The 71,928-nt window shown below is 42.6% G+C and overlaps 5 protein-coding genes, 1 long non-coding RNA gene and 1 pseudogene across 6 annotated transcripts; 6 read left to right on the top strand and 1 right to left on the bottom strand.

The window, feature by feature from the left end:
* On the top strand, positions 28,064-30,487 carry LOC8066982 (premnaspirodiene oxygenase). The gene is made up of 3 exons (XM_002442777.2): positions 28,064-28,706; positions 28,790-29,230; positions 29,684-30,487. Exons 1-3 carry the CDS (start codon positions 28,248-28,250, stop codon positions 30,314-30,316), a joined length of 1,533 nt encoding a protein of 510 aa, XP_002442822.1. The 5' UTR covers positions 28,064-28,247; the 3' UTR covers positions 30,317-30,487.
* On the top strand, positions 34,850-45,257 carry LOC8077680 (annotated as a pseudogene).
* On the bottom strand, positions 49,716-52,387 carry LOC8066981. The gene is made up of 3 exons (XM_002441801.2): positions 52,167-52,387; positions 51,924-52,075; positions 49,716-50,030 (listed from the first exon to the last, which is right to left on the bottom strand). Exons 1-3 carry the CDS (start codon positions 52,246-52,248, stop codon positions 49,950-49,952), a joined length of 315 nt encoding a protein of 104 aa, XP_002441846.1. The 5' UTR covers positions 52,249-52,387; the 3' UTR covers positions 49,716-49,949.
* On the top strand, positions 54,698-55,456 carry LOC8066980 (aspartyl protease family protein At5g10770). Its single transcript, XM_002442775.2, has one exon. The coding sequence runs from the start codon at positions 54,698-54,700 to the stop codon at positions 55,454-55,456; it is 759 nt and encodes a 252-aa protein (XP_002442820.2).
* LOC110429748 lies at positions 55,488-55,982 on the top strand. The gene has a single exon (XM_021446221.1). It carries the CDS (start codon positions 55,488-55,490, stop codon positions 55,980-55,982), a length of 495 nt encoding a protein of 164 aa, XP_021301896.1.
* On the top strand, positions 57,956-61,313 carry LOC110429811. The gene is made up of 5 exons (XR_002446970.1): positions 57,956-58,081; positions 58,494-58,568; positions 59,477-59,545; positions 60,097-60,468; positions 60,569-61,313. It is a non-coding gene; the product is annotated as an uncharacterized LOC110429811 (long non-coding RNA).
* Positions 64,268-66,097, top strand: LOC8066979 (luminal-binding protein 5). Its single transcript, XM_002442774.1, has 2 exons — positions 64,268-64,662; positions 65,176-66,097. Exons 1-2 carry the CDS (start codon positions 64,268-64,270, stop codon positions 66,095-66,097), a joined length of 1,317 nt encoding a protein of 438 aa, XP_002442819.1.

The raw sequence follows: 71,928 nt of genomic DNA, 5'->3' as shown, positions 1-71,928 counted from the left end.
CGCGGCCTTCTTTTTTATTCGGTGAACAATTTTAGATTTAGCTACTTTAGTATTTTTATTCGTATTTAATAATTATTATCTAATCATAGATTAACTAAGTTTAAAAAAATTTATCTTGCAAATTTAAAAAGGTGCAGTTAGTTATTTTTATCTATATTTAATACTCTATACATGTTTTTAAAGATTCGATGTGACGAAAAATTTTTAAAAAAATTGAAAATTCTTTTAAAAATAAACAACAAGGCCAAGGCCTCACTCCTCGAAATTCGTCGGACGGCACCGTCCGCGCGCCAAGCGCCTTCCGGGCCTAGCTGGAGTGGTTCCATTCCATGCAGGTGTCGGACGTGGCCACTCTGCTCTCTGCAGACCAAACAGAATCGGATATCTTATCCACCCACTTTTTTAAAAAAGAATGCAGACGTGGAATTATTACATAAAAAAAGTAATGAAAAATAGACATGCATATCCTTGAGCTCGGATGGCACGCAGACATCAACTTTTTTTTCCTCGTACTCGTACGGGACATGACTTGAGAGAAGCAAAAATGGGCCCACCGACATGACTGCGGACTTCGACTCCCCTCTCGCTAGCCGACTCGACGGACAACGGATGAGACGGATTTTGTCACGGTAGCATTTTCGTTTATTTATGACAAATATTATTTAATTATAGACTAACTAGAATTAAAAGATTCGTCTCATGATTTACACTTAAACTGTGTAATTAGTTTTTATTTTCGTCTATTTTAATACTTCATACAAGTGCTACAAGATTCGATGTGACGGGAATCTGAATTGGCGAACCGTGTGTAGGAGTACTAGTGTAGACGTTGTTGACAGGAGTAGTAGTCGGTACGGCCTGACCGAGGGTGCACAGGTACGGATAGCAACAGGAGCTAATTGGCTAGCAGCAGCTGCATGCGTGCATAGAGGGCATGATTAGAGCATGTACGGTAAAGCTTGTCAGCTTGATTAATAGCAAAGACAACTCAATAAAGTTCTAGATAGAAGAGAGAAAGGAGGAGAGAGAAGAGTTGAGCGACGCTGCCATCTATCGGCCGCGGTCACGGGCTCCACGCGGCATGGCCCCACTTGTAATCAATGTAGGTGGAGCAGACTTTCTTTTCCCCAACATACGTGAGGAGAGGAGAAGAGAGACTGTGCAAAGATGAGTTTATGGTAGATCCTAGGTAAATAAAATATTTTTTTAGAATCTGTGAAGAGAGTTCATTGTTATATACCTTATCTATTAGGCTAGATTACATATGACATGGCTTGACTATTAGACAAGCTTATTAAGGTTAATCTAATTCGGTCTTGACTACTCCCTCTGTCCCCATGAGAGTCTTTTTTAGAGTTGGACACGTGGACCAAGGAGACAACAAAAAGAATAAGGTCAGTCTCAATAGAGTTTCATCAAGGGTTTCATGCACATAGGGCGCCACATCAACAGAAAGAAGCTTTTTGCATGAAACTAGGAGGAGAGAGAGGCCAAACGTTTCGTGGGCATGAAACGAGTCAGGCCGGTTTCCAAAACATTGGAAATTGCATGAAACCCGCACTGAGGACTTTGATTCGTTTCATCTGATCTTCTTCGAGCGAGCGGGAGCGGACGATTGCTCCACTGCGGGCTCCATCGGCTGGGCACGGGGATGAGCGGGAGGTGAAGCCGGGCTCCGCCAGCCACGAGCTCCGCCATGGTGGCAGCCAGTCGATCTGCCACGAGGGTAGCGCGACTGTAAGGAGGTGGTAGTGACGGCCATACCAGCTACTTGCGCGAACAGAGCAGGGGCCGAGGTGCGATGCGCAGGGGCTTCGCTAGCCGCGAGCTCCGCCACCACGCTTACTTCTCCTCCAACAACACCTTAATACAACGGTGGACTAATGCGGAGGTGAGAGATGGCGGCCGCTGGCCGCGAGCTCCGCCACCACGCTTACTTCTCCTCCAACAACTCCTTAATACAGCAGTGGACTAATGCGGAGGTGAGAGATGGCGGCCGTAGGCGCGAGCGCCGCGTGGGCTCCTTTGTTCGCTGGGCACAACTCAACTGGCTGTTGAAGCGCTCCTGGTAAACCAGAAACTCAAATGTGATACAATACTAGTCCCAGGAGGCTAGTAACACATTTATTACATCAGATAAGTTTCAGCGCAGTAGTCTCGGTAAGCGTGGACAAGGAAGACACGCTATAATAATAAGACACCAAGATACAACATAGGTCCAAAGGACCCAGAAACAAACGATATCACAATCGAACATCTGACGAGTCCCAATGCCACAGGCTTAGTTAGCTGCAGACACGACCTTACTCGAACGTCACTTCGAGATCGAAGTCTGGATCTTCCTCTGTTTAATAAAGCAAGGGTGAGTACAAAGTACTCAGCAAATCCAACCTTACCCTACGGAAGGGGTTAACAATATATATGCATATGGATAAATCAAGAATGAGGGTTAGTTTTATTTGCATAAAGCTATCTTTTTACACATGCAAGGTTTCATTTCACAAATACTGGTGTAAAAGACCTCTTTTTCCACATATGATAGTATTTCTAAAAATAGGGGTTTGATCACAATTTTAAGTGTTGTTGAACCCTTGTTCCCACAACACAATGGCAGTCAACCATTTATTTCCAAAATCACACTCTCTCACATGCTTTCACTCATCCCAACCCATCTAGTTGTTGAAACCAAACCATAACCCGTCTGAGACCGCGGACACGGCTATCCAGATAGATTTACACTCTGCAGAGGTTGTACACTTTTCCCACAAGTAGGATACCATAACTTACACCGTCGTGCAAGCACAGATCCATCAAAATCATTACCCTCCATAGCTAAGTAATGGCGCTCACCACGGAAACACTAAGGCCACATCTCATGATACCACAATAATTCACAAAGCTCATTTCATATATTTCTACAATTTTACATACATCACTTAGTGTCCCGTTGCACATTTTCCCATGCAAGGCGAGTGGTTGTACGATAAATGAGTTAGGCAAGATGAATCATCAACTCAGTCCTTAATCGAGACAAGGCGGATATCTTCACGCTTAACCCCGCATGGTATAAGCCACAACACCAAGGCATCCCTCAACAGGGATCCCATCCGCCCCATCTCCATAGTAATCACATCTATAACTTGTTCATTAACCCTTTCACAATACCCACAATATATTTTCACCACTCACACCTTTTACTTTTAAAATCATTATATTTGAGAAAATATAGCGATGAGTATCCAGGATGAGTAACAAGTCCTAAGCATACTAAATAATAATATTTCTGTCATAGCATATTATTTGTTCCTAGGTTCGAACAAGACAATTACCGGGTAATATCAATTCAAGGATGGCTATTCAACAGGTTTTAACTAAGCAGCAAAAATACTTCGTACATATATCGTACATGCAATATTTAAAATGGCTTCTTCGGGTTGTGTTTAAAAATAGGATCAATATGCATCAAAGGGGATTGGTTGGACTTGCCTCCGTCGGCGTCCTCGGCAAACTCCTGCTGACAATCCGGGTCCTCGGCGTCAAATTCGCGGTACTCGTCTCCAACGTTCTCGTTTTCCGGCTCGTTCACTCCGTCAACTAAAATACGCGACGAACGACACAGACAACAGGCACAGATAAATAATCATATAAATTCAAATGAGCTCCAAAAATCATGAAATTAATATGGGAGGTAGATCATGATTTTAGATGAATTTAGGAAAAAGAATTATTGAAATCAGAGTTAGCATGTGGTATTTGTAAAATGGCCGGAATTTAATCATGCGAAAAAGGCTAACGGTGATTAAGAAATGGATGCTTCATGTGGGCGTTTGCTTGGCTGGTAGTGCATGCATGCATGTACTATTTGGTGAAGTTAATGCTTATGGCCCACGCATGCATGGTTAGAGAGAAATTAGCAGAGGTCATTAGAGCTCTTTTGTATGTCATGGTTCTATTCGTGGAGTTCTTGGCAGTGAATCGGTACAGACAAATACAAGGAAAAATACATAAAAATACTACAGAAAGACAGAGAAGAGCAAGGAGATGTTCATGAGCTGCTCACCTCGTCTTGCGACGACAGTCGAGCTCGGCTTGTGCGTATGGCCGTATACGGTATACGCGAAGTGAGAGCGAGTGAGTGAACGTGTTTCTCGGGTGGTGAGAGTGAGCACCCGAGGCTGGCTTTTTATAGGCCAAAGCGCTCAGCTGCGTGCCATTAAAAATGCTACTGTAGCGCATGGTCGGTGCCTAATTTGCATGCAAAGGACAATGTCTCATTTGCATGCACGTTGCATGCAAATGGACGGTGCCTAATCACCGTGTCCTTGCATGCAGGTGCATGCAAATGGACGGTGCATGCTCGTCCTGCATGCATGCACGAGATATATATTCATGTAGGTACACTGCTATGTTTTCTTGCATGTAAGCCTACTTGTACTCGCTGTTATTTGTGCGCGAAAAATATGGATGGATTAGATGGAGATACTACAGAGCTCAAATTATTTTATAGTTTTTGAAATATATTTTGAAAATAATTTTTTTTAATGCGAGTGATTTTTGAATGTGAATTTTTAGGATGTTACAAACCTACCCCACTTAAAAGGAATCTCGTCCTCGAGATTTGGCTGGGTTCTAAACAGGTGAGGAAACTCTTTTCTCTGGGCATCTTCTCTTTCCCATGTTGCTTCCGCTTCAGTGTGTCTACTCCACTGAACACGACAAATTCGGGTTGTGGTCGTTCGAGTTTGCTTGGTGACTGTATCTAGAATTTTTATTGGCACTTCTTGATATCTTAGGTCGTCTTGTAAATCAACTGTATCTGGCGATATTTGTTCCTCTGGTACTCTGAGACATTTCTTCAATTGGGAGACATGAAACACATTGTGTATATCTGACATTTCTTCAGGTAGCCGAATACGATAAGCTATAACACCAATCCTCTGTAATACTTGATATGGTCCAATATACCGTGGTGCTAGCTTGTCTCTAACTTGGAACCTTCGAGTTCCTCGAATAGGAGAGACTTTGACATACACAAAATCTCCAACTACAAAACTTAACTCTCTTCTTCTTTTACCAGAATAGCTCTTTTGACGTGATTGTGCCTCTTTCAATTTTTCTCTGATTTCAGCTACACCTTCTGCTTCTTTTATAAGGGCTGGTCCAAGCAAGGTTCGTTCTCCAACTTCTGACCACATCAATGGGGTTCTACATTTTCTTCCATATAGGGCCTCAAAAGGTGACATGCCCAAACTAGCTTGGTAACTGTTATTATAGGAGAACTCTGCATAAGTTAGGCTTTTCTCCCAATCTTTACCATATGTGAGCACACATGCTCTTAGCATATCTTCCATAATCTGATTTGTTCTTTCAGTCTGACCATCTGTTTGAGGATGATAAGCTGAGCTAAAATCTAGCTTGGTTCCCATAGCTTCATGCAAACTTTTCCAGAACTTAGAGGTAAATTGGGTACCTCGGTCAGATACAATCCTACTTGGCACACCATACAATTTGACTATGTTATCCACATATAACTGGGCTAACTTGTCTCCACTATACTTGGTGCGCACAGGTATGAAGTGAGCAACCTTGGTAAGGCGGTCCACTATTACCCATATTGAATCATTTCCTTTCAGAGTTTTGGGTAATCCATTCACAAAATCCATGCCTATCTCATCTCATTTCCAAACAGGAATAGGCAATGGCTGGAGCAAGCCTGCTGGTTTCTGATGCTCCGCTTTAACCCTTTGGCAAACATCACATTGTGCAACAAATCGTGCCACATTCCACCAATATCTTTCTTTTAGGTCCATGTACATCTTGGTGGCACCAGGGTGCATAGAATAAGCTGAGTTATGGGCTTCATCAAGGATTAATTCTTGAAACTTTCCCTCCTTGGGCACACAAATCCTGTTTTTATACCACAATACTCCTTTGTTATCCACTCTGAAGTATGGAGCTTTATTTTCTCCAGTTTGCTCACGAATCTTCATCAGATCCTTATCCTTATGTTGTGTCTGTTTGATTTCTTCCACAAGAGTTGGCTGCACCATCAGACTGCCACTTTGAGGTTGGCGTACTATATGCATATTCAACTGTGCTATCTCTTCTTGTAGGTGAGTGTTCTTAGGCACCAACTGCTGACCATATGACCTTCTGCTTAGGGCATCTGCTACCATGTTGGCCTTTCCTGGGTGGTAATGAATCTCAAGGTTGTAGTCCTTGATTAATTCCAACCATCTTCTTTGCCTTAGGTTCAAGTCTGTCTGTGTGAAGATGTACTTCAAACTCTTGTGATCTGTGTAGATTTTACACTTGTTTCCAATGAGGTAGTGCCTCTAAATCTTGAGAGCATGCACTATAGCTGCTAACTCCAAATCATGGGTAGGGTAATTTTGCTCATGAGGTCTAAGCTGACGGGATGCATAAGCAACCACTTTTCCTCCTTGCATGAGAACACATCCTAAACCTTGTCTTGAGGCATCACAGTATATGATGAAATCTTGGTGAATGTCTGGCAAAGTTAACACTGGTGCTGTTGTCAGTCTCTTCTTCAACTCTTGGAAACTCTTCTCACATGATTCTGTCCAAGTGAATTTCTTATCCTTCCTAAGAAGCTCTGTCATGGGCCTGGCTATCTTGGAAAATCCTTCTATAAACCTTCGATAGTATCCAGCTAATCCAAGAAAACTTCTAACCTCACTCACATTGGTGGGTTGCTGCCAATGGGAGACAGCTTCTACTTTCTCTGGGTCAACTGCAACTCCTTCAGCTGTCAAGGTATGGCCTAGAAATGCAACCTTCTCAAGCCAAAATTCACATTTGCTGAATTTAGCATACAACTTGTGTCTTCTTAGCTTTTCCAACACTACTCTCAAGTGTTTCCCATGTTCTTCAGCACTCTTAGAGTAGATAAGTATGTCATCAATAAAGACTACAAAAAACTTATCTAACTCTTCCATGAATACCTTATTCATGAGGTTCATGAAATAGGCAGGGGCATTGGTTAACCCAAAAGACATCACTGTAAACTCATATTGTCCATATCTGGTTACAAAGACTGTCTTGGGGACATCACTATTATTGATCTTGAGTTGGTGATAACTTGATCTCAAATCAATCTTAGAGAAATACTTGGCTCCTTTAAGCTGATCAAAAAGGTCATCTATCCTTGGCAGGGGATACTTATTCTTGATGGTGACTTCATTTAGGGACCTATAATCCACACACATCCTCATACTTCCATCTTTCTTCTTCACAAACAAGACTGGGGCTCCCCATGGTGAAGCACTAGGTCTAATATAACCTTTCTGCTGCAATTCTCTTAGCTGCTCTTTCAGTTCAGCTAACTCTGCTGGAGCCATTCTGTAAGGTCTCTTGGCTATGGGGGCAGTCCCAGGGATAAGATCAATGATGAACTCTATATCCCTGTTTGGTGGCATTCCAGGTAGTTCCTCGGGGAATACATCAGGGTATTCTTGCACTATAGGTACTTCCTCTATGGTTCTTGCATCCAAGTTGAAGACCATTGGACTAACTTTAGACCCTCGGGTTTGGCATTTCACTTTAATCCCTTTATGGTTAACTAATGATACTTCCTTGGTTGCACAACTAATAATTCCATTGTGTCTGGTTAACCAATCCATTCCAAGGATAACATCTATTCCTTTGGACTTGAGCACTACAAGTCTGCTAAGAAAACTACCCCACTTAGAATGATCCTTACATTTGAACAACCTAGATGACATTTGATGTCAGACCCAGGTGTTCGGGTTAATAGGGGTAACTTTAGTAGTACTGTGGGTATTTGATGCTTCTCAACAAAACTTGATGATACGAATGAATGTGATGCTCCAGAATCAAATAATACTGTTGCAAGTATTGAATCGACTAAGAACTCACCAAGTACCACTCCTGAAGCAGTCTGAGCATCCTGAGCATGAATATGGTTGACACAGGCTCTACCATAGGATTGTTGAGGTTGCTTCATCATCTGGCTATTATTGTTGGTGTTGCTATTGTTGCGAGGGAAACCACGGTTGACTCCAGACACTGCAGGTCTTGGTCCATTAACAGTGTGGGACTGAGTGGATACTGCTGGTGGGTTGTTCTTGTAGGGACAGTTGGCAATGTAGTGTCCAGTCTCATGGCAATTAAAGCAAGTTCTGACATTGTTTGTGACTTGACCAGTGCTGTTCTGTTGAGCCTTGCCATAAGTTTGATTCTAATAGGTTGTCTTGGGTTGATATGATGACTGCATTTGGTTATTGGAGACACTAGCAGGAGAGCGAAACTGCATTGGGGCTTGAGTCCGCTGGCTTGGTTGGCTAAAGATTTTTAGCCTCTGGGATCTAGCACCATCTTGAACTTTGCGCTCTAGAAACTTACGCTTGTTCTCTTTCCTTTCTTCAGTCTTGGCCACATCAGTCAGAATGGTCCTGTTCATCAAGGTGTTGAAGTCTAGATAGATCTGTGGGGTCATGAGGGTTCTGAGCTCATAGGTCAATCCTTCTATGAACTTTGTCTGTTTCTTGGCATCAGTGTTGACCAATTCTAGGGCATAGCGAGACAATTCAATGAATTGGAAGATGTACTCACTTAGAGTTTTATTTCCTTGCTTCAAGTTGCGAAATTCATCAGCCTTCAGCTTCATGATTCCATCTGGAATGTGGTACCGACGGAATTCATCCACAAATTCTTCCCATGTGATCGTGTTGGCATTGTCCACAGCTCCACTATAGGCTTCCCACCAAGAAAGGGCAATTCCTGTCAGCTGATGAGATGCTAGCAGAACTCTATCCCTTCCATCACAGTGAATTGTGTCCAACTTCCTTTCAATCACCTTAAGCCAATCATCTGCTTCCATGGGGTTGTCAAATCCAGTAAAGGTGGGTGGCTTAAGCCTCATGAACTCAGTCATCTTGTCTTGGACTCTGGCTCCATGGTTGTTCCTAGGGTGGTTCATGCCTTGAGCCAAGGTCTCTAGAAGGCGAGTCTGAGTTGCCATGACTTGTGCTAAGTCAATTACTGGAGGAGGGGGCAAGTCATCTCCTTCATTATGGTTCCTAGTCTGACTCACTTCATCTTCATGAATACCATCAACATTTGCATTGGCTTGACTTCCATTTGGATTTTGGCTTTGTCTACTAGCTGCACGACCACTTGGTTGAGAGCGGGTAGCTGGTTTGGGAGGCATCCGTCGGTTAAGATGAGAAAGCATTAGATAAGGGTTAGATCTATTGAGTGATGTTGTTGTTTTTTTAAGGCGTTATATTTTAAAAAGGTGCAAGTTTTAAGACTTGCTATCCCGTAAGGGAACCACATAGAGCACTCAATTATTTACCACAACCAACAAGCACAAATATATATTTTGAATAAGTGGGTGGTGTACAACATAGTAATGGAGGAAATAAGCGTACTACAATACGGCTCATCTACTTTTGGGTTGAACAAAAGTGAAGTAAACTTCACTTCCCCAAGACAAAAAGGAGGAACTAGGTGATACTAATCTTCAACTTCTTCGGACGGAACGGCTTCATTCCCTTGGTGTTGAGGTGGATTATGCTTTTGGCATCTGTGGTTCTTCTTTTGGACTAAGAGGTGGGTCACCATCTTCTTTTGGCGGTGGCTGGGTGAGGAGGAGAAATCCTTCTTCCTTAGTGGACTCCAAGTCTAAAGCTTCATGAGAGGTTTCTGTGGGTGGGGGAGCTGATGGCCCTTCTATATCCATCTTTCTTTTGGTTTTTAGGGACATGATTGGGATACCTTTTAGGACTATGGGCTCTTGGTCTTCCTCTGCTAACATCCTTCTTTTGATCCTGGTGATAAGGTAGGCATCCTTCAACTCTTGAGCATGGCGGTCTTCAACTACCTTCAAGACTTCAGCAATGGCAGTTTCACGACTCTCGGCTGCAGCTGCTTGGGCTCGAGCTTCCGCGAGCTGCACATGGAGCTTTCTAACTATGATCTCAGCTTCCTCCGCACGATGGATGCACTTCCTTAACTCTGAGGCCTGCTCATCATATTGCTTATCTAGAGCAAGAAGGTATGTGGTCATGAATACCACAGTTGGGACATCTTCAAGTGAGTAACGTCCTTGCAAGAGCTCCATGTGGGTCCTCCAAACTGGTCGATCTTTTTCGTCGGGTGGAAAGAACCTCATGGGTACACGGGTGATGGGCTTCTCGTAGATCTGGCATAGGTACCTCAAGGCTTTTGCGGGCGATGGCTTGATATGTATCTGCAAACCGAAACCCGGTCGCAGTCATGCTCCAAGCTTCAGCTATATTAGGGAAGTCCTCACTTTTCCCAATATAGACGGTAACTTCACACCGCTCGGTCTCATGCTCTTCATATTCTCTGCCTTCATATTCTGGGCGATCCTTGATTCCAAGTTTCTGCATGGTAGCATACAAGAGCTTGGGAAAGCCTTCTACACTTAGACAGTAACTGCTGGTCCAAACTCCTTCTGCCATCTGAGAGACATAGATGAGAGTAAATATTTTTTTTCAAATAGAGGGAAGAGGGTAAGAACTTTTGTAAAGTACATTTATTTAGTAAAATACTAGTCCAGAAAAGCCTAAGGTCGCGTCCTACAGCCAACTACGGCTCTGATACCACCTGAAGCGCCCTTGGTAAACCAGGAACTCAAATGTGATACAATACTAGTCCCAGGAGGCTAGTAACATATTTATTACATCAGATAAGTTTCAGCGCAGTAGTCTCGGTAAGCGTGGACAAGGAAGACACGCTATAATAATAAGACACTAAGATACAACATAGGTCCAAAGGACCCAGAAACAAACGATATCACAATCGAACATCTGACGAGTCCCACTGCCACAGGCTTAGTTGGGTGCACACACGACCTTACTCGAACGTTACTTTGGGATCGAAGTCTGGATTTTCCTCTGTTTAATAAAGCAAGGGTGAGTACAAAGTACTCAGCAAATCCAACCTTACCCTACGGAAGAGGTTAACAATATATATGCATATGGATAAATCAAGGATGAGGGTTAGTTTTATTTGCATAAAGCTATCTTTTTACACATGCAAGGTTTCATTTCACAAATACTGTTGTAAAAGACCTCTTTTTCCACATATGATAGTATTTCTAAAAATGGGGGTTTGATCACAATTTTAAGTGTTGTTGAACCCTTGTTCCCACAACACAATGGCAGTCAACCATTTATTTCCAAAATCACACTCTCTCACATGCTTTCACTCATCCCAACCCATCTAGTTGTTGAAACCAAACCATAACCCGTCCGAGACCGCGGACACGGCTATCCAGATAGATTTACACTCTGCAGAGGTTGTACACTTTTTCTACAAGTAGGATACCATAACTTACACCGTCGTGCAAGCACAGATCCATCAAAGTCATTACCCTCCATAGCTAAGTAATGGCGCTCACCACGGGAACACTAAGGCCACATCTCATGATACCACAACAATTCACAAAGCTCATTTCATATATTTCCACAATTTTACATACATCACTTAGTGTCCCGTTGCACACCTGCCTCCAGGTGATTGCCATACTAACTAGAGGGATTTAAACTAAGCCTTTCCCATGCAAGGCGAGTGGTTGTACGATAAATGAGTTAGGCAAGATGAATCATCAACTCAGTCTTTAATCGAGACAAGGCGGATATCTTCACGCTTAACCCCGCAAGGTATAAGCCACAACACCAAGGCATCCCTCAACAGGGATCCCATCCGCCCCATCTCCACAGTAATCACATCTATAACTTGTTCATTAACCCTTTCACAATACCCACAATATATTTTTATCACTCACACCTTTTACTTTTAAAGTCATTATATTTGAGAAAATATAGCGATGAGTATCCAGGATGAGTAACAAGTCCTAAGCATACTAAATAATAATATTTCTGTCATAGCATATTATTTGTTCCTAGGTTCGAACAAGACAATTACCGGGTAATATCAATTCAAGGATGGCTATTCAACAGGTTTTAACTAAGCAGCAAAAATACTTCGTACATATATCGTACATGCAATATTTAAAATGGCTTCTACGGGTTGTGTTTAAAAATAGGATCAATATGCATCAAAGGGGATCGATTGGACTTGCCTCCGTCGGCGTCCTCGGCAAACTCCTGCTGACAGTCCGGGTCCTCGGCGTCAAACTCGCGGTACTCGTCTCCAACGTTCTCGTTTTCCGGCTCGTTCACTCCGTCAACTAAAATACGCGACGAACGACACAGACAACAGGCACAGATAAATAATCATATAAATTCAACTCCAAAAATCATGAAATTAATATGGGAGGTAGATCATGATTTTAGATTAGGAAAAAGAATTATTGAAATCAGAGTTAGCATGTGGTATTTGTAAAATAGTCGGAATTTAATCATGTGAAAAAGGCTAACGGTGATTAAGAAATGGATGCTTCACGTGGGCATTTGCTTGGCTGGTAGTGCATGCATGCATGTACTATTTGGTGAAGTTAATGCTTATGGCCCACGCATGCATGGTTAGAGAGAAATTAGCAGGGGTCATTAGAGCTCTACTGTATGTCATGGTTCTATTCGTGGAGTTCTTGGCAGTGAATCGGTACAGACAAATATAAGGAAAAATACAGAAAAATACTACAGAAAGACAGAGAAGAGCAAATAGATGTTCATGAGCTGCTCACCTCGTCTTGCGACGACAGTCGAGCTCGGCTTGTGCGTATGGCCGTATACGGTATACGCGAAGTGAGAGCGAGTGAGCGAGTGAGTGAACGTGTTTCTCGGGTGGTGAGAGTGAGCACCCGAGGCTAGCTTTTTATAGGCCAAAGCGCTCAGCTGCGTGCCATTAAAAATGCTACTGTAGCGCATGGTCAGTGCCTAATTTGCATGCAAAGGACAATGTCTCATTTGCATGCACGTTGCATGCAAATGGACGGTGCCTAATCACCGTGTCCTTGCATGCAGGTGCATGCAAATGGACGGTGCATGCTCGTCCTGCATGCATGCATGAGATATATATTCGTGTAGGTGCACTGCTATGTTTTCTTGCATGTAAGCCTGCTGGTACTCGCTGTTATTTGTGCGCGAAAAATATGGATGGATTAGATGGAGATACTATAGAGCTCAAATTATTTTATAGTTTTTGAAATATATTTTGAAAATAATTTTTTTTAATGCAAGTGATTTTTGAATGTGAATTTTTGGGATGTTACAGCTGTGACGTGAATTGGGTCAATTTTAAGCGATGAATTTTTTGGAAATAGGTTCGTACCGAGTCGAATTTCATCCATGCAAAGTTTGGGTGTGAATCCTTTTGATTTGAGTCGGATTCCATCAATTTCTTGGCTGTCCTTATTTTCTGTTCATGTGCTTTGTCACTAGGTGTTCATCGTGTGCTCTGCCGGAGCAGCACTCACCACGGGCAAGCAGCAGCACTACCAGTGTTGACGCTCCTTAATTTCAACATTATACCATCAATTAATGCACAATGTGACAAGAAAAGAGTTACTAATGCATAGTTGTAGGGTTTATTCCTCACAAGTTTCACGAGTTATGTTGCTCTTACTTGTTTTGCAGGTTATCACTATTTTACCACATAAAAGTATCTCAAGTGATGAATCTGAGCACACCATTGTGAAGAGTTCATCGAGACGATCAAAACAGACATATCATTTGCTATATTTGGAGTCCAGACGAGAGAGTCCCAAATCAATATGCTCAAGAATCTTCAAAGACACCGGAGTCATCACCAAGGAGGAGTCCTAGGGACTAACATATTAAATTCCATAGCTTTGGTGAAATTCTGGATTTTCAGGATAAAAGCAGAAGAGTCTGAGGAGGAGTGGGAGTCAAGGAAACGGAACAATGGTGTCAAAATTACGCGAACATTTACAGGAGGACTCCAGAAGATCGAAGAAGGCACGATCCAAAGCGGGGGACCGGCGGCTAACAAGTGGGGCCAACTGGCCCCATTGTAGGGCGACCGGCCTAGGCCCATAGGCCAGCGGTCTCCCCTTCCTGCAGCGCGTTACAATCTAACTCCTCGACGCATCTCCACCCTTGTTCGAGTCGATTTCAATCCAACGACTGTGGTGCACCCTACCGGACTATAAAAGAAGGGGCAAACCCCCCCTGAGGAATCAATCCATCAATCGATCAATCAAGATCTCATTTAGAGGCTAGATAGAAAAGCTAGGGTTTCCAATTAGAAGATTAGAGCTCTACTTCAAGATTACGGTTAGTTAGCTAGATACAAGTAGAGTCGAGGCGCGTCATCGACGGCTCAGGGTTCCGGATCTACGTTAGGAGATTTGGTAATTCTACCTTTGTATCTTGTAATTATGACTTTGTTTTACTTCAAAATTATTAAGTTCTTGTCTAGTTCATTCTTAGCTCGTCTAGTTCTATCTTTGATTTAGTTATGATCTATTTGAAGTTTATGCATATGTTTGTAGAGCTCTTAGTTCAACTCCGGATTGAATTAGGTGGTAGAGATAATGTAGACATGGTATCTAGGTTATATTTACCTGCGAATGCACCCTATTTTCCGGGCCATGCAGTAGATCACAAAGGTGACTGTTATAGCTTCGTTGAGTCCTCTGTAGTCCACTCCCCGAATCTAGGCCAAGTAGAACCCGATTGCTTAGGGATGGATTGCTCTGTTATTGAAATCCCTGAAGTAATGTTTCTTATGCTAAGATGGAAGATCGATTATGCTATAGATGATATAGAATAGAATAGAACCCTAAGGCTTATTAGATCTGACTTAACTTAGAAATCTAAATCTCTAACCATGTCACTTCTCTTTTACCCTACTTGATCAGATGAGTTCTCTCTAATTATGGAAGAACAGAAAGCAGCAGAACCAAAGAAATAAACAACACGAAGAGAATTGCAGAGGTTACACGGAACCCAGAACTTGCAACCAAACTTGGCAGGCACCTTCTAGAGACCTGTAACCTGCTGCGACCCAATCAACTGCCTCTTCCACCACCTTGTTGAAGACCTGCCGCACAGTTCTTGACGTGCCTTGGAAGGTGCGCTCATTTCGCTCCTTCCAGATGGACCAAGCAAACAGTAGGATGATTGAGTCGAAGGACTGCCTAGCAGCCCGATCAAGACACCGCCGCTGTCGTAACCACCAGGCACCCAAAACCTCATCCCTCAGCGGCATCAGAATTGCCAGGCCAATCGGGTTGAGCAGCATGAACCAAACTTCTTTAGCAAACGGACATCCTAGAAATAGGTGGTCATAGTGTTCAGGTGCTTGTTGGCACAGACTACAGGCGTCGTCATCCTATAGAGCATGCTTCTTGCTGCGAGCCGCCGTCCAAAGACGCTGATGGAGGGCGAGCCAAAGGAAGAATTTGACTTTGGGTGGCGCCTTAGCCTTCCAGAGTTCCCTGGCGCCCAGGAGCTGAGTTGCCCCAAGCGAAGATGGACCGATATGATGAGGAGACAAAGAAATTGCCATCACTGGACCACTTCTAGACGAAGCGACCTAGGGTCGACGCGTCAAGGACAACCGAAGGCAGGAACTCCCAAACCTAGATGAACAGACAGATGACCTGTGTGGTGCGTGCACCAACCACATCATAGCCCCACTAATTTTGTTGTAAAGCCTCCCTAACATTCCTCAATTTCCCTTGCCTCAAGACTGCAGCAAACAATTGAGGCGCAAAGTGGCAAAGTGGTCCGATCTCTGCCCAGTGATCAGTCCAGAACCTAGCTGAGCAACCATCCCCAAGCCTGACAGACATGCTGGAGTTAGCCATTGAGGTCACCATGCTTTTTGATTTGAATGGCAAAGCAGTCCAGCAGCTTTGTGGGTCAGTTTTGCATAGCCACTCCCAATGAAGCCTAAGGGCAAAGCCGAAGAAACAGAGGTCGACAATGCTAAGCCCACCAAAGCAAGTTGGCTGGCATACCGATATCCAGGCGACCTTACATTTCCCACCTGGTACCTGCTCTTTTCCAGCCCACAGGAATGCTCGCCGACGCCGATCAATCTGATGGATGGCCCCAGCGGAGAAACAACATGCAATGCTTAGGTGGACAGGAATGGCCGATAACGTGACCTTGGTGAGTAGTACCCGTCCAGCATGGGTTAGAAGGCATGATTTCCAGGTTGGGATTCTAGCAGCAACAGAGTCAACCAGTGCCTATTCATCACTTCTTCGTAGTCTTTGTAGTGACAATGGGATTCTGAGATATTTGCAGGGGAACTCTTGGATGACGTAGGGAAAGGCAGTCTGTAGGGATGCCATGAGCTGAGGGGAACATCTTATCGGCGACATCTGACACTTCTCCACATTGGTTATTAGGCCTGAGGCTCCTGCGTAGAGATCAAGGACCTGTTTGATGCAGCCAAGATCCTCAATTTTTGGGGATAGCAGCAGTACCAGATCATCAGCGTAGAGTGACGCTCGGTGTCTAATTGCACAGCGAGGCAATGGTGTGAGAATCTGCCTACGGTCGGCTTCCCTGATTAAGGCATTGAGCACTTCCATCACAATTACAAAAAGCATTGGGAATATTGGGTCGCCCTGTCGTAAGCCTCGTGCATGAGCAATTCTTCTACCCGGTCGGCCATTGAGTAGCACCTTAGTGCTGGCAGTGGACAGTAAAATGGAGTCCAGTTTGTCCATCTTAGGGTGAAGCCGAGGTGTTACGGTGCGGGACCTCTAGTAAGAACGGCCAGGACACAGAATAAAAGGCCTTAGCTATGTCAACCTTGAGCAATACTGTTGGCACTTTCTTCAAATGCAGTCATCTGCAAGCAAGCTGCACGGCTCTGAAGTTGTCATGAATTGAGCGCCTAGCAATGAAGGCACTTTGGTTGGGGGCTACTATTTGCTTCAGCTTTGGTGCTAGTCGCTTAGCCAAGCATTTAGCAAAGATTTTGCTAAAGCTATGAATGAGGCTTATTGGCCTGTAGTCTTTCAATGTGGTCGGCATGTCCTTTAGCGTAGCAGAACCATCAATGCCTCATTTAGGAGATTGAAGCTCCTTGCATCCATGGACCAGAGGGCATTGAGGGCGTTGAGAACATCCTGTTTGATGGTGCTCCAAGTCACTTTGTAGAACAGGCCTGTAAATCCATCCGGTCCAGGTGCACGGTCAGAGGGTAAGTCCTTGATTACCGCCCAGACTTCCTGCTCGGTGAAGCAGGCGTCCAAGCCAGACAGATCCAGCTGAGGTAGAAGGCCATCCAACTAAATGGAGTGCAACCGCTGGAAAGGTGCTCCAATTAGACTATTGTAGTAGTTGTAGATGACCTCTTCTTTTCCCCTCATCTGCCGTGATCCAGGAACCATCCTGCTGTACTGCAGAAATAAAGTTCTTTCTACTTCTATGGCAAGCTTGTAAATGAAAGAATTTGGTGTTTGCGTCGCCATCTTGGAGATATTTGATTCTTGAACGATGTCGTGCAATAGTGCGAGATAGTGAAGCTAGGCCTAGGCAATGGATGGCCTTTTAATTCAGCACGCATAGTGCGAGATAGTGAAGCTAGGCCCAGGCAATGGCCTTTTAATTTCAGCGTCAATGTTTGCCTTACCCCTGTTTTAAGATAGAAGTGGTTGATAGATTTATATCTAGAGTATGTATTTATAATTCTTATAGCCATATTCATATAGATATATTATTTTCTATTTCAATCCTTTAATAGTCCCAGTGGTAGAATTATAAATAACGATATCTGGAACTTTCTTGGATGAAATGCTAAAACGGGAGTATTTTTATCTGTGCGTTTGCGGATAACTTTTATTCATAGTTTATATAGTGTCCTGATGATAAGTACAACCACACACCTCTTGCGTCATGTTAAGAATGACAACTTAGCATAAGCGGCGTAAGCGGTGCCAACAACCAGCGCCGTCGCTCCAGTGTTAGGCGTGCTAGTGTTTGCTCCGGCGTCGGGACTGCAACTTGTTCGATTTCCTCCTGTTCACAGTTCATCTTTGTGTTCATCAGTTTACTGCATTTCGGCAAGCCAGTCAAGCAAATCGTTGAATCCAATTTTTATAGCAGCCAGTTGTTTCCTTGCTCGGCAATTTAATTGTCGCGCGGGCTTCGCCATCCGCCGGGCACAGCTCAGCTGGCCGCAACACGAACGCTAGGCAGGCTCCGTACGTCGGGCATGGGTGCAAGCTCCATGGTGCGGGCTCCGCTGGCCGCGACGCGAGTTTTGCACGGGCTCTGCCGTTCTCTGAGGCACGGATCAGCTGGCTGCGATGAGTGGAAGAGAGAGAGAGTGATGAGACCCACTAAAGTTTAAAATAACATATGAAACCGTGTAATGAAATTATGCAATGTAAAGAGATGTCTATTTTAGATTGAGTTTCACGTCTTGAAAATTGAATGGCGAAACCTCACATTGAGATTGGTCTAATACACCCTATGTCTCTGTCTCCTCTCATCTTTTGTTCCCCTTCCATCCCCATCCATATACAAGGAGACAACGGTGAATGGAGCTCTGCCATAGAGAGCAGGGGCTATTGGATGGCTGCAGTAGGTGGACCCAAAGTCTGAAATGACATTTTTGATGGGACACGGAACATCTCCTAAAACGATATTTTTATTAGGACGGATGGAGTAGGCAATTAGCATATACTATACAGTTTAAACAAATAAAGCTCATAGGCCACATGGGTCTGACAACTTTTAGGAATTTATCCGACGGTCTCCTAAAATACAGTCAACCAATCAACCAATAAAAAGAGGCAATCGGGCTGATTATCAATGAGTTAGTTAGGTTCCTTATTTAGAATTTAACAATTTTATACTTTTAGTAGTAGTAGATGTCCCCATCAATACCGAGGTGTCTATAGTGACTTTGTAAATCTTGAAATCTGCAGACTTAGTCCTTTGGAGGCATGCTCATAGTGGTGGGTTTGCATACATATGTTCGTAGGAGTGAGTGTGCGTGCATGTTATGGGCATCTACGTTGCACCGTGTATTTTAAAATAAAAGTGGTAAGGCCTTATTTAAATCCAGGGTGTAAAGTTTTGGAATGTCATATTAGATGTCACATTGACTGTTCGAATAGTAATAACAAAACAAATTACAGAAGTCCTTAGTACTTCACAAGATGAATTTATCAAGCTTAATTAATCCATCATCAACACATGTTTATTGTACCTTTACTATAGCAAATATTATCAAACCATGGACTAATTAGGCTAGATTCGTCTCGCAAAATTATCGTAATTTGTGTAATTAGTTTTTTAATCTATATTTAATACTCTATGTATATGTCTAAACATCCGATAGGATATGGACTAAAGTACTTTAGGGAAAGGAACTAAACAAGGCCCGGGATCCATTTTGTTACTGTAAAGTTTTAGGATCCTTTTTATAGTTTGGGTTTGTCATTTGAGTATTTCAATATAAGCATCAACATAAGTCAAATTTCAACGAAACGACAAAGTGTTTTTCAATCTAACTGAGAGTACATCTTGAGGCATCTTATATTCTTATTTAGCTATTAGTCCAATGCACCTTTGCGCACACTTTATGAAATTACTCCCAATGCAAACCTATCTATATATGCTTTAATTGAAAATAGAAATTTGTAAATAAGATTACTTATAGTATGTTGCTTCATAAGATAATTTGTGCATGAACTTAATAGATTACTTCTTGTATGTGAATTTATGAGATGACTTAAATGTGTATTGATGAGGTGACTTGTTTGTGGACTTATGAAACTGCTTGTATATTGCTTTATAAGAGCAAGGCCAGTAAAATCGGTTTATAGCCAAGCAATGTCATTTGGACACTAGATTAATAGACAGAGTATACGATAGCTAGCTTGTCTCTTCTAGAATTTAAAGCATTATTTTTTATTAGATTAGATCCAACCAACGAAGGGAAGAGAACCCACCTCACACATGCTCGTGTCTTGGGCTGGGCGGAGGGCTCTCCTGATTGCATGCAAATGGTGGGAACCGTCCAAGCTGACACTACTAAAAAACTTAATTCAGATGGGCGAGAATGATTAACCAAGTTAGGCATTGCAACTGCCTCTATCCAAAGGTCATAGAAATTGGATTTTTTTTTCGAGGTGGTTCACATACCCGCCTCGATAGAACAAATAAAAAACAAAAAATAAGAAAATCCATGGACAAGCCTAGCGAGCCCATCCACATGCCACCGAGCTGCTCATCGGATCTGTGCCGCCGCATGAGCCCACCGGATATGAGCTCCTCCTCGCTAGATTTGGGCTCCTTCTCACCAAACCTGGTGGTGGCCGCTCACCCTATGCTCCTCTGGCAACCGAGATCCGCCATGTGCGCGGGAGGAGAGAACTGGTCGCCGCCAGCCCTGTGAAAGCTCTAGATTGGTTTTGGTGGATTAATAAAATCCTATGTGCTAACCTATTGCTCTAAATGTTCATGAGATAAAAGCACACTCCAAGTCATGAGCAACATGAGGTGATGATCATGATGGTGATGGTGGAACCAAAGTGATCAAGTGCTCGGGCTTAGAAAAGAAGAAAGAGAAAAACAAAAAGCTCAAGACAAAGGTATAATTGGTTAGAAGTTCTTTGGGTTTGCACTCAAGACACCATAGAGGGTATGAGTGATACTTAGGATTGATAGGGTGAAACTCGTATCGAAATGTGGTTGTCAAAGTGTCACTAGATGCTCTAACTCTTTGCATATGCATTAGGATCTAGTGAGTGCGCTAACTCCTTTGAGAAAATGCTTGTGAAAATGCTAACACACTTGCACATGATGGTTTACACATGGTGGTGTTGGCACATTTGCAAAGGAGATGGAGTTTGAGGGGTTGAGAGGGGTTTCGTATCCTATCTCAAGCTTGGCGAGATTCGTTGTTTTTGTGAAAATGAGTTGCATATTTTCCACTACGCCGAAGGTGGTTCTGGACTTGAAAAGGTGGCAAAGTTGTGGGAGTGTTTCTCACTGAGAAATACTCACCGGGTGAAGCAAGCGTAAGCACCGGACATTGGGCGCGCGTCCAATCACTTTCTTCAGAGCATCGGACGTAGCTCACCAGACACTGGTTGAACATTGTTCAGCGTCCGGTCAGGTTGACTAGTGTGAGTATGTGCGAGCAGTGTTGCAGCAAACGCTGGGTGCGGCTGGTCAGCATGCACCGGACGCATCCGGTGTGAGTTTGAGGGTTATGTAACCTCTCTGAGTAGCGACTGGATGTCGGGTGCCGAGTCTGATCGGTGCGTCCGGTGTGAACTTAACTGTTGAGATCTAACATGCGATGTTCAAAGGCAAAGGACACATGCCGAGGATCTGAGCACCGGACGCTGAGGGCGCGTCCGGTCACTAAGATGGACACGTTCGATCACTCCGGTTTCTGCCAGAAGCCAACGACTCTATTTCTTTGGGGGTCTTATAAAAGATGGTTGGCCAGCTTGGGATCACTCTCTTGGCCATTTTCATCGATATAGCAACCTTGTGAGCCTAGCTAATACAGTCCCACTCAATTGCATTGTTGTTTGATCATTCTTGTGAGATTAAGAGAGCATCCAAGTGCATTGCTTGAGTAATTGCATCTAGAGCCACTTGGTGATCGTGTTTTGTTGCGGGATTCGCTTGTTACTCTTGGAGTTTGCCGACTCCTAAATGGCTTGGTGCAGCGAGGATCATTGAGCGGATGTTGGTGATTGTCTATGGCTCCAATTGTGGTGATTGTGAGGGGTTCTTGACCTTTCCCCGGTGGAGAGCCAAAAGGTACTCTAGTGGATTGCTCGTGGCTTGTGTGATTCTCATCATGTGTTGGTTGTGCAGCACCTTAGTGAGGGTTTGGCATGTGATACCAATTAGCTCGTGAACCTCCAAGTGAGTGTATTGCCACAATGAGGACTAGCTTGTCGGTAAGCAAGTGAACCTCGGTAACAAAACATTGTGTCATCAATTGATTCCGTGGTGTTTGGTCATCATTGGCATTCTCTATTGTGATTTATTGGCTCATTCCTCTACACGATGGTATATAAATCCTAACCCTTCTTTGTATTACTTTTGCTAACTAGTTTGTGTAGCTCTCTTGCTTAGCTTAGTTTATCACCTAGGGCTGAGTAGTGACATAGTCTTGGTGTGGTTCCTCAGAGACTATTGAAACTAGATTGGGCAAGAGGCTTGTATCACCCTTCTAGAGCTAGTGCCAAATTTGCTTTACCATCTTATATACTAATAAAGTCTTTTACTGTTGTTGTAGAAAACTTTATTAGGCTATTCACCCGCCTCTAGCCATTAAGACCTTTCACCCTATCTGCGCATGAGGGAGGAGAGAGTTGGTTGTCACTGTGTGGCTTCTCTCCCTATCCTTTGTTGGCCTCGGAGCTGGTAGCCGCAGGGAAGGAGCTTCGGCACTATGTGATTTCGATGGGAGGCCACACACCCCGCTCGAGATGCACGGTAAAGGAGAACGGGTGAGGGAGAGGAGATGGGTGAGAGTCATGCCCCTGCTCTAGGGAGATGCACGCTGGCGAGGTCACACCCTCGTCGGCATGTGTGAGAGAGAGATGAGGGTGGAAGGCGAGTGGGTGAGAGAGGCGAGCAAATGAGGGAGGAGGCGATTTGGTGAGGGATTGCAGATGGGCTAGGGTTTCATCTCATATACATATAAACTATGGTGTTGCTGATGGCCAATATGGGCTAGATGGACTATGAGTAGGCTCAAGTAAATTAAGGGAGGCCCGTCTCCGAAAATGGAGGCATTTTTGGAGGTGGTCCTCTTATAAAGCTATCGGATACAACTACTACGGATATAGATGTCTCGGATATGAATATGAATAAATATATATCGAATGCAGGTTTAGTCGGACACAGATAGTGTTGATTACGAATATTTCTCTAGATATTGAGTAAGAGCAACATCTATCTATACAACATGTGTTGTAGTCATTTGACTACTCCCTGAGTCCTAATTATAACTAGATTATACGTGCAGAAGCAAATTATCAATAGTTTATATACAAGTCGCATTGTCATATTTTTTGAAAGTTGAGTTACGTTATCATAGCTTACATAGCTTACTTATGCATACCTAAGCCGTCTAAGCTGTAATTGAGTGCGCCATCACAAAGAGGTCATCGAGGTAGTCAAAATGGATACATTATGGATCTATTTCACTAATGTAGAACTCTTATGAAAATTATAAAATTATAAAATTTAAAAGGTAGGTACGTCAAAAGCCAAACCATAGCGGAGCGGGAAAACTTGGCACCAGGCACTAGCACTACAGGTATGGTTGACATTATCCGTATTCAAAAGTGAATTCGATCAGAAATATAAAAATAAATATAATATCGGTGATATCCGTCCGTATCCGATCTTTTTTTTAATTTATCATGAGACTTACTGAATGTCAAATTGTGTTTGTATATTTGCTTAATAGCTCAACTTGTATACTATGAGACTAGTTATACATGAAATTATGAGACTGTTTCTACTTTATAACAATATATCATCTATTATATACAAATTACAAAACTAAATAGAAAACTTTTAGAAAAGAAAATTCTGATTTTAGGACAGCTGGTCTTACAAATCGTCACAAGAAACACATTTCTATAGGGACAGCTAACGTCATCTGCGCGTGGACATGAATTTCCAAAGATAGCTTATGTTTTGGCTCGTCTTTGAAAATCAATTTGATTTCCAGAGATGGCTAATGTTTTGTTCCACATCTTCAAAATTGATTTTTAAGGACGGAGATAGAATACTACTCTCTCCATCCACGAAAGAATCAATTCCTAAAATCCGTGCCAGACAATTTTTTTAAGTTTGACTAACTTTATAGAAAAGAGTAACAACATTTATGACATAAAATGCGCATCATATGAAAATATATTCTATGATGAATCTAATGATATTAATTTGATACCATAAATTTTAGCATTTTTTTCTAAAAGTTTTATAAAAGTTTAAAAATTTTGATTTAGAATAACTCTAGAAATTGATTCTTTTGTGGATAGAGGGAGAACTTGGACACTGAGGCCATATGTATTGCACGGAAGTGCACGTGGACAACCGCCTCTATGAATGGCCTGAGTAGTAGTGACTTTTCTCCGGCACAACACAACCAATGAACATCGAACAGGACAACGTGGCTACATATCATTGCACGTGTTAGATATGTCCTCATCGGACGAGGATTGTTTTCCATTATTGTGGCCTGGAAAAAAACCAACTCGATCTGTACTAGTTTTTTCTTTTTGTCCGATATATGGCAAAAAGCTGTGAAACTCAAACATACTCTTAATCCGTCTGCGTCATTGCATGTGTGGAATTCGACCAGCAAAGCATAGAGTGTTTTAATTAGATTATAATATGATGACTTGGCACATCATTCCATCACTCCATCCTAGCCTAGAGATACTCCCTCTGTCTTAAATTATTGTTTTTTATTTTCTTATCACAAGTTTAACTTGATTTATAAAAAATATATATAACATTTATGTCTCCAAAATAAAAAAACTAGATTTAAAGATATTTCCAATAATACTAATTATATATTATAAATATTAATATTTTTTAATATATATTTAATCAAAGTTATTTATTAGAAAGTGAAAACAATATTTATTTTAGAACATAGAGAGTAGGGTTTATCGCAGCACAGGAGCAAAGATTCCCCTATAAACATAGATGATACTGGGGTAGCGTTGCTATTCATCATCTAGAGCGCCAAGTTGGCTAATTTGCAGTGACGTGCCTGTTATACACCAGGAATGGGACACTTAAATATATAGTTTAGAAACTTGAATCTATAATTTTGTACTTCAGAAGCTGGATAAAAATGATGTAATAGTTTAAGGATGAAAGCTGGTGTAATTAATTCTTTCTTTTAATAAAAAAGGTTGGACATTCCCTATCAGCGGGGGTACAAATGGTATGGATATTTTTCGACTGTACTTGAGTTCAAATTCATTTACAGAAATTTAGGTCCATTCGTATCCGAGTTTGAGTATTGAACATCGGTTCAGTTTGTTGATGTATGGCCTACATATTGTTTAGCTAGTTTCCCTATGAGTTATTTTGATATCTGACTAAAAATTTTCAAATAAACAGGATAATCCATAATTTTCTGTGTTTTCTTTGGCTAGCAACAAGATAATAAATTTTCATGTAAGGAATCGACACCCACAAGATGTCAATTATTCTATTGGTTATGTTTTTTTTGTGTGTGTTTTATCAAAACTGTTGCTTCAATAGCAATTATATATTCTACCGGTTTAGCTAATAACTATAAAAGATCTCATCTCCGGGAGGAAATTATTAGTAGTTAAATATTTATTTTAATATTTTTTAGAAATTTAGGGTCGAGCCCCAGCATTTTAACATCAGCCAAAAGATATGGTTTTACCTTTTACAGCACTGGTGGCACACCATCTGATAACCATTCAGAGTTAAAAGACCATGCAAACCCAATGACATCCAACAAACGTTAATGAAACTCTCAGAACACCTTATTATCCCAGGTTTACAGCTTCATGTTGCCCCAGCTTGATTCTTCTCGTTGCTTGATCGATACCGAAGCCAAGACACCTCGCTCTCCCCGTAACTCCATGTTTGCACGAAGCTTTCTTCTAATTATGCAGCCAAAGCACTTGACTGGCAAACTCTTCGATCTTTGCAACCTTTGCCTGCAAAACAGCCCTCTTCTCTTTCTGGCACAGAATCATCCATTTTTTGCGCCATCATAGCCACCATGTAGAGAAGTATATCCATACTCTCTGAAAACATTATCATTTCTAAGTTTCCAAAGGCTCCAGATAGTAGATGAAGAAATAATATTTAAAACTCCATTCCTTTTATATTACTCAACTTAAAATTGCCAATGGAATCTGAAGACCCTAATTTCATATCAAAAACCTTAGACAGAGTGACCCAAAGTTGTTTAGCCACCTCACAGTCAAAGAACAAGTGATCAGCTGACAACTCATTACAGAAAAGACACATAAGATCATCTACCTTCCTCCTTTTATTAAGATTATCTCTAGTTAAGATCTTATTCTTGCACAGAAGCTAAAGAAAATAATGAACTTTTGGAGGAATTTTGATATCCCAAATTGCAGAAATTAAAACTGGTTCGATCGATGCCTCTAAATTTAAGAAGTCTGTACAAACACTACCGGATAGCAGGAGTTTGCCTTGTGCCTGGCGCACACGGCAAAGCCCAAATTACAGACGGCGAAGGCTTTGCCGTGTGTTGCTCACGGCAAAGAACACACGGCAAACTCTTTCACGGTGAACCCTATTCTTACTCACGGCCAAATTATGGACACACGGCGAAACTTTGCCGTGAGTCAATCTTGACACACGGCAAAGAAAAGATAACGAACGGCGGGAGACGGCCTAACGGCAGGGTTTGTCATGTGTCACCATGTAGACACACGGTAAAGTCTCAATGTTTGCCGTGTGCCAGGGTTGGGCACTAAAGTCCTAAATTTTTTTGCGGCCCATGGGATTCGAACCCATGACCTCCTCTCGCGTTTCTTCGCTCTTAGCCACTGCACCACACTATGACTTGTGTTTATATTGTATTTCGGTTGCTCAAATATTATATCAACTTATGTGTAAATTGAGAATTTAAGGTCCTAAATGATTTCAAATAAAAAAGTTATCAACTACAAAGTTTCATAACTTTTTGGGATCTACAATTTTCATTTAGGGAGTTTCTCCATCCGAGGTCATTTACAAAATTTGAATTTCAAATTTGAGAAATTCAAACGTAGTTTTTGCATGACAAGATGATTCCAAAATAAAAAGTTGTCAACTACAAAGTTTCATAACTTTTTGAGATCTACAAAGTTTATTTATAGAGTTTTTCCATCCGAGGTTATTTTTAAAATTGAAATTTTAAAATTTTCAATTAAAATGCTGAAAATAATTAAGAAATAGTAAACAATTCCAAAAATTTTCTAAACTTGGACACGACACAACCTATATGGTGCGGTGCCTATAAAAAAAGTTTTAAAATCAAATTTAAATATAAAAGTTAAATCTACTCTAACTCATGCTTCTTCATTCATATCTCTATGGAACTTCTTCGAAGATTGTCTGGTTTTTATACATCATACATGACAACTTGTTCGAAATCTTTCCAAACTTTTTTTATGGCCTCTATGTATGATAACATAACATATGTATAAGTTTTAGAATTTATGGAATAAAATAGCATTTATTAGAATTTTCGAAATGTACCGACGCACGTTCCGCGTCGTGTCTCCTAATCACGGCATTCAAAAGTCATTTCCGTTTTGAATGTGTGTTCTCAGACAGGGTTGGGTAACATGAATATCATTTTTTTGATATTTTTTCCAACTATTTCACTGACTCGTAGTTCAAATTTGAAAGTAACCGGAAAAATGAAAATAAATAATGTTAATTGCAAAAATATAGCAAACATGTTTTAAATTTTATGAAATTTGAGTATGGAGTTACAAATGGTGAATGTGTAGAGAAGAAAAAATTTGGAGGACAAAAACTGAAAAAAAAGATAAATTATTTGTCGTGTGTCGCACCCCTGGCACACGGCAAAGTTTTTGTTTGCCGTGTGCCGGCCTCAAGCACACGGCAAACCCAGGCTTTGTCGTGTGTCTAACGGCCGCACACGGCAAACGTTGACGGCTGGAGGTAGACGTTAGCGTAGGTTAGCTTTTGCCGTGTACCCTGTTTTTGCCGTGTGTTGCTCACGGTAAAAATTTGAGTTCGCCGTGTACCTGATGTTTGTCGTGTGCAACACACGGCAAAGGACAGATATACCGTGTGCCTAGCGTTTGCCGTGTGCTTGGATTAGACACGCGGCAAACTCGACCTTTGCCGTGTGTTGCTCACGGCAAACGGACGGACACACGGCAAAAGCGGGCTATCCGGTAGTGAAAGCTTGCACTGAGTAAACTCTATTTGACGAAAATTGCCACACCATAGAATCTTCTTCCTCATTATTTTAATATTTACTGCACCTGAATGAGTTTATTTGTACATGCACATTGTATACTAATGATGACGTCAATAGTAGCTTTGTCATCAGCTGAGTGGGCCCTTGCTGCTCCCTCATTGACACTATATATAACCCACCACCACCCAGGGAACTCACCATTACCAAGCAAGGAAGATTAGCAAGCACTAGCGCGAGGTCTAGCCGGGTGTCCTAGCTATACCTAGTTTCTGTATTACTCAGTCTTTAGAAGCATATACTTTTACCATCAATCACTCTTATACAATACATATCATCAATTGCTAGTTAGTTTAATTAGGTAGAGCTGGTGAAGCTTGGCCATGGACGAGTTCTTGTACCAGTCGCTCCTCCTCTCCGTCGTCGCCGTCACGCTGCTGCAGCTGGTGAAGCTGGCCTTCATCAAGCGGAGGCCACGGCTGCCGCCGGGGCCCTGGAAGCTGCCGGTGATTGGCAGCATGCACCACCTCATCAACGTGCTGCCGCACCGCGCGCTACGGGACCTGGCGGCCGTCCACGGCCCGCTCATGATGCTGCAGCTCGGCCAGACGCCGCTCGTCGTCGCCTCGTCCAAGGAGACGGCGCGCGCCGTGCTCAAGACCCACGACACCAACTTCGCCACGCGGCCCAAGCTCCTCGCCGGCCAGATCGTCGCGTACGAGTGGCTCGACATCCTCTTCGCCCCCTCCGGCGACTACTGGCGCAAGCTCCGTCAGCTCTGTGCTGCCGAGATCCTTAGCCCTAAGCGGGTGCTCTCCTTTCGCCACATCCGGGAGGACGAGGTGAGCACTGGCAGTCTACTCGCTACCTCTGCTTTCACAAGCACCCGCGAGAGACTGACGCTGACACGAATTCATGGCTGCAGGTGATGCTGCGGGTCGAGGAGATCCGCGCGGCGGGGCCGTCGACGCCGGTGAACCTGAGCGTGATGTTCCACAGCATCACCAACAGCGTCGTGTCCCGGGCGGCATTCGGGAAGAAGCGGAAGAACGCGGCGGAGTTCCTGGCGGCGACCAAGGCCGTCGTCGGCCTGTCGAGCGGCTTCAACATCCCGGACCTGTTCCCGGGGTGGACCACCGTGCTGGCAAGGCTCACCGGCATGACGCGCAGCCTCAAGGACATCCACAAGACGGTGGACACCATCCTCGAGGAAATTATCCAGGAGCGCAAGGCCATCCGCGATGAGAAGATCAGTAGCGGCGCCGAGGACGTCGACGAGAACCTCGTCGACGTGCTCCTCGGCCTGCAAGAGAAAGGCGGCTTCGGCTTCCAGCTCAACAACAGCATCATCAAGGCCATCATACTGGTAATAATAACATAGGAGTACATATATTAAAAACAAACACAAACACACGCACACGTGTGAACTTTTAAGGAAGCATGTGCGGCATACGCATGCATGGCAGCAGGGATGATGAAAACGATATGGATATTTACCGACCGTTTTTTAGACCAAATTCGTTTAGAGAGGTTTAGATTCATCTGTATCCGAGTCCAGATATTTAATATTTATCGACCGTATTCGAGACTAAATTCGTATAAAAGGGTTTAGGTCTATCTATATTAAAGTCCAGATATTTAATATTCGATACCATATCTATATCCGAATACTTAAATCATATATTTATGATGTTAATATTTAATCGTATTTTATTCGGCACGGTTGACACTATACATATTTGAATCTGAATCCGAAAAAAAATAAAAACAAATATAATATTAATGATATCCGTTCATATTCAATTCGTTTTTATCGCAGGACATGTTCGCGGGCGGGACGGGGACGTCAGGGTCAGCAATGGAGTGGGGGATGTCGGAGCTAATGCGGAACCCGGAGGTGATGAAGAAGCTGCAGGGGCAGATCAGGGAGGCATTCCGGGGGAAGACGGTGGTGACGGAGGGCGACCTGCAGGCCAGCAACCTTGTGTACATGAAGCTGGTGATCAAGGAAATCCTGCGGCTGCACCCGCCGGCGCCATTGCTAGTGCCCCGGGAGAGCATCGAGGAATGCGAGCTTGACGGGTACACGATCCCAGCAAAGTCACGCGTCATCATCAACGCGTGGGCCATCGGCCGCGACCCTAGGTACTGGGAGGACGCCGACGAGTTCAAGCCGGAGCGGTTCGAGGACGGCTCCCGGGACTTCACCGGCGGCAGCTACGAGTTCTTGCCCTTTGGGTCCGGCCGGAGGATGTGCCCCGGCTTCAACTACGGGCTCGCCAGCATGGAGCTCGCCTTCGTCGGGCTTCTCTACCACTTCGACTGGTCGCTGCCGGAGGGCGTCAAGGAGGTCGACATGGGGGAAGCGCCTGGACTCGGCGTCCGCCGCCGCTCACCGCTGCTGCTCTGCGCCACCCCGTTCGTCCCGGTCGACGCCGGCCTAGATGGCTAGATAGATACATACATCGTCGTCGCGTCTTGGTAGCCGCACATGGCGCTTGGCGCCTTATCTGTACTCCCGAAAGCGTCTACCTACAAGTTTGTACTTCCATTGAAATAAACACAGTCGTATGTAATATATTCCTTTGCTATATATATATATATATATATGTTTTGCTTGCAACATTTGGAAATATATAGTGCTGTGTTAACGATTTCACAACATGTCTCCGTGACATTGCTTCAATTTATATCCGTCCGTTCTCATTTTGCAATAAATCAAATCAAACATCTTTAACTTTAACATTTATACTGCATAATTGGTATTATTAGATTTTCTTCTCCTATGAGTACTATTCTCATCTTCAATAAATCATATTGAGTATGTGTATTTATTTATCGGTTTTGAGTATGTTAATATACTCATACTAAGATATTCCTGATCTTTACTATGTGAATTTTTTTTCTCAAGAGCCCATATATATTAATATATCATTTAATACTATTATAGTAGTATATAAAATAAATATGACCATATACTATAAGTATATATATTTGCATACTTGATATACATAGTACCCTAGATGGTTTAGCATGTATGATGATATACTCTATCCGCATACACTTTGTCAGGCCATATACACTCTAAATATAGAGATATATACATGTAAGTAACTACTCTTTGGAAGTAGAAAATAATTTTCCATATATTTATTTCAAGACACATAAGGACAGACCCAGAGCCTAGCAACCTAGAACCCTTGCTCGGGTTCCTCTCCAATTAATCTCTTATAAGTCTATACATGGAGTGGTGCACTAGGGTCTAGGGGCGCTAGTAGTTGCATGCCCTGAGGCTCCTTCGTTCTCCTGGGTCTGCTATTAGAGATATAAATGTTGTTAATAATTTCTACAAATAAATATATAGTTAACCAACACGAGTCTCGTAGCAATATTGTTTTATACACGGAGCGAGTAAGACATTATACGAGAGATGCAAACCATCCCTCTGTCAAATCATGAAGACACCCTTAAATAACACACTTACAAATTTATAGAAAAAAATCTGAACGAGCATATAGCAGCGGCGCCAATGTTTGCCCAGGGTTTTCAATTGATGTATTTGAAATTTTCCAACAACTCCTAAATTTACTGAAATTCACTAAGTTCAAGTTTTAGCTAATATTTTAGAGACTTGAACAAGAGATATGATTTTCTAGATATAAATGAAATATTAGCATGATTTATGAATACACATCTAAATAGAGTAAAAAACACAACATAGAAATAAAAAATGAGTCTAGAGTTATATATTTACAATAAAATACATGCACATGTGTAAAGGAATTTTGGATTATTTCTTTTGGCCACCTAAAAAACTACTAAAATTAACGAGTTCCTAGTGAAATTTCACCCAAAAAATTGAAGTTGGTCTACCGTATATTTTCTTCTCTTCATGTTTTCATTTTTTTTTTTTTGCAAATTACATAGTACACCGCAGACACTAACAACACACGCACACTCATCTATAAGAACTCACACACACAAACTCTACCTCTATGAGTACCTCCGAAGGACTAAGTCGACAGATCTCAAAATTCACGAAGTCACCATGAGTGTATTGCTGTCGACGGGGGCATCACCTACTACTGAAAGCATAATACCATTAAATTCTAAAATAAATCCAGAAAAATACAAGTACCTATGCCAAGTCGAGGACTTAAATCTAGGTGGATAGGTTCCACCATAAAAAATCCAACCAACTGATCTCTGATCAGTTCACTCTAATAATTTCTTTTAATAGAAAGCCTTCTCAAGAAAGTTATTAAGAAAACCATTCTAGAATAAATGCCTTTCTTGAAGCTAAGTAAGAATGTACTGCTTAAAGCATCTCCACCAAATTGAACAAAATATAATCCCTTTACTATAAACAGAAATAAGGGAATTCCCCTTTATCTCTAATTTTTATCAGTCTCTCAAAAGAAAAAGGGAAAAACAGATATTTTTCTCAATCGCCTGTGCTCACACCATCATCACGTGATTCACGTTTGCTAAAAAAAATCACATGATTCACGTCTGCTATACATACCTCCCTTTCTCTCTATACGTCCAGTCCTCTTGCAGTCCTTATCAGCCAAGCGGCGCTCTAGCTTCCGGGTTCCATTCCATTCCATGGGTGGCCTCAGCAGAAGCGTCACGAGTGGGGTCTTGGCTCTAGCATAACCGTCGAGTAGCTCCACGCCTCCACCACTAGCCTATTGTGGCTACCGTGTGCCTGTGCAAGGATGTGGAAGATGATCTCAAGCTCCTCACATGGGAGGACGAGAGGCCGTGGTGCTGCTATATATGGTCGACGACGCACATGGTGCAACGCGTGTGCTGTTGGGGCTTATAATGTTTAAACACATATATGAAATATTAAACATAGATTATTTAAAAAAATTAAAAATACAAGTAGAAAGTAATTTGCAAGATGAATCTTTTAAGTCTAATTAGAACATAATTAGACAATAATTATCAAATAAAATAAAAATACTAAAATATTTGTTAAACTTAACACTCCTAGCCAAACGTTCCCTGACTGACTAAGACAAGCATATGGAGGGGCTCTAGCCGTGCATCCATGTCGGAGTTTTGTGCTCCCCACTCCATCTTCAAGGGCTTGTTGTTTGGATCATGCCGAGGTAGATACCTGCATGCCAGGCGACTGATCCTAGCCCCAGGTGTCTAAGATCGATTGTCTCTGAGACATCATCTAAATAGGTCCTAAGTCAGGGAAGGGGAGGTCAGCATCGACTTATCGAGTGGGCTCTCCGGCTGTGTTCAAATCCCCATAGAACTTGATTCGAGACACAGTCATCTATCCACTTATAGGTGTTTGGTTCGAGGACTCAAACCATTTTACATGAGGCGATGCATTTTCTTTCTTTAAATTTGATGAAATGACTATATTTCTCAAATGGAAACTTTAAAACTAAAGAGACGTAGAACATAAGAATAGCGGAAATACTTGACACAGGGCGTCCGACGTGTGTTTTACCGCCCGGACAGACGTGGCGCAAGCTCCTCCACTCCCTCCGCTGTCTTATCTTCTTTCCTTTTTCTCCTCTACGCAGCCCACTCGAGCGTCGCCTGCTCCATTCTTCGTCGCTCGCCGCCGCGGCACCGCTCGCCCGAGCGCACGCGCCCCCTCTCGGCTCGCTAGCGCCACGCCCGCCTAGGCTGCTCGTCAGCGCGCTCTCCACCCTACAACGCCTGGCGAGCTACCCCTCCCTCTCTCCCTCCATCCCTCCCCTCGCAACGACTTCTGTCTGTCTCTATGTCACCAGAGTGTGGGCGACAACGGTAGCTTCCGGCAAAGAGAGCATGCCTCCCTCCCTCCCTGCTCTCTCTCCCTCGCTCTCTCACCTCCATACATCCAAAGACGATGACGATGGCATAGCTTCGACGAGGTAGGTGGGGACGGATTTGGATCCGAGGCCTCTCTCCCCTCTCCTCCTTCTCTGGATCTGCTCCACCACCTCCTCCTCCTCCTCTACTCCTTCTCCCTCTGGATCTATGAGATATGGTGGTGGCTAGGGTTCCGACGAGCTCTCCGCGGTTCAACTCCTCACCATGTTGCAATGGCTTTTTTTTGTGTTTCATTAGGTCTGGTTTGATGTTGCAATGGTTTTCTTCGTTTGTTGCATTAAGTATTTGTTGATGTTGCAATGGTTTTCTTCATTTGTTGCATTAGGTCTCAATTGATGTTGCAGTAGGCTAGGGTTTCGACAAGCTCTCTAGGTTGATGTTGCAATGGTTTTCTACGTTTGTTGCATTAGATCTGGGGTAATGTTGCAATGGGTTTTTTCGTTTGTTGCACTAGGTCTCGGTTGATGTCACAGTAGGCTAGGGTTCCGGTGAGCTCACTTGCTTGGTGTTGCAACGGTTTTCTTCGTTTGTTGCATTAGATTTAGGTTGAATGTTGCAATGGTTTTCTTCGGTTGTTGCATTAGGTCTCGTTCGATGTTGCAGCAGCAAAGGGAGGGTGGCAAGTTGGGGCCGAGCTTTGGGGGCGAGCTGGCGGCGGGGGAAGGTGCTAGGGGGCTGACAAGGTCGAGAGAGAGAGCGAATCCCGTACGCGCGAGGGCTAGGGCGCGTGGGTTCGATCCACTTCTCCCGTGCGCGTGAGGGCAGTGCGGGCTGTGCTTTTCTTCTTCTGGTCGGGTGGGCGAGGCGATATGAGGTCGTGCGGACGGAGGCGATGCGGGATATGCTTTTTCTTCTGGATAGATGTGGGGGACTGGTGCGGGGCCATGATGATGGAGGGCGTCCGATGGGATTCAATCCCATCGGATGTCCGGACGCGAGCATGACCGTAAGAATAGCTATAACTTTAATCACGATAAAAGCAATCTTGACTTGACACCACATAAGAGTTATATGCCTTTGCTAAGTGACAAATCTTGATATAGACGATTAATAAAAATTTAAAAGAGATTTAATGATTTTTTTTAAAAAAAATCCTCAGCCCGGCCGCTCCCCGCACCTCCCCGGTCGGCCCCGGCCCCGCCCCGCCACGCCGTCTCGGCGCCCGGCCCCCGCGCCCCCCGCCCCTTCTCGTCCCATTCGCGCCCCAGCTGCCGTGTTCATCGCCCTCGCAGCGTTCGGATCCGCCTCGTTCTCGCCCAAGTCCTCCGTGGAATCCACCATCTCCGCCCACGACGCTGTCTTCGTCTCCAAGTGACCAAGTCCTCCGTGAAATCCACCACCCGTACGACCCCTCTCGCCCCTAACCTATCGTCCTTTTTCCTTGCGGAGATACAGATTCTAAGCTGGGATTCTGGGTACGATTTCTGTGATGTCTGATGTCACGTCAATCTAACTTTTAGCTATACAAAAATCTGGTATATAGCTGTTTTGTCACCAATTTCATCCTTCCACTCGCTCAAAATTGCCTGATGTTATGGATTTTGGTGTATAGGCGGTCTATTATCCTGCAATAAGGCTGGTTGTTTGGTGCAAGGCTGACCCATATTCCGCTCTCTGAACTTGATCCAAGGTAAACCGACCATCCACTCTCCTTTTGCGTCCCAAATTGGATTTAATAATTTGCTAGTGATAATTTATGTACAGATTATACAATTAGGGTAACGAAACGATCTCTGCTGTTAAAAATCGTGTGGACTGGGTCTTTGTTCTGGTGTTTGATATGTATATGCCATAACCTGCTATTTTTAAGAGGTATTAGATTTCGATTCAGTGTTTTTGGTGGTTTAGAAATGGGTTGCTGAGTGATACACTACTCGTAGGCAGTGTTTTTTTTGATTGGGTGGTGCGGACGCCATGCTGCTTAATCTTATAGAAATCGCGACTGCTTGACCTGTGAGCGTCCTGTCCATCTCAGCGATTGACCGGACAACCATGGATTTAGCCTTGATTTCGTGCCAGCAATGCAAGTTCGGTGTTTCTGAATTAGGTGAATAGCACATGCTGTTGAGCTAATCGCTTGATTCTCTCTCACTTCAGCCGGTCCTGATTTGTCTTCTCCAACAACATATAGGACCACAAAGACATTCAAATTCTTCATCGCCCAGGATCTCCGGTGCTAGCTATCACACCATAGGCCAATGACTAGCTGTGCTGCTCTAGTTACTGGATGCATTCTCGTGGCCCACCAGCCTTGTGTGAATCTTGTTAATAGAAGGATCCAGGGCATTAGATCTCTTCGATGTCACTGGAACTGTGTTAGATCTCATTTTCCTGGCTCAGATAGAAGCCAATTGTTTGGTTGTGCTCCTTTTGGTGGCCATCTCACGGTTGCCCACGCTCAAGGTTGGAGCTCTTTATTTATTTTCCATTAAGGATGATTATTCAAGGCCTACTGTTGATGTTTGTATTCTAATGTTCCAGAAGGCTTGCTCTGATGGTTGCCATTGCAGCTCTGTCATTTCTTCTGCCATTGTACAATGCAGAGAAATTATTCAGAAAATACCAGGCAACTTCTTATATGCTAAACACCATGCCACAAGTATATTGTGGCTCCAAATGTACTCCTTGTCCATTTCTGTCAAACATAATCTAAACATGCTGTGAAGTGTGATAACATATGTGGAGGAAGATGAAGAGGATATAAAAGAATAGATTCTGGGAAGAGACTCTATGGAGATATAGCAATAATTATGGAAATGAGACAAATATTTGGAGCAAAGGAGAGAAGGAAGAAAACAAAGGCTATTGGGCAACCGTTATTGGCTAACTGCTCAAGATGTTGATAACTTCCGTTTCAACATCTTCTCTTTTTTTCTTATTTTAGATTTAGATTAGATGTAATAAAAGATGGATGTGCCAAAAGTACTCACTATAATTCTTTTAATATGTTTATCTTCTAGTTCCAAGTATCTTGAAATGAATGATATTTTCTGATATCAAACTGACCAGTACGCTAAATGAAAATCTAACCATGTCATTACAATGCTAACTATCATCAGTATTACTGATTATTTCAGGTTATCCTGCCATGGATGAGACAACTGAAGCAAGCCCTTCGTCTAAACTCCATACAAGATTGAGACTCTGGGAGTTTCCTGACTGTTATATATTTGAACCAATTGATGGCCTTGCTGACTTGTACTTGTCAGTTAGCCGGGCCAGTGGAACAATGAATCTAGTTCAAGACTTGCCGTCACGCGGATCCACTACAAAACCTAAAGCTCAAACAGTATATGGTGTGATAGGAGTGCTTAAACTTGCAGTTGGATCATATTTTCTGGTGATCACGGATCGTGACTGTGTGGGATCCTACTTTGGACACACAATTTTTAAAGTGACAGGACTGAAAGTTCTTCCCTGCAATAATGCACATAACACCGCCTCTTCTGAGCAGGTCTAACATATGCTTCTTTTGTTCTCAGTTAAGTTGTGTTCACCAATATTCTATTTGAACATTCAAATATGCTGTTGGCAGAAAAAAATGGAAACAGAATTCTCAGAACTCCTGGATGCTGCAGAGAGGACTGTCGGCCTTCACTTCTCCTACGATGTTAACCTAACACTTTCGTGAGTACCTTGTTAACATTTTCAGTTACGTTCTTGAGCTTTATACCTGAAACATTTAGCTTTTTTAGGCAGAGAGAAGCTATAATAGATCTCGATTAATTAAGTATTTGGAATGTTTCCCTGTATTTATTGCTTACCACATACTTGTCTTTGTTCTAATCCAGTGCACAGAGGCTACATGATCTAGGCGATGAGTATAAATCTCTTCCTCTTTGGAGACAGGTTTCTTTCCTTCTCTATTTCTAATTCCAGAGTTTGCTTACAGATGGAGACCTTATCTTTCTCCACTGCAAGCCTCTGCTGCAGTGGTTTTGCTTTATTGGGACATGTAGGGTGTGTTTGGTTGGCAGCCCAGCCTGGCCACGGCTCACTTGGGGCAGTTTTTGGGTGTTTGGTTGCCTGAAGTCGTCCTGGGGCCTGGCTGGGATGGGCCTGCCGTACCGCTGGAGCCTGGCCAGTTTCAAACGGCCAAATCGGCCGTTCGATCCTAGCCTGGCTTGGCCCGGCTCATGGTAGCGTTGCAGTCACCTCCCGTTGCGAGAGAAGGCTCGCGAGTTCCGCCTGCTTCGTCCCGGTGATGGTCCTTCACTCATCCGTCCTCTCTGCTTGTCCACCCTCTCGCAGCAGCGGCGCTCAAGAAGCTGGGGCATTCGGCGGCAGAGCAGGGGCAGCCTCACCTCCCACCTTTGCATGCGGCAAGAAGGCTTGCGAGCTCCGCCTGCTCGTCGGCTGCTGCTCCTCCGCACGGCGCCGCGTGCCCCCTCCTCACCGCCGCCCTCGTTCGCCAGAGCTCCTCGCGCGCCTGACAAGCTTGGCCACCGGCGCTCGGCCAAACAGACTGCCCCTGGCCCCTCCTCAGATCTCTTCTCCACCGCCGAAGCTTGAGCAGACCTCCGCCCCAGCCCCCTCCTCACCATTGTCGGCGATCGCGAGAGCTCAAGTAGACGTCCATGGAACGGCCACATCCACATCCATGGAACGCCCAGAGCACGGCGTCGCGGGCTTGGCGTAGCTTGGCACGAGGAGGAGCTCGGAGGTGGGGAAGAAGAGGTGGACGCGGTGGCTCAGTTTGGGTGGTGCTGCACGGCGAGGCAAGCTGCTCGTGGCATGGCAGAGTAGGAGCTCGCGGTGGTCGCCGCTGATGCGTGACCGTCTGTAGTGGGCGCGTGGCTGGTTGCGGCTGGTGGCGCCGGCAGCAGAGGGCGGAGAGGGAGGCAGTAGCGGCAGCGATGGATGGGGGAGCGGGGTGAGGAACGACAGTGGCTACAGGGAGCTCAAGAAGGGGAGTAGAGGAACATGCCCACCAGCTGTTCTACAAAATGCCTCAGAGAGGGTAAACTCACCAGCTCAAAGAAGAGGTGATTGTATACAAACTAAGCCAACCAACCAAACACAAACTTATCCTAGCCAGGCTCAGCAGCACACACAACCAAACAAACGGGTCTTGCCTTGGTAGAGACAGGCTTGAGTTAGCCTGACTTAGTTTTGCTAGCCAGGCTTATATAGGAAATGAACCAAACACATCCGTAGTACCAGTTTACTTTCTCTTGCTGCTACTTTTTTTGGTATACAAAAAGAGTGTGGTGTAATCTAACAATTCCTTTTGGCGACAAAGTTTCCACTCTCCTTTTACACCTAATCTCAAAGTGTGCTGTTTCAGTAATAAACTAATAATGGCTAATGACTTTAGTAATTATAGTATCATGCTGTAAATTCACAAGATGATAGTAACTTTTATATGATTAATAACCACATCCTGCAACACGGATAATTTGTAGGACCATTTTTTTTGTAGAATTTTTATGGTGTTAGAAAAATCAAAAGTATATGTTGTGCTTTACTAGTACTGATCAATTAAAATAATTATTTTCAGGCAGAACCAAGATTTCTATGGAACAGTTACCTGTTAGAACCTCTAATTGAGAACAAGGTAAGATTAACGCTGTCTTTAGGTATCCTGTTTGGATAGGAGGTGTTGTTAACTGGGTCACCTTAGTATTCAATTCAGATTTGAACGAAATCCCAAAATTTCTATAGTAATCTTCCCTTTCCAGACAGGCCCTTATTTCATTTCACTTTTGATTTGAAAGCTGATTTCTGCAAAGTATTCTGATTTCTTCGTTCTCCCTTGACAGCTGAACCAGTACTTATTGCCAGTAATTCAAGGCAGTATCCTTGGCATATTGTGACATTTAAACAATTTCATTACTAGTGAAATAAGATCTGTTCTATTAATATTTTGATTCAAGTTTTCTGTGTTTCATATTTTATTGTGAGTTTCAGCAACTTAACTCAACATCAGGTTTCCAAAATATCCAAGCAGAAGTTGGGTCAGAGAAGGTAAATGTGACCCTTATTGCACGTAGGTGCACACGAAGGATAGGTGAGAGTTTGTTGGCATCAAAATAAGTTTTTCACATTTCATTAACATTTTAGTTAAATATGTTATTACTGCACATTATCAGTTTTAACTACATCCTGTCTCATTTCCAGTAAACTCAATTTCTTAGGATTGGATAGTAGTTCACCGGTTTTTTTAAGGTACTCGAATGTGGAGACGAGGAGCTGATGCAGAGGGTTATGCTGCAAACTTCGTTGAATCAGAGCAGATAATGCAGTCAAAAGGGTTTACAGCATCCTATGTACAAGTAGGTTTCTTTGTGCAATATAAATCAACCCTTAATATTGCTTTTTGGTTGCCCCACTTGTAAGTTTTGCTTCATTCTTAGCAAATATTTTAACAAATTATATGTTTTGTAGGTTCGAGGTTCTATGCCATTCTTGTGGGAGCAGATTGTTGATTTGACATATAAACCTAGTTTTGACGTTGTTAGACAAGAGGAGGCGGTTTAATTCTTTATCTCATTCCTTGTTTAATTCTTTATCTGTTGCTTTAATGGCACTATGCCTTTCTGTAAAATTATATGCTATCTGTTTCTGCTGTTCAGCCTCGTGTACTTGAGAGGCACTTCCATGACTTGCAAAAGAAATACGGAGCTGTCTTAGCTGTTGATCTTGTCAATACAGTAAGTTCACTGCTCTTAGACTTTTTACTAACTTTAGTGCTATGATTTTGATGGAGCAGCTCCAAACCTTGCTGGTGCTCTGATCATAGCCGGTGAGGAGCGCTGTTTGTGGTCTATGGCAGGGGCTTGAGGGCTATCATTCTTGACTGCCCTTCTCCCTGGTAGTTAGAGTGTTTAGCTCAGTAGTGGTTGCCTTGTGTGATTTTTTTCATGGGCGCCAATGTAACATTTCAATGTGTTGGGCGTGAGTGCGTCTGCGTGGTAGTGCGTGATGTTGTAGGGTTGTTCGAGCTCTTGCCCTTTTCTCTTCTTAATATAACGAAGTGCAGCTCTCCTGCGTTTTTGAGAAAAAAAGTGCTATGATTTTCAAAATTAAGAAAATCAGAAGTATATGCTACAAGTCCATTGTGTTTGTGATCTGCTCCTTTTTAAGATGTCTATTTTTCAAAATCAAAGTCTTCATATTAGGATTGATGTCTGATATGCTCATATGCATTTTTGCATACTTGCATGCTTTTCTTCCCAAGTGTGCATGTTTGTTTTGTTGAAATGTAATACAGTGTTTCCTTCCTGCTTATGTTGCATAGAGTATTTTACTTGCTTATTGGCTTTGTTCTATCTTTCAGAGTGGTGGAGAGGGTCGCCTCCGTGAAAGATATGCAAAATCTATTGAACCTATTCTTAGTGAAGATATAAGGTAACGATTTCTTTCACCACTATTGACTACTCACTGCTTCTATGATGTTGTATTGTAGCTAAGCATGTATGGATGCCTATGTCTTGCAGATATGTGCACTTTGACTTCCACCGAGTTTGTGGTCATATTCACTTTGAGCGCCTTTCTCAGTTGTATGATCAGATCAAGGACTATCTTCAGAAACATAAGTATGCTGCTAGCTGATACACAGATACAGTATATTCAATGTCATGCCCTTTATCATTTGTGTACATTCTTGGTATTTGTCAAACGAACCTTGTTATATTGGGGCCAAATCAATCACCAATTGTGTTTTGGTCAACACAAAACCACCAATCACATTAAATCTGCATGCAAAAACCAAGTATGTTTGTGAGTGTGTGGGGGCTTGTTGTGGCTGTGTTGGGGTGTGTTGAGGTGGTTTCTTTTTTGTTTGGGGTTTCTCATACCCCTTTTCTTCTTCTTAATATAAAAGATACATGGCTCTCCTGTGTGTTCGAGAAAAAAAAACTGCATAGGAGTCACACTTGAGTGAGTCATTAGTTCTTTAATTAGTTGGGGTATAGAATTTATGCTGATTCAGCCTGATGCAGAATGAGTTTTTCTACTCAAAGTCAGACCTATCTAATCTTGCACATTACCAATTGGAATCTGGCTGGAGCCTTTAGGGGTACAGATGCATTAAGGACCTACTGTGCAGATTTTTGTTTTTCATATTCAGAGTTTCTGGCTAAGTGGGAAAAATGCCATGCATTCAGTCACTAGCCATACTCTTATTGTTTTGTTATCTTCTTGTCTAGTGAGTTCTTCTGTGTACCTTAGTAGTATGTTCTTTTATACCTGCTTTCCAAAGCCTCTTTCATCTCTGAATGTTGTCATTTTGGTCACATGGTCTTGCTAATATGGTTATGTGATAGGTACTTCCTTATAAATGATAAACAGGAGAAAATTGAGCAGCAGACTGGCACTGTAAGAACAAATTGTATAGATTGTTTGGATCGCACTAATGTGACTCAGGTACTTATCACATTGACACATACTTCAACATTTTTTGTTTATAAAATAATATGTCTATGCAATACTGTTTTAATCATCCAGTTATCTAGCAGCTTCCTTTTCATTTTCCAAACCAAAGTAAGACATGATTTATTGTGTCTAAGCCTCTAAGGGCATTCTTCATGGTTTATTATAGCATTAGTGTATATCAGATAGATGTAGAAATTGCAAAACTGTCTCTTTTGATTTATGAACGATATCCAAACTGATTTACTGTGTATGGAATTTGGAATATGATGTACTTTTAGGAATGCATGCTCTATATTGATTCTATAGTTTAAGTTGCACACTTGTTTGGTTTCAGATTGTTCAAACAGTACATACTAGTAATACATTTCTTTTTTACTGGAACATACCCATAGTAGCAATACTGATGGAATAAGAACCCTAATCATTGCGCTCTTGTTGATGTTTCTATGACAGACTATTACTATAGCTATTTGTTTATATTTTATAAGTTCTCTTCCTGTTCAACTTTCACTTCTATATCTGAACTCTTGACATTCCTAACCAGAGTATGATTGGGGGAAAGATTCTGGAAAGCCAACTTCAACGTATAGGAGTTCTTGGTTCTGGTGATACAATAAGCAAACATCCAACCTTTGATACAAACTAAAAATTTGTGAGTATTATGTTTACCATTTAAATTAATTCAGATTCTTGGTTCTATTTTCCATGCTATATAATCATGTTGGTGTAGTAAAATGTGCCTTTTTTCAGTGTGGGCCAATCATGGAGATGCAATAAGCATTCAGTACTCTGGAACTCCTGCTCTGAAGGGAGATTTTGTTCGGTAATTTATTTAGGAAAAAAGTCATGTTTCTTATTTTTTAGTTCTTTTATTCTATTTCCATTCCTTTTGTTTTCCCGTTAGCAAGAAGCCAAGAACAGCAACTACTTCTAATTGTATCATGAAGGGGTTGAATTCCATTTTTTTTACTATTAGTATTAACTAAGAACTGTTGTAACTTGGTAACCATTGTTGCAGTGAATCTATACCAGTATCACCTAAATAATGGGCTACAGTAAAGTTTTATTAGTTATCTGTTGAACGGCTCCGTCTATCCAGAAAATTTTAGTGCAACAGGAGTACAGGACATAGGATGGTACCACATATCCACATTAACAAGTAGTGCACTTTTGTTTCTGTCAGTCTTCAGATTACTGCTCGTTAATTTATATTCATTCTGTTTGTAGTTGGGTGCTTTGAAATGAAGACAATTGTGGAATGTTATTTATTCTAGGATACTTCGTTCATACTTTAAATTTGTTTTTGTCTATTAGGTATGGGAAGCGAACTACACAAGGAATTCTGAACGATTTGAGGAATGCGCTTGCAAGATACTACTTGAATAACTTTGTTGATGGGACTAAGCAGGTAAGCAGTTGATTTTTGTTGATGGTGCCCCAAATGTCGCATTTCCATAACTTAGCCTAGTATTATGTTAACCATATATTAGTACCAGTGCGATTCTTGCAGTGGGGGTAAAGCCTAAGCAAGAAAGTGCTGAAATTTATGATGAAAACGGTAGCTTTAATGACATTGTATAATTGATTTGAGTGGTAAGGATTTTCACTGGTGTAAGAGGACCGTATGCCAATTATGATCAATGCATCTGTTGCTAATGTCTCCACTCTCCACTCTAACTGACTTCATGCGAGGCTCAACTCTCTTTCTTCTAAGTTCCAGTTTACCTTTCGTTGAAATATCTGCCCTGTGTGCTTCATAGGCAGTGCCTCAATATTTATTTATTCCCTTACGTAGGATGCCATGGATCTTCTTCAAGGACATTATATAACGTCCGTTAGTCGAGACATGGCAGTGCCAAGCAAAGCAGGACTTCTGGAGAGTTATGCGGTGGGTACAATTAGCTATAGCTTGGAGTTGAATTTTATGTATGGAGCTATTACATTGTGAACTAACTTATGCAGTTTTTCTTTCACAGTCCTTCCGCCTTGCTTTTGCATTGGTTATGGGAGCGCTAATGTTCATGATGATGTCACTAAGGCAAGGTATTAATTCTGAATTTTCTGAAACAGACACTTGGGGGTGTTCAGTTATTAATTTATGCCAATTAATGCTCCCCTAGAATTTGGCAGGCAGAAGCATTTGCTGTCTGTTTTTTCTATCCAAAAATAATTCACCGTTCAAATAAAGGAACAATTTCTTAAAGGTATTCATTTAGTCTCATCCTTAGAAGAGCTTTAATGCTAGATATGCTGCCTTGTTATTTTGTTTGGACAAATGAAGAAGATTGTACATTGAGGCATTGAGTATTAAAATAAAAAAGCAATTGATGGGACGAAATTCCACTTGCACAAATATTTATTCCTTCTCTTATCCTTTTCTTGGGTTGATGAAGAGTTGTGCCATGATTCAACTTAATGGGTGTGTAGTCAAGTTGATGTGCCAAGCAGCATGGCAAAATTGTGACGTGTTTGCCAGAGACCAGACCACACAATGACGGCCATGAAGTCTGCCTTGAGACATGATTTGGAGAATGTTAAGTAAACAATTTGGGAGTTGAGAATGAATTTATATTGCACCATCAATCTAAGGACGAATATGAGATTCTTTTGGCTTTATTATATGCATCCTTGATTTTGACTATTTTTAAAGTGTGTGAACTAAATTGACTGTACATGCTGTTGAAATTTGTTAGTTATGTGCACAGCTGACTGCTACATTATTTTTGCAGCACGGAATGATGTTCGCCATTTGTTGCTGTCACTTATGTGGGCTGGTCTTTGTATTGCCATCACACATTTTGTTAGAGCCAATGGCCGCACGTTCACTAACCGGCCTAGGTTTCACCAGTCACGCCATTGATGGACGATGCAAGGTGACCATTGCTCGTCAAGCGAGCTACCTCATAGATTGCCGTCATTCATCAAACTTGTCGACACATTGGTTTACATGAAGTGTTGCAATTTTGGCACGGCACTTGCCCTCTGTAATAAGTTTTCTTCCATTTTGTAACAAGTTTTTGTTTCCTTCTCTCCAACTTTTGGTTCATACAGTTCTGGCTATCATTGTCTGCTTGGCAGAATCCATTTGTAAAAACCAAGTGGAACATGTCTTTAGCACTATCAGTGTATAATATGATTTGTTCATTTGAAATACTTTTGAGTCCTTCATATTTGCACCAGCAATGGCTATTTTTCTTCTAACAAGAAGTTTATTCTACATCCTTGTTTCCTTGGGTTTAAACTGAAAAAGTTCTTCCTACATCTCACATTAAATATTCGTTGTCTGTATAGGACTAATCAATTTTGCTGTCCATTCATCACCTGATTACTTCATCCGTTTTAAATTATAAGACATTTTGGTTTTTTATATGCATTGCTTTTACTTTGTATCTAAACATGGTGTGTATCTTAAGTGCATAGCTTTAAAAAAAGCCAAAATGTCTTGTAATTTGAAATGAAGGGAGTATCGTATGACAGTTTTATTCGTGCAAACAATCTTGAATTATATACAAGCTGCCGCGCTAAGCTGACCCATATGCATAATCTGTTTTTTATTTTAACCTTTTTTAATCAATATTTAAAGTTATATAACTCAGATAAAAAGTTACTTTCAGATGCAAAGCTCCTTTGGTCGTGCTGCGCGTCAGGAAGGTGCTGTCGACTTGCACGGTACCACCCTGGCGCCCGATGAGTCGTCTAAACATGGGTGAAGTGACCAAAAGCAAAGTTACATATATCTCTCAAAAAGATATAAAACATTGTAACTGAGAAGTTTTTCATTTTAATAAATGGTCCGAAGATTTAGTTTATAAACTCCTTACATATTGACATTCGATTTTTCCAAATAACCTGGGGATGGAGAAATAATGACAAAAATGTGCCCTCAGTGTCGCTCGACCCTTCTTTGACTTCTGTGCCATCTGAGGAAGTCATCCTCACTATCAGCATCACCAACACTGAAGACCTTGTGATTATATCATAACTGGGCTCAAATATATGAAATGGTATACAGATGAGAAATGAACCCAAGGCATATTAATGAAATGAGTTGACAAGCTTATGTGTATCAATTGTAAATGAGACGTGGAGGAATGCATATAGAATGGCGGTCTCACTCTTGAAGCTTGGTCAATCAAAGTGGGGAATGATATTCATAGCAATGAAGACAACAATACAAATAAAGTATTGTGCTCTTTAACTATTGATTCAAAACAAGATGTGACTTGATGGCTTGAGATGGTGAAGATAGTAAGGAAAAGCTTCGCGGTACTAAGCAAAGGTAAAGGGCAAGTGACGGCTTGGTGGCCGAAGAACCTATGTACGGTAAAGAAGAAAGTACTTGCATTTAGTTGAGGTACTAATCAAGCTACAAGGGCCACATTGATGTGGATGATCAAATATTTGGAAAAGTGACTTTGGTAAATACGTGGAATCTTGATCAAATGGTTTGATTAACTCAAAGTCATAGCTCAAGGAAACTTAGCTCAAGACAATCATGGTGTCGGAAACCCGCAAATGATAAAAATTGAGAAAGCGGTGTTGTTCTCGAAGAATGACAAGCTCAAGTGGAGTTAATTGTGAATTTCTACTTCTTGAGTTTAGGCATGCCATACTATCAAGAGGGGTGCAACACAATCTACTAGTGTGACCTCAAAGTGCTCAAAACAAACCCCAAGTGAGAAAACCAAAAGCAAGCACTTGTAAGAGGCTTTTGGAGTGTGCTGGCTAGTAGAAGCGGCTAAACTGATTTGGCTGCCAAGTCAACAACAGCCCCAATGGTCACCTAACATAGAGTTTGCTAAACCAATTGGCCAAGTTGGCTAAGCCAACTTTGGCTGGCCTGAAAGCCCAACAGCTAGTTTTTGAAGCTTACCTATTTATACCGCCTTGGCTCGGTTGCTTAAGCTTTCCCACGCCCATATACACCAGCAAAGCCTAGAGAGAGCTGACAATTCACCCTTTGTGGGATTGGTGTCCATCTAGCCATACTTCTTGAATTGGAGAGAATCGTTTGAACCTTGTGAGATTGTGTGTGAAGAAAATCTGAGTTGAGCAACCCTTGAGCATTTTGTGACAAGTTCATGTGAAGCATTTATCACTCTTGGAGCCTTGCTCCTAGACGGCCTTAGTGGTTGTCGGCGTGTCACCAAGGTGTGGTATACGACTGGAAGTTTGTAAGGGTTGGTCTCCCCACTAAAAGAGGAAAGAAGACTCCTTAGTGGAAAGGTGGAAAGAGGTTGCTTTAGACCTAGCCATGAGTAGACCTTGTTGGGTCACTCATTGGCTTCAACAACGAAGACATGCGACTCACTTTGGTGAGGCCCAAACTTTGGTCAAATAAATAGTTGTGTCTTCTCTGTTTGGTTTAGCTCACTTACATTTTACATGGTATTTATTTCATATTTGTGAGCCTCCACTTGTTTCTACCCGGGTGTATGTGTTTGTGGGTGTAGGAATATCTTGAGCAAGTTACATTTGCACCAAATACACCCCATAACACTTTGGGTTGAAGAGGGGAAGTAAGAAGATCAAAACAAGCACTTGACAAGCCTACATGTGCTCTGCCCAAAGAAGTCGGCTAAGCTGGTTCTAAGGGCCGACTAAGCTGGTTCTAGCTAGTGAAGTCGGCTAAGCCAATTCATCTACTCGGCTAAGCTAACTCCCCTATGCCAACTCGGTTTTTAATCTGTTTTTGTAGGTTTTAAAATTCATAAAGATCCTTATTCACCCTCCCTCTTGCTAGGCATCGTTTAGGTCCTTTCAGCTGCCAACACCCAGCTCTATGCAGTGACATCCACCATATGTTCGACATGGGGTTGCTCCAGTGACCTATGTGTTCTAGAGCTAAAGAGGACTCAAGCCATAACCTCAGCTTCAAGTCTCAGCTTGTTTAATGTCACCAAAACCAACCAGGATCTTCCAGTTAGTTTTGTCTTGTGTCTCGATATTGAATCCCTTGATGCCAGCGAGGCATTTAAGATAATGCCTCACAGTATTGTTGCATCTAATAATCTGGATTCAAAAGACATGTGAATCTATCAATGTGAAAACAACATCAATCAATGGTTACTACTCTACCGACACCTGTGACATCATTGTAGAATTTGTAGTATGTGATGATCTCTAGATTACAAACATGCTGCATAATCGCAAGTTAGATATGTTCATGGCCTTTAGCAACCACTCAATAGTAACACTGTCAGGCCTCAACAAGGTAGTAAAATGTCAAAGCCCATGTTCTCAATTTATTGATTTGGCTAGATCATGGTCTAAGAAGACATTTTGAGTGATGGATTTCTGCTTGAGTCCTCACCCTGGCACATTCTCAAGCTGGGTTTCAATCCATCTAATTCACCTCACAAGTTGAAGACTGTTTGGCAAGGAAAAGGAAAAGGAAATGGAAATGTTGCATTACATGGTTTGGGTGTTGTCTTTAGAACCTTGGTCAACATTAAATTGCAGTCAATTTAATGGGTCTGTGCAATTGAAAATCCCTTGGCCATCTCAACCTCAAGAAAAGTGGAGATATTCCTCTATTGACAAGACATGTCTATCTAAATTGTGCATACAAGAGTAGAAGCAAATTGGTGAATATCTAGAATTCATCCTATTGCATGAAGTTGTTTCTATGCTCCACATCTTGGTTTCCCCTGGATACTATCATGGTAACCAAAGGTTCGGATCATTGGGAAGTTGACAATTGTCCAAACAAAAGCAAACACATGTCTTGGATGTGATTTCTTTTGGCTTCACGGAGTTGTTATTCAGTGAGCTTATGGTGGCAAGAGGGGTTATTCAGATGGTAAAATTTGAGTTTCTGAGAAACGAAGCTATGCTTCTGCAATTTGTCGTCGAGTTAGCAACATTTGCATGATGAGAAGATGGATTGATGAAGCTGATAGACAATTGGTAACGGAGTTGACGCCAACCCTAGGCTCTTGCCCAAGCTCCAAGTCTGGCGCTCAATGAGGTATTAGTCCTACACAGCGCACAAGGCAAACTCGCTTTGATGTCCTAAGCACATGGGCTAAGAAGAGACATAGTGTACTCACTCACTGGAATAGTGGAATCAGATAGTGGTACTGCCAAACTACCAATGATTTTTCATGCATTTGCCCCATTAATTAGATTGTGTTGCTGGCCCCATTAATTAACTATAGGTATCTAGACTGTTACGTGACTAGTACACACTATCTGGATCTGTATATCTATAAATTAATTTTTAGAGGCGGCTCTAGATCTAATCACCTCTACAAATCCATTTGTAGAGGCGGCTGCATCCAGAGCCGCCACTTTTGTCGCTTTGCACTCCCTCGGTCCTAAAAAATGCCTTTTTTGCGAGCAACAGAAGATGGTATAACTTGAGTGTTCAATCTGCCGCCTCTGCCGACCACATGAAATTCAACTAAAATCATCACAATCCAAACAGGTAATGCGTATTGGCATCTTGAAAGAGCAGTTAGAACCACAAAAACTTCTATAGAATCACAACACGGTTGACTTGTTTACATATTAGATGGCTGGAATTCTAATGCACAGTAATGTAATCTAAATAGTCAGTGAACCGTTGGGTCCAACTCTGAACCTAATCAATTTGCTCAGACTACATTAACAAAACTGCAATGTTGTTGGTAAGAAACCTAATGAACAACACAAACATTAGGTGATAGATTATCACAGGGGGGCTGCACCAGTTACGGTTTGTTATTACAAAAGGAACAAACTGACACCACGCGAAGTTGGATTTTTTCTAGAAAAAATTGCGCAAAGGTTGCAAAAAAGTATGGCCAGAGACAGAGAACAAAGATTTGTGGCTCCTAAATTACAAAGCAAATATTCAATGTCCTAAGAACAAACCAACTTTATTCAACTTTCCTGGGTTCTGCTTGGGGCTTCCAGAGACCAAGACGGTACTTGTGAGCAAAACTCAAAATCAATTTCCTCTGCATTGTAGGGGAATAATTAATAATTTAGATTAGCACAGATGCTTTAAAAAATATTATAGAACTAAATGGCAAACAATATTTCAATCAAAAAAAATGTTTGCAAGAAAGATCCAACATATCTTAATCCACCAGTAAATGTTACAAACAGAAATTAGCACATAGCAACAGGTTAAATGGATTTTGCTTCAACCTTGGGTCCAAGTACTAGATTTGGTTAAACTTGATTTGTACCTAAGTACAACCAGATTTGGTTAAACTTGGTTTAGAGCCTGAGTACAACCAAATGTTTCAGATATCATAATTTTGTTAGATACATAGATAGGAAGAAACTTGGATATTAAAAACCTGTTTTTCTTTTTCCAGTAGTCAAATATTGTGTTCTAACTGACTTCTATCTGGTTTTCAAAAATATGAAAAATGTACATAGAAAAACAGTATAGATGTTGTTTTCCAAAGTTAAAACACTATCCAAATGCAATGAAAACTCAAAACTAGCATTTTTTCGAATTAAAAAAAACACTACATACTAAACCAAAAAAACATTCGGTAAATAAGGTATATATACAGTTTTAGAACTTGTCTTTCTAAACCAATTAATCCAAAACCAAATGATATGTTCATGACCCAAACAAGGCAATCTAAATATGAGCAGTAAATTTAAAACTTCAGTAGGTCCACATGTAACTGTAGATGCTACTACTCCAAACGTTGCTCACATTATTACTTCAGAACTGAAAATATCTCACAAACTATGGCAATGTAAGTAAGGAAGTGTTATAAAGTAGTGCATTTCCTTTCTTTAGAGTACAGATAGTCCATTTCCTTGGAAGCATCCAAAACAACCCAAGGAACAGCCCACATATTTTGTTATGAAAGAATTTAAGTGACTAAAGCAATCAGTTTATTGCCTTGCAATTAAAAGCGAAAACAATGAAAATGACTAGCACGTCAGTGTTTCAATTCTAAAACATTGATGCCGTGATGTGACTTTAAATTTGAGTTTAAGTTCCTAGTGCCTGAAACAAAAATGCATGGAAATTTCTCACCACTGATGTTATTGACTTTCATGTGCTTCAAAATCATCAACGAAAATTCATCTCAAAGTAGCAGTGCAACAGTACAGCACATTCTTGGCATTCTCAAGATATCATAGCATTAAAATATTAATTAAAAAGCCTAACTAGAGAACTTAAACACACAAAAAAATCCTCTCAGCATTAACGAATGCCAATAACTTATCACATTTCTCATTCAACATTAAGTATTTAATAAAGTTAGATAATGTTAGGAGACCATTACTGATATTGTAATCTTGTTGGCTAGTCGAGCTTGTAAAGTGATAGGTTGCAGCTAACAGTATAGCCTAGTTTTTAGTACTTTTAACACCAACTGGCCAAAAAAATTCTCTCAGAAGAAAAATATCCCATTAGCTTCGTTTTTCATTAGAGTTTTTCGGCTTCCGTGGCCCCTCGCTAGATGTAGGTTATAATACAACCTAAGGGATACCACTGGAACAAAATAATCACTAGAAATTATGCTTGGCTAATTTGTCCTAAAAGCATGTTAAGTTCAACTATAAACATGCAAATTGCCTCATATGTTAGGCAACCTAGATATACGGAGAGAAGTAATGCTTATGTCAACAACCAAAAAAACACCACAGCAACTCTCCTCACTATCATTTGGCAAGAATCTACAAACTCAGAGTAGATGCAACAATCCAATAATTGTACAACAGCAGAACAGCCTTGAGCCTTATACAACAAAACACGTTCAACCCCAACATTTCCATGACGAAATGCCAAGAAAACAAGTCACTGCTACATCAGCAACTCGCTTGAGATTATAGACTACCATCAGGTAGCACAAGAAGAGAAATCAGAGCCTTACATGCTTGCAGGGGATGCCGAGCTTCTTGAGTCGCAGCGTGCGGGCCTCGAGGAGCCTGTGGAGGTCGCCGCCCACAGCCTCCTCCAGCTTCGAGGCGTGCGCCTCCACCCCCTTGCCGACGCCGTTCAGAAACTCCACCACGCCGACCTTGGCTGCGCCCCGGAAGGAAGTATCTGACTCCAGTCACAAAAAAAAAGAAGCAGCACGGGAATTGTGATGGAGGGGCCGGAGGGTGTACTGTACCTTGGTAGCGCTGGGCGTGGAAAGATCTCTCCGGGCCGGCGACGAGGAAGCGGCGCGCGTGAGTGGCGCACGCGAGAGCCATGCGATGGATAGAGAACTCGAGAGACGCGTGGCTGAGTTTCTGGCGGCGGTGAGGAGCGAGCAGCGAGGTGCCCGTGCGCCGCCGCCCTGGACTGGAGAGTGGAGTGGAGACGAAGAGCTGCTGGTTCTCGTCCGCTTGGATGGAATGGAACTCGGCCTCGTAATCGTAACTAGTCCGGCCCAGCAGACAGAAGCAGGCCGCAAAAGGCCTGTCCTCTCACATATAGCCCATTTCCAGCTGGAGGCATGAGGCATGAGGCATAAGGCATGGCCTGCCATAGACTCGAATTTTCATTTTTTTTTTCTTTATTTATTTATTGCTCAACAAAATTGGGAGTATATGTCCGTATCTGAATAAAAATTGCTTCTCATCTCAAAAAAAAATCTGAATATAAAATTGTAGTGGAATGTTTTGACCAACGACTTGTTGACTAACTAAAGAGAAATTCTTTAGCAATGAAGTAACACTAAACAACAGCGTTTGACAAACTAAACAAAATTTGTAACTCCACACATCAACAGTATAAGAATGAGTCATTTTAAATTATTTTTCATCATGCACAATCTCGATTTTATATATAGTTTACCAAAGTAAACCCCACTAGAGTAGTACTCCTCCTCTATTTCATATTATAAGATGTTTTGGCTTTTTATAGATAGGTACTATTTGTTATGCATTTAGATATATATTATGTCTAGATACATAGCAAAAGCAATGTATTTAGGAAAAAAACAAAACTTCTCATAATTTGGAGTGGATGGAGCAATATGCTATAGCTTTCTCTTAATACAAGTTGTTAAAGTAAGTGAGGCACCGTTGGCAACTAACATGCAGCTAGATATCCACATCAAGGAACCATACCATCCAAATAACCTTTATTTGAAATAGTCTATCTCCTCATGCAAGCTAAACTATCAATATTACAGTTTTAATTCTGCATTAGTTTCGGTAAGCTAGCATGATTAAGTTTTTAAAAGGACTATTCACCCTCCCCCTCCCCCCTCTCTAGTCCGTCATCTCGACCCTTCACTAGTTTCATACTGAACATAACGAAGCATGAGGTGATTACATGATATTAAATTTGTGTTGTAGTCAAAATCACACTTGGCCATCTAACATATAGTCAATGTTGAATAATTGTAATAGATAACAAGAGCATCTACTAGCCAATAAATAGCACAACGTAACCATAGAATGTTTAACAACAAGCTATGCATTAGATAGAGCATGATTTTAGGAAAAATATAAGCTAAAACAACATTTCTAAAATTAAACCAGATTTATTATTTTTAATTGCATATTTTTTCAAAAAAATATATTGATCAAATAAAAATTTGTTAAAAGTATTTGTAGTCTGATTTCCCTCCTAAACAACCAATGAATTCTGATTTACTTCCTCATGGCTGACGTAGTGTTGTGACCTAGGATAGTTGATGTGGTGCCACGTCGGATAGTAGAACCCAAAATGTAAAAAAAAAACAAATGGTTTTAAAAGTTGAGGAGGACCAAAATCTGGCCAATTGCATATATGAGGGTGGAAAATCAAACTTTATGAATAGTCAGAGGGGTTGAGAAGGACTTAACTTATCCGTATAGGCAATGCAAATTAACACTCTATATATTATGGGGACTCCCTCTGTTTTAAAGTATAAGTCACTTTGGCTTCACAAGGTATATTGTTTTTTCGATGCGCCTAGATAGGTTATATATCTAGATATATAATAAAAAACTATATGCATCGGTTTATAATTGGAAGAGGATGGAGTCCTGATTATGAGCCCTATTTAATATAAGCCGGCAATAAAATCCCCAGTCCCTACACAAAATGCATGACGATGCTGTGAGTAACAATAAAGCTAGGTTAGGTGGTGATACCGATCGGCATGCAAGTGTGAGCACTGTCCAAATTAAATTGTAGCTTATCGCTCTTTCAAATTGAAGGGCAGAGTACAAAAAGCTATATGTATGTATATGCTGTATATATATTAGAGTGCACCACTGGCTTCTTGAAACCGAAACATACGCAGTCTGCTGCGCACACACAACTAACAAAGCACATACTAGTGATTTTTCCGAAATGGAATTTAGACCGGTGCTTGTCATGGTGTTGCTTGCTGTAAGCTATATGGTCGGACCATGCAACTGCAGTGGAGTATGCTCTCCAGCGACGTACGGTAATCTCTCATCATTCATCTGCACTAGACTATGCCAAACCTTGCCTTCATGATCCTTATGTTTTACTAGTATTATTACCTATTCAAACCTATCTCAACTTCATGTTTCTGTTCTCTTTTCATTTCTTTTGTATTTTTGCTACCTCCTGCATCTTCGTGATTCTTTCATTTTTGTCAAAAGTTTTATATATATATATATATATATATATATATATATATATATATATATATATATATATATATATATATAAAACTTTTGATCCTTACGCCCCCCAATGGATGGTGGATCAGAGTCACGGCTGAGGAAAGATGGCGCCTTCCACTTCCCTGTGTTCCACAGGAAGCACCCATGTGTAGACGATAATTCATCGACGATCATCCACGCAGCAAGCGTATCAGACGCAGGCACCGTCATTGGCAACGACAAGATCCATCAAGGCAAGTACTTGATGGCCATCAGCCTGGGCACCCCCGCCGTCTTCAACCTCGTCGCCATCGACACCGGCTCCACCCTCTCCTGGGTCAACTGCGAGAGGTGTCTGATACGGTGCCACGAGCAAGCTGGCCCCAAGCTGGACCCTCACCGCTCCGCCACGTACCGGCACGTCGTCGGCTGCTCCGACGAGGACTGCCTCGACGTGCAGGGCGACAACGGCGTCCCCTACGGCTGCGTCGACGACGACGAGACGGACACCTGTCTCTACGGCCTGCGCTACGGGTCGCAGTACTCGGTGGGGAAGCTCGGGAGGGACAGGGAGGCTCGCCCTGGGCGACAACTACACTACACCATCGTCGACGGCTTCGTCTTCGGGTGCAGCGAGGACGACAGGTTCTACGGCCTCGAGGCTGGCGTCATCGGCCTCGGCGACAAGCGCTACTCCTTCTTCAACCAGATGGCCCGGCTGACGACCTACAACGCCTTCGCCTACTGCTTTCCCGGCGATCACCGCGCCGAGGGGGTTTCTCATCGTCGGGCCGTACCCGCAGAAGAAGCTGGAGCTCGTCACCACATTGATCAGGGGATACGGGCGTAGGCACCACGTCTACTCGGTTCTGCTGCTGGGCATGGCCGTCGACGGGAAGCCTCTCGAGGTCGACGACGATCCCTCCGTCGTCGACAGGCGCCAGATCCTGGTGGTCGACTCTGGGACCGACGACACCTTCATTTCGTCTCCACTTTTTTATGCTCTCGCCGAGGCGATAGCGTCAGCGATGCTGCAAGATAAGGCGTATTACCGTGAGTATGGTAGCAGGAAAGTCTGTTTCAGGCCCGTCGGCGGCGGCGAGCCGGTGAACTGGAAGATCTTGCCGACGGCGGAGATGCAGTTCCTAAGAGCTACGCTGAAACTGCCGCCGGAGAATGTGTTCCATCAGCAGTCAGCTGATCGCATATGCTTGGCGTTCCAGTCGAATGACGCTGCTGGCGCGCCAGATGTTCAGATTCTAGGGAACAAAGCCCTCAGATCTTTCAGGGTTGTGTATGATCTGCACAAGATGACCTTTGGCTTCCAAGCCCGCGCGTGTGTGAAAGGAGTTGCCTCGGCCATGTACTATATATAAAGTATCTCTTTTTTAAAATTAATATATATATAAATTTTAAAAAAGAGATACTTTATTATTATAGGCCCTCCACGGTGTTAGCTAGGCTGTTAGCGTTAGCCTGAAGTGAAGCTTAATAAAATGAAAAGAAAATATTTAGGAATCACTCCGCACACTACAACAAGTGGCACCGACGCCACAAATTTGAGGAGCAAAGGCAAGTACTTAATACCTCGGTGCCAACTGTATGAAAAATATTATTACTCATGTCATCCAATCATGTTGTGAGAGTGTCTAAGAGCACTCGCTCCCAATGCCGAAACTATTGTGGTTTCTATAGACATTAATTGCAGTGTCATCTAAGCATTTTGCTGATGTGGCAACGTAGTTATTGAAGAGAGAGAGTAAAAATCATAGAAACTGGGTCTAAGTTAGAAACCATGTCTACATAAAATCCAAGACATGAAGTAATATGATTGGCTACGAATGGAGATAGAATGAATGTGATTGGATATAAAAAATATTCTATAGAAATTATCCATTGGGACTATAGTTTTTATACATAATGTCTATAAAAATTAATGGGTATAGAAACTATATGTAGTTTCTAGCATTGGGAGTGCCCTAAGCACGGGATAAAGGACAAACTACATCATAGTCACTTCCCCAGATTCAGTCATCACTGTCGATCGAATGAGGAGAACCAGCGCGGTGATGAACCTTCACTGTCAGTTCTTGGCTCTGACAACCAGAAATTGGTTGGTTGTGTGACCGAACTAGCAGTGATGACAACTATCATTACTGGTTTGTGTATCTAGCCGTCAGTAGTTAGTCGTATAGCTTACTGACGCCGCAAGCTAAGAACCGACAGTGATTTCGTGCTATCACTGTCCGTTCGAGGCTAAAACCAACAGTGATTAGCCTACCAGCACAGAAGCTAGCGCCGTCCCCACCTATATACACCATCTCATCCAGTGTGCTCCTAGCCCAAGATACAGTGGTTTTGTTTGTTCATTCGTGTTCAACTATTCTTGCTTGTGGGAGCAAACCAACACTCTCGGCCACCGGCTTCATTTTCAATCTTCTAAAGGTTAGTAACTTCTTATTCTAATCTTTCATTGCTAATAATGTAGTGTGTTTCATGCTTTAGTAATAAGCATCAAATATTCATATATGTGCGTTTTTAGATTACGAATACTAATAATGGTGGATTTTATTTTTATTTATATATACATCACTTCTACATAACAAAAAATATGTTTTCTACATCTTTGTTAGCAACATTATTTTTATTTATAAATCATTTCTACATAACCTTTATTAAATATTTATTGTGTTCTAAAAGCTTTGTTAGCAATATTATTTCTTGATGATTTATTGTTTATATGTTTCTCTAATATATATTGTTGATTGTTATATTTATATGGGAATTCTATATTTTATTGGGATGTTTTTTATTTTTACTTACAATGAATGGTGGTGGACTTCCCCAGCCACAGGAACCAGGTTTTCACTCTGGCGATCTTCCATTTACGCCATCGCTAGTGTGGGTCATCCCGTGTCCCCTGGACCCATAAATAGTATATAATATTTTAACTTTTGCATGCTTATAGTGCATATTATATATTTACTATGTAGATCTACTCATGTGGAGTCCAACAAATACTGTAAAGATTTAATATTTAGCCGAAATAAACAAATAAATAAATAAGATAAAATTGTCTTTGAAAATTACTTATAACTGGTCAGGGAGGTAAAATAAATGTTTTAAATGTTTAGAGAGGAGGTTATTTGGTTTCAGAGTTCACGAAGAAAAAGTAGACTTTTGTAAAGATTAAGGAGGGTTAACATGGATGTTTTTCTTTAAAAACAGACATTGAGTTCAACAGTCGACCGGTTTATAGGCTGGCGACTGTTTTGTTGACGGGCCCTCACTCGGCCCACGCTTTCACTTTGACTTATCAGTCGCCGGCTCTTTCTCTCCTAAACCCTGCTCTGCTCCCCATGCTTTAAACCCGCGGCGTCGCCGAGGCGGGGCGACAAAGGCGGTTGCTTACCGGAGAAGCAACGTCGGATCGGCAATCGTCGCGCCGCACCGCCCACAAGTAGGCGAACTGATGGTACGCAAAACAATCCCTCGCCGATCTCACTCCAATCCCAATCTCGCCGCGATTTCGTCGTTTGATTCTGCCGATTCGATCGGGGCTTCTGTGTTGGGCGATCCATGGCAGGAAAGCACTGCCACTCTAGTTTGCATCATTTTGGGGGTCGCTGGGGTTGGGTGGGGCGTGTGCTTCGCTACCCCCAATTTGTTCATCTGCACCTTGCTTTTTGTGGATCCCATCCCCTCACTTCGATAGAAATTCGAAAGGATCCCCTGTAAAATTTCAACAAAATCCTCCTGTTCAATCGTATCTTTGGGGTTCCTCCCCTTCGGATCCGTTTCCTGTTCTTCAGTTTCCAGTCTCCACAAGAGCGTATTGCCCTTTCATGATTGGATGACTATTCTAATCTGTCCGAAAATATTTTCAGGGTTACACGGTAATGGACTGCACGACGCATGGAGTTGATTCCCGGGAGCATCTGGCCACCCCATCTCAAATGGCTGTAAGACAAGCCGACGCCCCAACCCCTTCGTTTTCTGGTTATATATATATATATGCGCATGTGATCCGACCAAATATCTTGCTGTGCAGTTTTATTTACAACTTCTTTATGCTACACGTAGGGATGAAAACGGATCGGATACGGACGGATATCATCGATATCATATTTGTTTTCGTATTTCTGGTCGAATTCGGATTCGAATACGGATAATGTCAACTATGTCGATAAGATACGATTGGATGTCGACATCATAAATATATGATTTAAATACTCGGATACCGATACGGTATCGGATGTTGAACATTCGGACTCGGATACGGACTGATCTGAATCCCTCTAAACGAATTCGGTCTCGAATACGGTCGGAAAATATCCGTACCGTTTTCATCCCTAGCTACACTACACGTATAACAATTTATGGCTAACTGTTTTGCACTAAGTCTCGTAAATTGGAGCAATCTTCATGTATGAGATCTTGTCTCTTGCTATTTGTTTACTGGTATGTCTGGGATTGTCCTTTTTCCCCCAGCTTTATATTCTATATAAGAAGTTTAAATCTGCCAATGCTGCTTAATCTACCTTCATTTTAGGAATGTGCATTTGCCAAAGAAAATCTTGAGAAATATGCATAGTGATATTTGGTGATTTTTCCCTATCTTATTTGGTGCTTAAACTTGTTTGAGCATGCTTTGTTTGTCTAAACGAATGGAACAGCAGCTGCCAAGTTTTAAGAAAAGGTGTATGTGCTATTGTGCTGTGAGCCTGTGACATCAACTTCAGTTTCAGATGAATTTGTTTTAACTTCCAGTATTTCTGAGATCATAAAACCTAGGAATCTTATAGGAAATCTTTCTGCTATTGTTCATCAGAGTGAGTAATGATTTGGACAAGTAATCTCTACAATGCAGGCAAAGAGGGGCAGCAATGTTTCAGTTGTTGATGCAGAGATAATACTCCTAATGCCAATGTCGCATGCTGTACGTTTCGCTCTTTCTTATTGGACTACATATTGCATTGGATATATTCAGTTATAAGATTATAGTTAAATGTCCTCATTCTTTTCAAATTGTTCAATAAATTGCATGGCTAAAAAGGTCGTAAGTTTATTTTAGTTTTGGTTCTTCCAGTCAGTTTTGTCGTTGAGTTACATTGTTAGGCTCGTGGCCGGGGTGACCACCGGCGGCGTGGTAGGAGGCGGCAGCGCGGCACGGAGAGAAAGAGAGAGAGAGAGAGAGAGGGGATAAGGGTTAAACCGTGATTTCTTTGCTTCAGATTCAATAGATACAAGGTCCCTTGTATTTATAGTCCTGGGGGACTTAGCCTGCAAGCAATCTAACTGATCTAATCCTAATCTATGGCGATGGCGGTGGCGGCAGCAGCCCTGGCCCATGGGCCTTGACCCCTTGACGTGTTAACAAATGGCCTCCATTTGACGTGTGACATATATTCCCTTTCCAACTGCTAAAGACATTGTGTTTAAAAAATACAAACATATTGATATTACATCTTTTTTCGTTTTGATTTGTAGTCCATAAGACATGTTGGTCGTGGGTGTTTGTGCTTACAATTCTTCTATCATCATCTGGAGCTTATTCAGCCACTGATACACAAAGATTAGAAGAGGGCACATGTCGTTACGACTTGACAAGCATTGCCGTCTTATCATGTATGCAACCAGCCGGTGTATGGAAGCCATCCTCACAAACATGCTGCAATGCCTTATTATATGCAATTGATCAAGTTCCAGCAAGTGATGAGAGTGGGGCTTGTTGCCTTTGTCGTTACATGAAAGAAAGATGGGGACCTCCTGAACTAGCTACCACATATATTTTGTGCAATGGAAAGGATAGACATATCATCTCCAGATGGCCAAAATTTCATATAGAAGAATGCTTAGCAGGTACATGCGTATTTGATATTCCTTGAAGCTCAAAATACTATGTATTCTGTTAATACAAATTTGTGCCTATTAATAGTTCTTTTTTCCTTTTTCTGACCAGCGTGTACAAAGACAAAAATTTCCTTAGACATGGGTAGCTCAGCGGACAGTGAAGTGGTTCAGGTACACGACACTGACAAGGGCATCTGGATAGGTGTTGCATTATTTAGTGTGATGGTCCTTGTTTACTTCTGGTATTCCTGGAGGTTGGCAGCAGCTAATGCAAGTGAGCAGCCCCCAACACCATCTTACCAAGGTGAGCCTCGAGCTAGGCGCCGGCGATCTGCCGTCCCTTCATCGCCACCATCGAAAAAGGTCAAAGAGAGAAGGTTTTCATCATCTTGAAGATATGATGCTCCGTGTATCCATAGAACTGCAAGGGCATGTGTTGGATAGGTGTATGTTATGCTCACGCTTACCTTAATTGCACGTGTACAAACATTGTCTGGCCGCGGTACTGATATTAGATGACGTACAGTTGCAGGAACGTTTTTGACAAGCCCTCAATTGAAGATGAGCATTAGATCTTGTTTTGTCGGAGATCGCATACGGCCGTAGGCCGGTTTCTCGGCTTCTTGCCATGGTAAGGGAAGCTAAGAAAGCGGTGGATTTGAAGTTAGCACTAGAATCAGGAGATATATGTAGTCTGGTTCAGTATGATATTGGGTTCACCCGATAAAAAACGGCAAGCTTAATACCTGCTCGCGGCCGTACTTGTTATAGGATTGGAGTAGCTACCCGACCTGCTCGGCCATACTGGTTATAGGATTGGAGTAGCTACATCTGGTAGTAGAAATGATTTCCCATATGCACTAATCCTGTAATCCATATGTTTTTATCGTGCTGACGGCGGTAGCCCATCAATTTTATTTCGATTATCTGTGTAGAAGTGAACTTGTTATTGGAGCACCCGCCACTGCTATAAAACTTATGGTTTTGCTCAATTGTGTCCTCACAGTAATATTTATTCGTTCAATAATGCCTGTGCTCTTTCTTCTGTTTTTCATTCTTCTCCCCTTTTGTATTTTCTCCTTTTTTTTTCTCTCCGAGCCTCGTATGGCTTTGCACCTTTTGTACAGTTTGCATCGCTTTTAATACAAATTAGGTAGGGACAAATATTGTGTAACCAACCCTTTTTAATTTTGGCAAGACAAATATTGTAGATTTTTGTGGACACAACTAAAAGGTTCTGTTAGCACCCAAGAGAGGGAAGAGGGTTTCTAGGGGGTCAAATTTAACTACCATTGGAGCAACTCTAAGAGACTCTTTATATACTTTCTAATTTTTTTAGGAATAGAGTTCTTGGTGAAAAAATACCCCTCAACTGCTTCTTTAAATGATTATTCAAATAGGAAGTCATCTTCTATTTTGGAGTTATAGCTAGCCAAAGATAAATAGCGAAAATGACTCTCTAACATGTACACAAGATATAGATAAGTTGTTTGAGAGTGAAAAAATATATAGAAAGTGTTTTTTGTGCATATGGCTCTTTAAATGATAATTTAGAGGGTGAATTTTTAAAACACTCACGGAGATGCTCTTAGAGAACCTGTAAACTACTGTAGTATGATGTGCACTTAATATTTTCTAGTGCACTTTTATCTTACCAACAACCCACAAAGAGTTCAGTAACCTATGGCCAATTTTAACCACCAGCCTATAACTAAGCTTAAAGGTAAATATCACACAAGTAAAGTACGATAAGTAAAGAGCTAAGGATAGAGAGGATACTCTCCCTGCATCCTCTGCTATTGGTTGCCAAAACATAACCCTTAGTCTAGGTTGGAGATCTATCGAAGTATGCTCCTAATCAATAAGTCTCTCCCGATCATGATGTTCGCTTGACCAAAGGCGATGGAGTCACAAAATCTCCCTATGCCACCCGATGATTACTATAGTGTTGAACATCACACAAGGCCTTCACCAACCAAAGTGTTGTGAGTCATCAAGTCTCGCAGTTGTCACTGCTGTCACCCAATTCGATCATGGTGTAAAATACAGACCAAAGGTAGATGTCACATAGTGTCATTACATCCACCTGGTCATGGTCATCTTGATGGTGTATCCACTATAGGGTTTCTCCATTTAAAGGAGAGGTTTCCATGTCCCCCGCATGCTGACCGTTCTACACCAAGGAGAGTCGACAACTCGAAGGAATTACCTCGCCTTCACTAGAAGGTCACGAAGACTTCAAGAGCTCCAAATTGTCAAGATACAAGGGCATCAAGACCCAATCACTCAAAGCTCTCAAACTCTAAGAACTAACTCTCACAAAGATGCACTATAATATTGTCAGTCTATCCTAATTTTGATTGTGATCTTGAATGTCTTGAGAGGATGGACGCAGTGTTAGAAACACTAGCTCTATCTTATGACAATCTCTGGGCACTCCAACAAATTTGAACATGTGAGACAACCTTATATATATAACCCCATCCACCTCAACTAGCCGTAGGAAATAAGTATATCAGAATCATAAGCATCGGATGACCCGCTGCAGGAAAAATATGCCCAGCCGGATCATAGGGTGGTGTTACTAGCCGCCGTTGCCTTTTTCCATTAACGAGACGATCTACTCGTTTTTCTCCGGCGATCTTTGCTCCACTTTGTATCTTGCATCTTCTAGGATTTAGTATAATCTTTCTAACACACTTTTATCACCTAAATCACCAATACTATAGACTATACCTTTTTTTGTGTGTCTCTTTCTTTGTTTCTTGAGCTTGTTTGTATCCTTGCACTTTTCGTGGTTTAATTAATTTACTGAAGGGGCTTCGGCCCTCCAGTTATAAAAAAGGGATCCTGACAACAACCACGCAATAGTAAAATTATATAAGATGTTTGTACATGACCACAAGGGTAAATAATTCTTTAGAGTTGGGAAAAAAAAGTTGGCACTAATTTAGTCACACACCATCAAGTACATGATTGCAAGGGCCGCACATGGTCAATACATGCAGCTGAGGTAGGTATAAATGGCGATGCCGACTGGGGGTCATCAAGATTGATCTGATGCTCATTCTTCATTTGGAACACCCACGAATACCTGTCACAAAGATTTGTCACAGAGGGAACCACGTAGAACGCTAGCAAATCTCGTGTAAAAAAGGTTTTAGATAACAAGAGGTTAGAAGAGAGCTTGAGGGTAAAAGAAAAAGTGTAGTAAATTGGTTTTTGATTGATCGGACAGATGGATCCCTCAAGTAGCCGTTATCCTGTCATAGAGGTAGGTGGTCGATCGTATCCTAGTAGAGAATAGAAAACTTATTGCACACTCAATTTACAAGTTTATTTTTCCGACGAGATAAAACGATTTCCCAACAAGAAAATTCAAAATGATCTTGGACTACCGACATCGGCTAAAGCAGGTTCTAAAACCGGTGCTGAGGCTTTTTTTTCTCTGAAATTTACACAATTGTCCCAAATTAGATCTTCCTCAATTTAATTCGTTTTCCCTGTTCATTTTTTTTATTCTCTTGATTATATTATTTTAGCTGTCAACACGTCCCTTCTCTCCCTTCGCAAAAAAACAAAAAAAAAACGTCCCTTCTCAATTTGATCTCTGCGAACTGGAGTATTGGCCATTGGCCCCTTGCTCACGGAGCTGTGGCTGAACGGAGTCGTCTAGTATTACGTAACGGAGTCGTCTAAATCAGACCTTCGGAGTTCGTACACGGCCTAACCGGATGGTGTTAATAAATAACCGATGGAGGGAAAAATAAGGGCTGGGATAAGAGACCTAGTAATTCTTCTGGTCGCAATGGCTGCTGGCAATCGCCGCCCGCCGGCGGCAACTCTGCCGGCGGTGCTCATCCTCGTATGCGTGCTGGTGGCCTCGGCGTCCGGGCTCCAAATGCTCCCTGACGAGGACCCGAGTACGTACCCCGAGGACAGCAGCAGGCCGAGGGAGTTCTGGTACCCGCGCGGAGAAGTGATCGTCATCGATCTAGGCAACACCAACTCTTGCGTCGCCGGCTACACCGGCTCCGGCAAGACGACCGACGACGACGACGACACCATGTTCCAGTTCTGCATCCCCTCCTGGGTCGCCTTCACCGACAACGGCACTGCCCTCGTCGGCGAGGCCGCCAAGAACCACGCCGCCGCTGACCCCGAGGCCACCATCTTCGGCTTCAAACGCTTGCTCGGGCTAAGGTATATCGTTTCACTCAAAAAAAAAAAAAAATACACAAACTAAGGCCTTGTTTACTTCTTTACCCGAAACTCTTTTAGATACGGTAGTATTTTCGTTTGAAAAGTTTTTACTTTTTTTTTTTGGAACTAAACAAGACCAAAACTAGTTTTATATGAGCCTGTTTGCTGGTCTGAGAAAAAAACATTGTTGGCTGATAGAAAAAAATACGGCTTATATATAATCGATGACCTTGTTTAGTTTCCAAAATTTTTTAAGATTCTCCATCACATCGAATCTTATGGTATATGCGTGAAGCATTAAATATAGATAAAAAAAGATAGCTAATTGTACAGTTTATCTGTAATTTACGAGATGAATCTTTTGAGTGTAGTTAGTCTATGATTAGATAATAACTGTCAAATAAAAACAAAAGTGCTATAGTTAATAATGAAATCTAAAAAATTTCGCGAACTAAACAAGGCCGATGTCTCCATGCTAACTGTGTGTATCATCCTTCTATCTGGTAATAATAGGCGAAACCGGTGGTACGACGAGGACATCGTGCAGGGAGCCATCCAGCGCGTGCCGTACAAGATCGGTACAAGAAACTACGACACGACGATCGTCCAAGTGAAGAACAAGCAGCTAGAGTTCAGCGAGGTCGCGTCCATGGTAGTGGCTGAGCTGAAGAACAAAGCCGAGGAGTACCTCGGCCGCAGGGTCGAGTACGCCGTCATGACCATCCCATTTCACTTCGCCGCGGCGCACAGGGGGGCGGCCGAGTACGCCGGCAAGATGGCCGGACTAGACGTCGTCTGGACGGTCACAGAGCCGACCGCCGCCGCCGTCGCTCACGGCCTGCACACGAAGCTGCACGAGCACGGCGCTGCGCTTGTCTTGCGTGTCGGCGGCGGCACGTCTGACGCCAGCGTTTTGATCCTCCTGGATGGCAGGTTCGAAGTCTTTCGGTACCGGGATGACCCTTTCCTTGGAGGAGATGATTTTGACGACAGGGTTGTGGATTACTTTGCCAAGCAGATCAAGATGAAGCATGGAGTGGATATCAGTCAGGACAGAGTTGGTCTTGGAAAACTGAGGATGGCATGTGAGAATGCCAAGAAGGCATTGAGCAGTCAAGATCATGTTCAGGTGACTGCTGAATCCCTTGTTGATGGTGTCGATTTCTCCGAGCCGCTCTCACGGTCACAGTTTGAGGAACTGAATGATGATCTGTTCTGCAAAGTCATGGACTTGGTGGAAAACGTCATGGTAAGAGCTGGAATAGAGAGGAGGAAGAATAAGATCAATGAGATTGTTCTTGTTGGTGGGAGCGCCATGATTCCCAAGATTCAGAGCCTTGTCAAGGACTACTTTGACGGGAGGGAGCCAAACATACGGGTGAAACCGGATGAAGCAATGGCTCTTGGAGCCGCAATTCACGTCCATTCTCTTTAGTGACTTTATTATATTTACAGCTGAGTTTTTTTGTGTCATTGTTTCAGGTTTACAGTTGAGATTTTTGTTGTTTCGCTTTTAGGGAAAGACACACTTTTAGCCAAACATACGGGTGAAACCGGATGAAGCAATGGCTCCTGGAGCCGCAATTCACGTCCATTCTCCTTAGTGACTTTATTATATTTACAGCTGAGTTTTTTGTGTCATTGTTTCAGGTTTACAGTTGAGATTTTTTGTTGTTTCGCTTTTAGGGAAAGATACACTTTTATTGTAGAAGATGTAAATACATGGATCATAAACTGTTGACACCGTTTTTGGGCACGTGTCCAGGATGGCAGGATAGGGTGGCAGTACAATGCGGGTTGTTGATGAGGATGGTTGCCGATGAGGGAGAGGTTGGATGTGACTAAGTCCACAGGCAGTAATATGGTGCCGATGGCTGGGTAAAAAGGGCTGCCGATGACTATGGCAAGGGGATTGCCGATGACGCGAAGGAGGAGTCCGGAAGCTGCCAGTTGTCATCTGGAGGAGTTTCGGTTTGTCACGAAGGATAGTTTTATTATTTCCTTAGTTATTTGCATCGTTTTGTATACGGATTCCGTGTAATTTGGAATTCGAATTCTAAATCGTGTCTGGTCGTAGCTCTTTGAGCAGGGTATAAATATAAACCCTAGGACCTTGTAATCAAGATATCAAGAAATCAATCAAACACACGTTTTACTCATATTCCAGCATCTACTTTTTCGACGACTTCGTCATATTTTTCCTTTTTATTACGAGTTCTTAGGAATTCGTCGACTTAAGCTCGGCGTGTTCTCGAGTTCCGCGTGAGTACCTCTTAGCCGTGACATCCGGGCGCATCGCTGTTGTCAGGACTAAAGTATTCGAGTTATCACCTTTGCCGATAGCAAGGTCAAATCGGCTGGCACGCCTTAACGTTTGAATCGGGTATTAGCCTTTTGTGTTTGCAGATCAGTTTTGCATCAACACATCTTTTGGCACGCCCAGTGGGACAGATTCAAGATCAAGATCAACATGTCGATCTCTGACCTCGATCAAGACAACGTCATCCCCGTGACAGAGGCCAACCTCAAGGATGAGCAGAAGCAAGCTATTGCCCAAGCCATGGAAGAGTTCAAGCAGCAATGCCTGAAGTCTTTCAGCATAAACAGGAGCGGCGAAGTGGTCCAGAAAGATGCACTGCCAGCACCACGGCAGGTCACCTTCGACGCCAATCCTGGCAAGCTTCAAGATATGGTTGACAATGCCATCAATCGAGCGTTGATTAACCAAGCTGGTGTACTGTCTAATACGGTTTTCAACGCCGTGGCAAGAACCTTCAAGGAAGGACAAATCCCGCCGGATTATGTGGGCCCCTCCCATCATCAACCCACGGCACCAGAGGTCACGGCTCCATCGGCTGCCTTGACGAGTGTAAGTGCACAGTCTGCCGTCCCTCCAAGTACATTGGGGACTACTGGTGCACTATCTATGCCGATGGCAACCAACCCGCAAATTTCAGTTGGGCAGCATAAACTGACAACAGATATGTTGGCATCGGCAATGTCAGGGTTAACGCTTCCTCCCAACTGGTGGGGTTATGGTATGCCTCCAGAGTTGACGCCGGGAACATCACAGATAACTGACATGAGGGGCAAAACTCCTATGACATCGGCACCTTCCAATGTGCCGGTGAACCAGAGTCCTCGGTATACCACAACTACTACTGCAAGGCCTCACACTGGAAATCCTCAAGATTCAATGTTCCAGATGCCCAACGCATCGGCAGAGTCAATGCTGATGCAACAGAGGCCTATGGCCCAGTCGGGGTATGTCAATTCAACGACGGTACCCAATTACCAATCATCGGCAGTACCTATGCCGATGAACGCTAATAATGGATGGCTTGGACAGCAAGCCTTTCCACAATCGCCCCAGCAAGGTTATCAGACTACGGGGTTCCCGCAAGGGCAGGTTTATCCCGGGTTCCAAGGTCAGGGACTTCCCAACCAGCCAATAAATTTTGGACAGCAACCCGGAGGACAGCCAATCGGTGGACAGCAGTTTGGTAGTCCGCAGATTGGAGGACAGGTGACCAATACGATGTTCCATACAGGTCACGTCCCGAACAGACATGTGGAGGTTCGCCACCAAATGCCAGATCCGCAGCCGCCTCATCGGCAAGATGCCGATGCGTATTGGGACGATAAGATTGCTGAAGTAATGAGGGAACAATTTGGGATAAAACCCAAAGTCAACACTTATTCTTATCGGACACCGTATCCTCCAGCGTATGATTTGATCCCGCTTCCACATCGGTACAAGGTACCGGATTTTACAAAGTTTTCCGGACAGGACGACACGTCAACCATGGAGCATGTCAACAGGTTCATTATTCAATGTGGAGAGGCTGGTAATAGGGACGAATTGAGGGTTCGTCTATTTTCATCATCATTGTCTGGATCGGCCTTTACTTGGTTCATATCATTACCTCCCAACTCAGTAATTACTTGGGCCGATCTAGAGAAGCAATTCCACAGATACTTCTTCTCGGGGGTTCATGAGAAGAAGATCACCGACTTGGTCAAGTTGAGGCAACGTAATGATGAGTCGGTTGAGGGATTTGTGCAGAGGATACGAGAGGTCAAGAATAAATGCTATAGCCTGGTTCTGGATGATCGGCAGCTAGCCGATTTGGCTTTCCAAGGTTTGTTACCACATATCAGGGACAAGTATGCCTCTCAGGAGTTCGAAAGTTTAAGTCATTTGGTGCAGAGGATATCTGATCAAGACATCAAGCCTTTCGAGCCTAAGAGGGCATGGAATAAGAAAGTGTCATTTGTTGACGAAGCAACAAGCTCAGATTCCGACGAGGAACCAGTAATCGGTTTGGCAGAGTGGGTAAAAAACAAGAAGCCGATGTCTTGTCCTTTCGGGCAGAAGGAACCAGAGAAGTTCGCCTTTGACACCGCCAAGGCCGATAGGATTTTTGACTTTCTACTTCAGGAAGGTCAAATCAAACTGTCACCTAACCACGTGATCCCGTCGGCAGAAGAGTTGAAGAGGATGAGATATTGCAAGTGGCATAATGCAACTTCACATGACACCAACGAGTGCAAAGTGTTCAGACAGCAGCTGCAATCGGCTATAGAGTTAGGGAAAATCAAGTTTGACAGTTCCAAAGCCCAGAAGCCGATGAAGATAGACCAGCATCCTTTCCCGACAAACATGTTGGATGCTAAGGGGAAGGCTAAGGTCTTAACGTCGGAGACAGCTGAGAAGAGTGCATCGGTAGATCCTCAGCATCAAGTTACTACCGCCGATGCAAGAAGTAAGGGCTTAGTCCAGGAAGGAGCTAGTTCAGGAAGACTTCCTCGATCTGGTATCGTCATAACTCATAGAAGGCCTCGAGAGAGATGGCAACAACGAGAAGATCGGTATCGGCGCCAGCAGAAAGATTATCAACGGGAAGAAGAAAGACGCCGACAGGAGTGGAATCGGCACAGGGATCATTGGAATTGCCCATTCTTCATCCATTGTTGGGAGGAAAATATCAAGCTTCCTACTGTCAGAGACTGCCCTGAGTGCAACGGTTATGATCGGTACGATAGAACCGATCGGCATTATCATGATGATGAACGGCGATTTAATGGGCCAATCAGAGGAAGGGCGTCAGTTCATGATCGGCTGGGGGGCAGGCTTAGCGTTCGCGATCGGCTCGGTGACCGTGTCCAGTATTTTCCCAGGAACCAGGAAGAGCTCGAGGAGATGGCTAATGCGCGGGTTCCCGATGAGTTCATATTTTGCAGAGATGCTAACACACATCGTATGGAGTCAAGGGAGAACCGACGCCCGATGGCAAGACAAAGGCCACTTCCTCCATGGTGCCCTCAAGGATTAACCAAGACACAGAAAAGGAGATTGCAACGAGAAAGGCAAGAGGAGCTAAACAAGGGAGAGAACTCTGGAAGTCAGCAGCCGTCAGACACTAAGAGGGAAGGTCCATCGGCAGGCGTCAACATGGTCTTCATGTTGCCGATGGAGTTTCTTGCGCCAGCCAGTGACGATGACCTGGAATTTTCTGATCAGATAGCTCAGTTGGCTTTGGATCCGATGACGGCTGTCTTTGAGAAACCTGCCGATGACGAGAGGCAGCATCTTAAAGCTTTGTTCCTCAAAGGAAGGGTTGATGGGCAGCCAATGACTAAAATCCTAGTTGATGGTGGAGCTGCTATTAACATTATGCCGTATGCAGTATATCGGAAGCTTGGGAAAGGGGATCAAGATTTGACCAAGACCGATATGATGCTCAAAGACTTTGAAGGAAACGTGTCTCCAGTCAAGGGGGCGATATGCGCAGAGTTGACCATCGGCAGCAAAACCTTGCCGACAACTTTTTTCGTGATCAGCGGAAAAGGTGCCTACAATTTATTATTGGGGAGAGATTGGATTCATGCCAATTGTTGTGTCCCATCTACAATGCACCAGTGCTTGGTTCAGTGGGTAGGTGACAAGATTGAGATCGTCCCAGGGGATTCTTCTTATGTTATCGCATCGGCAGAAGCGGATACTTATGAAAGGACTAGGTGCATTTCAGGAGAAGTTTGGGAGAAAGATTTTCTCAAAGTTGCCGATTATGAGATTCCACCGATCCAAGCAGTCGGTTCTGACGACGGTTTTTAATGGATAGATTCGCCGATGATGGAAAATTAGGCCAGGGATTCACATCGGCCGATGATTTGGTAGAAGTAGATATAGGTAGTGGTGATAAGCCTAGGCCTACTTTTATTAGTGCTAAATTAGATCCTGAGTGTAAACGGCAGTTAACTAGTTTGTTAAAGGAATATAAAGATTGCTTTGCTTGGGATTATACAGAGATGCCTGGTTTAGACCGATCAATTTTTGAACATCGGTTACCCATCAAGTCTGGATTTCGGCCACATCAGCAACCAGCCCGCCGATGTAATCCTAACATTCTACCTGATATTAAGGCCGAAATCACTAAACTTATTGAAGCTAAGTTTATTCGGCAGTGTCGGTATGCCGAATGGATTTCCAATGTTGTTCCGGTTTACAAGAAGAACGGGAAGCTTCGGGTGTGCATTGATTTCAGGAATCTCAATAAAGCTACGCCGATGGATGGATACCCAATGCCTGTCGCCGATCTACTGGTTGATGCTGCGGCTGGCCATCGGGTCATCAGCTTCATGGATGGTAATGCGGGTTACAATCAAATATTCATGGCAGAGGAGGATATTCCAAAAACCGCATTCAGGTGTCCTGGTCATGTTGGACTATTTGAATGGATAGTCATGACTTTTGGGTTAAAGAATGCTGGTGCTACTTATCAAAGGGCCATGAATTTTATATTTCATGAGTTCATCGGCAAGATCGTAGAAATTTATATTGATGATGTGGTGGTTAAGTCTGGAGATTTCTCAAAGCATCTTGCCGATTTACGAAAAGTGTTGGAGTGCACCAGGAAGCATGGATTGAAGATGAACCCCAACAAGTGTGCATTTGGCGTATCGGCAGGGCAGTTTCTTGGTTTTATGGTACATCAGAGGGGTATTGAAATTAGTCGAAGATCTATTGATGCCATCAATAAAATAGTGGCCCCTACCAATAAAACCGAGCTCCAATCCTTGATCGGCAAGGTGAATTTTATCAGAAGATTTATATCGAATTTATCTGGGTGAATTCGTGCTTTCAGTCCTCTTCTTAAATTGAAAGCCGATCAGGAGTTTGTTTGGGGAGAAGAACAGCAGTTGGCTCTGGATGAGATCAAAAGGTATCTAGTAAATCCTCCAGTTTTAGTTCCACCTCAACAA

Source organism: Sorghum bicolor, chromosome 8, assembly GCF_000003195.3.
Source record: "Sorghum bicolor cultivar BTx623 chromosome 8, Sorghum_bicolor_NCBIv3, whole genome shotgun sequence".
NCBI classification, from domain to species: domain Eukaryota; kingdom Viridiplantae; phylum Streptophyta; class Magnoliopsida; order Poales; family Poaceae; genus Sorghum; species Sorghum bicolor.
The sequence above is the reverse complement of the archived record's forward strand: the minus strand, read 5'-3'. Positions and strand labels throughout refer to the sequence as shown.

What these genes read in the sequence shown, in the direction of transcription:
- LOC8066981 (XM_002441801.2), bottom strand. Translation starts at nt 52,248, where the DNA reads ATGGCTCTCGCGTGCGCCACTCACGCGCGCCGCTTCCTCGTCGCCGGC. An exon ending in CCACGCCCAGCGCTACCAAG is followed by an intron (nt 52,076 to 52,166) that starts GTACAGTACACC and finishes TCCGGGGCGCAG; the next exon opens with CCAAGGTCGGCGTGGTGGAG. An exon ending in TCGGCATCCCCTGCAAGCAT is followed by an intron (nt 50,031 to 51,923) that starts GTAAGGCTCTGA and finishes CCTACAATGCAG; the next exon opens with AGGAAATTGATTTTGAGTTT.
- LOC8066980 (XM_002442775.2), top strand. Translation starts at nt 54,698, where the DNA reads ATGGATGGTGGATCAGAGTCACGGCTGAGGAAAGATGGCGCCTTCCAC.
- LOC8066979 (XM_002442774.1), top strand. Translation starts at nt 64,268, where the DNA reads ATGGCTGCTGGCAATCGCCGCCCGCCGGCGGCAACTCTGCCGGCGGTG. An exon ending in AAACGCTTGCTCGGGCTAAG is followed by an intron (nt 64,663 to 65,175) that starts GTATATCGTTTC and finishes TGGTAATAATAG; the next exon opens with GCGAAACCGGTGGTACGACG.
- LOC110429748 (XM_021446221.1), top strand. Translation starts at nt 55,488, where the DNA reads ATGGCCGTCGACGGGAAGCCTCTCGAGGTCGACGACGATCCCTCCGTC.
- LOC8066982 (XM_002442777.2), top strand. Translation starts at nt 28,248, where the DNA reads ATGGACGAGTTCTTGTACCAGTCGCTCCTCCTCTCCGTCGTCGCCGTC. An exon ending in GCCACATCCGGGAGGACGAG is followed by an intron (nt 28,707 to 28,789) that starts GTGAGCACTGGC and finishes TCATGGCTGCAG; the next exon opens with GTGATGCTGCGGGTCGAGGA. An exon ending in TCATCAAGGCCATCATACTG is followed by an intron (nt 29,231 to 29,683) that starts GTAATAATAACA and finishes TTTTTATCGCAG; the next exon opens with GACATGTTCGCGGGCGGGAC.